This window comes from Heloderma suspectum, chromosome 8 (genome assembly GCF_057233095.1).
Source record: "Heloderma suspectum isolate Gila_16-S chromosome 8, 16-S_ref, whole genome shotgun sequence".
In the NCBI taxonomy this organism is placed as follows: domain Eukaryota; kingdom Metazoa; phylum Chordata; class Lepidosauria; order Squamata; family Helodermatidae; genus Heloderma; species Heloderma suspectum.
Window position 1 is genome coordinate 20,520,502 of NC_139465.1, and position 72,089 is coordinate 20,592,590.

At 43.4% G+C, this 72,089-nt stretch overlaps 1 long non-coding RNA gene across 1 annotated transcript; it reads left to right on the plus strand.

The window, feature by feature from the left end:
- Positions 1-23,452: 23,452 nt before the first annotated feature.
- Positions 23,453-52,617, plus strand: LOC146338908 (uncharacterized). Its single transcript, XR_014784731.1, has 3 exons — positions 23,453-23,502; positions 26,437-26,543; positions 52,506-52,617. It is a non-coding gene; the product is annotated as an uncharacterized LOC146338908 (long non-coding RNA).
- Positions 52,618-72,089: the final 19,472 nt, after the last annotated feature.

The following is a 72,089-nucleotide window of genomic DNA, read 5'->3' on the forward strand; positions in this document are numbered from 1 at the left end:
TTCACACATCCCTGGAGCTAAGTTACATATTCAGAAACATCACCCCCATCGGACTATACCATTTATTAATATTATTATAGCAGAATTGAAGTGACTTACTTATACAAATACAGAAATCCATAACTGATATAACAGAAAAAAACCCAAAATCAATATAAACTTTAATCAGCACAAATAAAAATAAACACCATAAAAACATAATCTAAAAACAATGCAATGTGGAAGGTTTTTATCCACAATACACAAAAGTCCCCCTGCCTAGAATGAACACCAGCAGCCCACAGCAATTGCGCCACAACTAATGACCAAATTATTGAATGCGCCTCCACAGCAAATGTTTCCTTCCTGTAGAAAGCTAACACATAAAGGTCAAGGGCTCTGGATTTGCCTAGACCCCTCACACGCTAGCTTTCTAGGTGAACAAAGGGATTTTTGTTTTGTTCTCACAAAATGAATCATTCTAACTTCCAATCCTCACCTTCTATTCTGAAGTGATATAATCGTAGGAGGGCCGCACCAAGTGATATTTCCGAATGTGTAGTTTAGCTTTTATTTATCCAAGAGGAGCATCTAATAATAGGTGTGGTAACCAGGGGCAACAACAACAACCACAAAAAATAGTGTTAAACCACTTGATAAGAATCAAAATATGAAATCTGTGATCTGAGGAACTTTATTTCTTTTTTTTAATATGACTAGGATAGAAGAGGATTGACGCTGAAAAATATAATAGTTTTTGTGGCAAACTTAAAACAAGGATACTGATGTTGTGGGCCAGCATTGAACTCCCCCCCCACTCCCCAACATCCCACCCCTCAGATATTCAATTCATGGGGAAGATTGTCTCCAATCCCCCTCTATTGAGGTAAACCTACAAAAGAGGATCGGATCAAAAGATACAAACCCCTTACACCAGTCTTCCTCAACCTGGTGCTCTCCAGATGTTTTGGACTACAACTCCCAGCATTCCTGACCATTGGCCATGTGGGCTGGGGCTGATGGGAGTTGAAGTCTAAAGCATCTGGAGGGCACCAGGCTGGGGAAGGCCACCTTACATTATGCCTATTTTAGGGCTCCGTTTTCTACCTGATAAAATGCTGTTTTCACATCTGCTGGCATCAGGGCCGGCCCTACCATTAGGCAAAGTGAAGCAGTTGCCTCAGGTGGCAAACGCTGGGAAGCAATAGCAAAGTGGTGGAAGACAGAACTGTGTGCCACATGGCTTGCCTTGCACCCCCTAAGCTTGCCTCCTGCCTTCAGGTATGGTGGAGGATGCTGTCCCATTGTCAGCGTTGAAGACAGATTCGACGGACACAGTCCAGTCAGCTTTTGTATATGGAATGGGAGGGGGCGCTCTTTTTTTCTTTGCCTCAGGCAGCAAAATGGTTTGGGCCAGCCCTGGCCGGCATTCAGCCTCAAACAACCACCATAACATACAATGAGGCATGTCGAATGGTCCTTCCACACTGTGGGATCAGTGCTTCCACACCAGCACTACACATTCCTTGGGGCAGCTGGTGCTGGGTACGCATTGCAGGGGTCCCCAGTGAGCACATTTGGAATTTTGAGAAAGTGTCATGGGTACTCTCACAAAATGGCTCCCATGATGGGCATGGCTGGTTACAAACCACTCATTTCCCAGACAAACTGGTGCAACTCGAACAGACTTTCCCAAGAACCTAAATACAAGGTCCTACCACTAATTATTGAATGCAACCCGATGGGGGTAGTATATGAAATACACTGTGGTGCTACTGTTCCTAATGCCCTCTGTGGCGTAAAAGCGCCAGGTAGGGAAGTTAATGGAGAGTGTAAACAATTATGGGCCCTAGATGCTGTGATGTTATAGCATCAAAAGGCAGCCTGGGTTCAAACTATAAACTATTCAGTAGCTGAACAAGCTATCTAGGAAGATTGTAGAATTCTTTCCCTTGGAGGCTTTCAGGAGAAGGTGGGGGAAACATCTTTGGGAATATTCTTGGTATAAGAATGACAAGCAAAAAAGGAGAAAATGCATCACCCCAAAGGAGGACATCGGTTTGCGTAAGATGTGCACACGCTAATTTACATGCAGTAGATTTAGAAATTATAATTTAAATAGAAATACAGCACATCCCACTGTTGTGTGGAAGACTGTGACTGGGTGAACTCTGTGCCTTGGTTAGTCCACTATCCAGGAGTCGTTGATGGGCAGTTTCGGATGGTTCCTTATGTTAAACCAAACTTGGACTGGACAGCCCTGGATGCTTTCAAAACAGAGGATAGTCTATTAGATCAGCAGTCCCCAACCTTTTTGGCACCAGGGACTGGTCTCGTGGAAGACAATTTTTCCACGGACCGGGGGGGGGGGGGGAGGGGATGGTTTCACTGGCAGACGTCTGGCTGCTGGGACGCAAATGGCGTCTGTGTAGCAGATGCTGTTTGCATCCCTATTCTTTGCAGTAATCGGCTACATAAAGATTTACGTAGCCTATTACTTGAAGAACAGGGACGCAAATGGTATCCACGTAGCAGATGCCATTTGCGTCCCAGTGGCTGGAAGTCTGCCAGTGGCCGGCAGCTCTGAGCGGAGCCGGCCGGTGCCAGCGAGAATTCCGGGGGAGGAGGGACGGATCCCTTCCCCCCTCCGTGGACCCAAGGTAAGGGGGTTTCGCACACCCCTACAGCAGCCCGGTTGCTAACAGACCACAGACTGGTACCGGTCCGTGGCCCGGGGTTGGGGACCCCTGTATTAGATGGTCATAATAGAGGACTTATGGCCACCCTTCTCCAGCCTGGAAGTTGGATTAACTTTATTCACGTGATATTCATGTGAGAACATCCTGGTATGTAAATTATCTCTTTTGAGGACTAGCTGCCCTCCAATGTTTAAAATTCATGTCTTAAAGGAAGGAGAGCAGTGCTTTTGGGGTGGACTTTGTCCAGAAATGTGGCCTAAAAATATGTCAATGTTTTTAAAAAGTACAGTCCTATGGCCTCTAGTCAGCGGCTAGATGGCCATAGGATAGATTGGTTCCTGGGAATGACTTCTACCCCCCTCCCGGGCTGCCGTGCTCAGAAGAGGAGTGCAGAGCAGTGAAAACAGGGCATTCCTGGGGGCGGGGGCGGAAGTGCCATTCCAACGCTTCCTGTCTGGTGTCTGCCCCCCCACTCTGACTTCCCCCAGCTAGATAGCTGAAATCAGCTGTCTAGCCGCTAATGCAGGGCGGCTGAAGCACGGAGGGGTGATCCCCTCCGCGCTCCTCCTGCCCTGCATTGGATAGGCAGTCGCCTCCAAGTTCGGAGGCGGCCGCTTATCCTGACAGGATTGCGCCCTAAATTGATCGCTGTTTTAGCTGTTCATTTTACCAGTGATTTATGGTGCAAAATATGAGCTTAGATTAAAAGGAATCGTGTGAGTGTGTATTTGGTATGCGATATTTTTGTATTACAAATAGCTGCATTCTAACCCACATTAACCCCATGATATGTGAATTTTGCCAACTCCCACTGTGTCTTTTAAATCAAATCCAGCGCATCACCGAGTGTGTTCTAATTTCTAAACAAACTCGTCTTGCAGTGGAAGTCCTTTAATACTCTACTGCAAATTAGACAATCTAAGATGAATGGAGTATCTTTGTTAATTATGGAGTTTAATTGATCAAAACTACTGGACAGGGTTTTATTTATAGCAATTTCACGCTGGATTGGATTCTAAAATATTAACCAGCTTTTTTTTTTTTTTTATTAAGGTTAAGATGTGCATTTATCCAGATACCCACATAATCAGATATACAAGAGTCCTATTTATGTGGGCCCTACATTGTGTGGTTATGGAGGATGACAGAGCAAAGGAAAGGGGAGAAGGCAGCAAATTCTGTTAACAGGAGACTATTCCACACACTGCATGGTAGCAAATATGAGCTGCGGAGTTACACCCAATGGAGCTAAAGCTGATCCTAGTTCCATAAGAAGTACATCTGTGTAAACGTGTGATTGTCATGCTCCCACATTACACTTTTCAAGTGAAGCCCAACAGCATTTTAATGGCCAGACTGGATGAGACAACACAGACTGCCCCCCCCATGCATTTTCTCTAATGCAGAAGTGGGCAGCTTGTGGCCCTCCAGATGTTTTGGCCTACAACTCTCATCAGCCCTGGCCAACATATCCAATCATGTGAGGGATCATGGGAGTTGTAGGTGGAAACATCTTGAGGGCCGGAAGTTGCTCACCTCTGCTCTAATGGGACAAAGAGCAATTTGAAGTGGGGAGGAGAATTTCAATTGGGAAAATGACTTGAGGAAAAGTCATTTTAATTGAACAAAATGACTTGTTATCCTTGATATGGATAACAAACATACATATCCATCTGTGAGTGCTATTTGCCTAACCAATTCTGTTGTCTATTTTGGCTCTAAGTACATCCCCCCCCACCCCCAAGAAGCCATGAAATTCAGAAAAACAGGATGGCTTTTGCCTATCATTTTTCTACTGACAGGAACCCATTTTTTAAAATTGTCCTTCCATTCCTCTAAAGTGTAGTAACCTTTGGGCTATGATCCATTTGTGATCTACTCAAGGTCCATTTAAAACAAACAAGGCTTCTTTTAGGGAACAGCCTTTGGGAGATCATAGATCATAGAATTATAGGGTTGGAAGAGGCCTACAAGACCATCGAGTCCAAGCCCCTGCTCGGTGCAGGAAGCCAGATTCCCAGGCTCATCCAAGTACTAACCAGGGCTGACCCTGCTTAGCTTCCAAGATCGGACGAGATCAGGCACATCCAACCCAGGCTCGATGCCCTGTCTTTTTCCTGAGCTAAACTAATTCTCGCTTCAGCTCCACATTCCTTGCATCGGGGAGACCAAAACAAAACCAAGGTCTTGTCCGCTTATTCAGTCCATCATCGGAACTGCAGCTTGACTTCCATCACCAAATGAGAAAGAAACGTCATCTTCTCTTGGCCCTGCTTCTCTCTGGCTCCATGGGAGCACGGCCCTGCTGTTTGTATGTAATTAATTTTGCATGCCAGTAGGTAGCAGTGGTGAGCAGAAGCAACAACAGAAACCTGCCAGTCAGTGATGATAATTTATTATTCATTTCTGTTATAGGTGGGGTGTGCAGACAGTTACAGTAATAATTATTAAGACCAGAGTGTTTCCTAGGCAACCGGGTTTTTTTCCCCCTCATTCATGCTGTTGCGGAGAGTATGCCTGTAAAGCATGACATTGCTGTATTCTGAGGTTTGTTGCCCTCCTGCTGTTCCAGGTTTGAGGTTAGTTACAGCATCATAAGGGGCTCTCAAGCATAAAGAGCTCAGGCTGGGATTAAAGCCCAGAGAGAATGCTATCACCCAGTCTCTTCCTCTCCTGTTTCACTTTTAAGTAACAAGGTTATAAAAATGCAAATGCCATTTCTGGGTGGTTTATAACTAATATTGGTGAGGATTCCTTTAAGTTGGCAAACATTTTTTCCCTCTTTTGTTTTTAAAGAGGGAGGGGTGGAGAGAGACAAAGCCATTTCATAAAAAAATAAAATTTGCAAACACAGCCTCTCTTTCTTCTTCTTTTGACTAGAGGGTTGTTCAAGCTGAAATGTTTAGCATTATAAATCAATGGGAAACTGCTCTGTGGAGCTAATTGTCAGTGGCATGTTCTTGTTGTTTATCCAGCCTTTTATGATAATGGTTCTTAAAGAGTAAAGTAACACATTTCTGCCAGCGGGAATGGGGTCCAAACCCTGGATGCGAAAAGTCAGCTACAGAAGCAGTAGCTGCTATAAGAAATCTGTCAATGAATTGTGTTCTCCTTAAGGTTTACTCCCTGGGTGTGTGTGTTTTAAAAGCATTTTCCTAGCATCGTATGATGATGAAATAAAGTATTCCTTTCAGCTAAGCAAGCAGTCATCGTGCAGTCTCGTGTGGTGGTGTGGAATTTTGACCCCTTCCATTTGGAGGTGAGACACCAAAGCAAACTTCGGCTTAGATGGCGATCATACAATGTTGGTTCGAGGCCAGAAGAGACTCCTGCCTTGAGATGAAATATCCGCTTCCTTAGAAAGTCTTGAGATATATGATTATTGCATTTAGATCTCTTTAAAAGGTTAATGGTGGCAAGGACTATGCGGGATAAATGTTGCTTAGACATTAGCTCCTGCTACATTACGTCCTCATCGTATTTGTTGTTTAGGAACTTGGCTCCAAAGATTTTCTGTAAGGCTGGGACACTTTGCAAGTGCACATTTTGGGCTGCTTATGCAGCAAGGCAAAATGATGCCTGTGGAGCATCACCAGAGTTCGCTGGCTTTTGTGAACACAATAAAATTAGCTATAATCAGGAGTTAACTAGACTGTCATCTGTCTAGCTTTCCCCAATGGCCATGCTGCTTGGGAATGATGGGAGTTGCAGTCCAACACATCTACAGGGCAACAAGTTGTGGAAGGCTGCTCTAGTTAATCCCTTTGTAGTCGTGAACATACTTCTTGTAATCTCCTTATACAGGGGCAGACCGCTGGTCCATCTAGGTTTCTTATACTGCGGTTTTTTCTCTCTTTTTTAGCTTGCATTAAAAAGTTCTCTTTGCTCTGATTTTTTTTAAAGCTATTTCATTTTGAGGGCATGTACAGATTCAGATAACCTTGAGTCATGGAGGAGCTGAACCTAGGAAACGGACTTTTACTGAGCCAGACCGTTGGTCCATCTAGCCCAACTCCACTGACGGTGTGTGTGTGTGTGTGTGTGTGTGTGTCTCCAAAGCCCTAGGCAAAGGTCTTTCCTTCTACTTGAGGGCCAAGCTAGACAGAGGTCATGCATGCAATTAGCAATTGCATGAATGTTTATAACAACAACAACAACAACAAAAAACAGCCTGCCATTTGCATTGGGAGGAAAAAAGCTCCCATTTGTGCCAGTGCAAATAGCAGGTGTGTGAGTGTGTGTGTGTGCATGCACGTGTGTGTGAGAGAGATGAATTGGGACCACAGTGTGGGGCCAAGCATTAAAGCTCCCTATCCTTCACCCCAGGGTCCTGATCCAGATTGTGCACTGCACCTGCTCTCAGTTGTACAGGTAGGACTGGCCTCAGGGCCAAAGTTCAGAGCCTCACAGCTGTGGGGGGCCCTGAATGACAATCCAGAGAGCAAGCGGTGTTGGGGCAAGTAGCAAACCGATGAGCACCTGGGCTTGCAAATTCCACTTTATTCCTGTGGTTCTATGGTGCTATGATTCCAGTGAGTTTAAAAGGTGAACGTGGATATCCTCAGAGTAATTATTTTGTTTGTTGTTTATTTAACCAGAGTTGGCAAACAGTTTTTTGTTGTTCTGCCTATCAGCAGCATAGAAGCAGTTGTAAACCATGGAATGGCAGGGGTGGAGGGGGAGGAGAAGAGAAATGTGAGTTGTGTGTTTCACAATTGAAGTAATGCACATGGTTGTCTAAAGGGGCCCCTGTGAGACCATTAAGTCTGGGGCCAAAATTGCCTAGTTATGAACATAAGAAGAACCCTGCTGGATCAGACCAAGGGTCCATCTAGTCCAGCATTCTGTTCACACAGTGGCCAACCAGCTGCCCATGGGAAACCCACAAGCAGGGCATGAGTTCAAAAGTACCCTCCTATCCATCTTTCCCAGCAACTGGTGTACATAGGCATCCTGCCTCTGAGACTGAAGGTAGCATATAGCCATTGGGACAGGTAGCCACTGACAGCCTTATCCTCCATAAATTTGCCCTATCCCCCTTTAAAACTATCACTTCCTCTTGTGGTAGCGAATTCCATCATTTATCAAGAAGAGCCATGCTGGATCAGACCAAGGGTCCATTAAGCTTCCCAGCATTCTGTTCACACAGTGACAGACCAGCTGCCACAGGAAACCCATAAGCAGGACATGAGTGCATGAGTGCACCCTCCCACCCATGTTCCCCAGCAACTGGTGTACATAGGCTCACTGCATCTGATACTGAAGGTAGCATATTGCCATCAGGACTAGTAGCCATTCATAGCCTCCTCCTCCAGGAATTTGTCTAACCCCCTTTAAAGCCATCCAGATTGGTGGCCATCACTACAGTAGTTGCATAGTAGTTGCACCACGGCCTGCTTTTTACTTTTTTAAAAAGCCATTCATGCAGTTGCTGATTGGCGTCACATCTAGTTTGGTCCTAAGCTATGCCAAGGATTGGACATGGACTTTAGGCATGCAAAGTGTACAGTCTGCCAATGCGTTCTGGCCCTTTCTGCGCTGCAAACTGTAATCGCAGTGGAGAAATGAGAGTTCCTTATCTTCAGTAACCCTCAAAAATCAGAAAATGAGCTCTCCTCTGCTCTTCTCTTTTTCATTCTGCATCACTTCTGCAATCTGGAGGGTACTTGTCATGCTCCTAGAGCTCTGCTTTAAACGTGCAGTGGTGACGCTATGGCCCTTGGCTAATTTAATGCGGCCCTCAGCATCATCAGCTCTCCACCCCTGTAGGAATTGCTGCTGCTTCTACTATGTGCGTGTGCACACACAAGACACAGAGAAGGGATGGGGTGGCCCAGAGAGAGCGAGAGAGCTATGCAATACTGCACATCAGGGCTGGCCCAAGACATTTTGCTGCCTGAGGAGGAGCAGCAAATGACACCTCTCACCCACCCAAGTCAAGGTGCACAGGATGCAAAGCCAGGCACATTATTTAGGCACATGAGCCAGAAAATCCCACAAGTACCTTCCCTCATTTCTAGCAGTAACTCCCTCCCCCACCCCAATATTAACAAACTGAATAGCTAACAATTTGCTGCCCTTTAAAATCTGCTGCCTGAAGCGGCTGCCTCACTCTGCCTCATGGTAGGGCTGGCCCTGCTGCAAATTACATCCACACACACTCACACCCCATCAGCTTTGCCCCCCAATTGACTTGTCCAGAGGGTTTATGTCCCTTCTTAGGAAAAAGGTTTCCCACTCCTTCAAATAGTATTAATTTTGTCAATGGAATGATTTTGAGGACAGAGCATGGGAGGAATTATTGCTTTAAATCAGGCATGAAAATAGACATTCATTTAGTCACCTGTGGCGAGGAAAAATAATATCCAGAATCCTTTTCATATCTTACATTGCCATTCCGCCATACGTTCAATGAACATTCATGACATGATGGCTCCACCCTCATCTTTCCCCCCTAATTTACAGACACATCCATTGAAAACGTGAATGGGTTCCCCTTGCATACAGCCGTGGGGCCAATCTGGGTGGGCGGAGCCACTTTGGGGCCCAGAAACCCTTTCTGCTCAGGGAACCCTCCAGTCTAACGATTCACCACATGGGGGCAGTGGCACACAGGTCTTGGGTTCCTGGTTCTAATCCCTTCAGCCCCTGATGCTTTTTGCAACAGTGTCTTAAACAATTAAAACCCGGATTATTTCTTTTTTGTTTTTTTGTTTTGGAAGCATCTAATAACTTCTGGATAGAGTAGACTACAATATGAGGTGGTGCATATCATACACACCCATACCCATAATTATTGTTTGTCTTGAAAAATATATTTTTTCAACAGTATAGGAACATCAGTGAATTGTGAAGAGATTAATTTGTCTGAAGAACTCTGAAGCTCGAACCAATTCATGTTTACACTAGAGTAAATCCCAGTGAGTTCACTGGATCACAGCCTTACTTTCCGAAGAGGACACCCCAGTTGCTTGTTTGTGGAAGGTTGTAGCGCTCCTTGATATGCTAAAAGGCAAAGAGTTCTTCAGTATGTTCTAGAATTGTACTCCCATATCTGAAGCCTTTTTTCCTTCTTTTTTCTGCTGTAAGAGGAAATGTTGCAATATGATACTATACATCTTCCCACCCTGATTCAAAATCCTTTTTTTTTTTAACTAAAGATTACTCTGCATCCTAGACAAAGGAAATATTTAAACTGTTAAAACTGAACAAAGATACAGTCTGCATATGACTTCTCTGAAGCCCTATAAAAATTCTTTAAAATTGCCTATTCACTCAAATTTACTGAGTGTAGCAAAAATGTCAAAGGCATAAAGTCAGAGAAGATTGAATAAAATAATGCAGAAAGACAGATTAGTCATGCACAGACCCACACAGCCTTTCACAGCACACAATACCACTTTTTATTACCGCTCTAACTTTACAAAGGCTATGCTCAGTACATAGAGGATGATACATGGTCAGTCATGTAATCTGCCTTTGATTCGGAGACTCATTTATCTGGGCTCCTTTCACAAAGACATTGATGAGAGATTTCAGTGTTTCCACAGCATTGTTTTATTTATCATATATAATGGCCGGGGGGGGGGGAGTGGAGAGCCAGAATTATGTCACAGATTCCTAAATAAAGGAGTTTTGCAGAGATGAGGCTTCTTGACAAAAGTTTGCAAAAACAGGCTGGCCCTGCCATTAAGGAGAGTGAGGGATCTCACTGCAAGTGGCAAGTTTTTTGCGGTGCCATTAACAGAGCAAGCTTACGGAGGTTAGAGTCCCATGGGGATGAGACAGTCTGTGATGGTGAATGCGCCACATCCTAAGACCTCCTGGGACCACACCAGCCAGAGCAGAAGCTGGAACGCTGCTTTTTACATACTCCCCTCTCTTTTCTTTTCTTGATGTTTTTTCTTGTTTTTCCTCCCTTCCCCCTCCCATTGCTGGCAATGGGAGGGAAAATAAGTACACCAGTTCCAGGGCTGGCGTGGTTTTTCCCAGGGAGTGACAGGGAACAATCAGCCCCTAGCAGGCCCATTACCCCCCCTTTTTTCTTTTTCTTTTTTGCCTTTACTGCCTGTGGCGCACCGGTGATGGAGCACCCAGGAGAGCAGAGTCAGACAAGGTCTTCCACAGCCTCTCTATAGTTAGATTTCCCTCTCCATCTGCAGAAGGGGAGATGCACAATATCCTTTGACCCCTTGGATGCTCTCCCACGCACCATAGGTTTGCACCCTAAAAAGGTAGCAAATTGTCAGATATTTAGTTTATTTACTATATTTTCTGCCATCTTGGCAGTGGGTGGTGGTTCTCTGTGGATTTTCCACTCCAGGCACTAAAAGGTCTTTGGCCATCTCCTTTGTCCATTCTCCTTTCTCCCCTTTCAACTACTTAATATTGAAAGCTGTCAAAAGCTATTGAGTGTGTGTGTGTGGGGTGGAAGCATTTTCTAACTTGTTTACAACACCACACTCTTGCTCTCTCCTTTTCTTTTTAAATATAAAGCTGTCTGGAAATTACCTCTTTCCCTCCCCCTGCTCTGCGCCATGTTTTAAATTTGAGCAATATTTTAATTATTTTTAGAGCAGTGTATTTATTATTTATGCATTCACAAAAGAAAAGCGACTATTTGTCAGTCACAGTTTTGTATCTTGCAAATTTAATAAAGAGCAGCCCTTAAGATAGAATTTCTGAGCCTGCCAAGATTGACAAAAGCCAGCTAATGCAGAAATGTCAACAGTAAACCTCATCGGCCACTGCGATGCCTCGCAATCAAGAGAGAGCTGAGACTGCATGTAAACAAAAAAATGTATATCTGGTGAAATACCTGTGGGTGTGGATGTGCAGTTGGGAGAATCTGTCAGAGCCAATTCTGACCGAAGTCATACCTGGGTTTGTGCTGTACCACCTCAGATTACAAGGGGGGCGGGGGGGAGAGTATCACATAATGTGAATGTCTTGATTATTTTCTATTGGACTGTTTTGATTTTTTTTCCATTTGATTGTTTTCTATTGTTCTTTTAAAAATTGCTTAAATGATTTCTGTTATTTATTTATTTATTTATTTATTTATGTTGTACCTGTAATTCTTTATTGAGTATTTTAATAGTGATTTCAATATTTTCGCGTACAAACCACTTAGAGAGTTTATTATATGAAGCAGTATACATGTTTAATAATAAATGAATGAATAAATAAATAAATAAATGCTTTCCCATTAAAAATGATGTCCCACATATAGAAAACTAGCATGCTAAGGAAAAGGCTCCAGCTAATGCTGTTCTGCTTAGATCAATGCAAGTACACCACCACTGATAAAGGGAGTGTGCGCAGGAACATGGGCAGGATGGGACAGGCCTCCATAACACAGCTCCTCGCCCACAGAGGCTGCTCTGTTATCCTGCTTTTGCCAGGGACAGGGTGGTTAGGCTGCTGGCCGGCCATGCCTCATGGCTGATGAGCTGCTTTCAGAAAGGGATGATGTAGAGCAGGAGTGGGGAAGCTCTTTCAGTCCAAGAGCCAAATTCAGAGAAGCTCTCAGGGGCTGCATTCCAGTAGTGAATCTGCCCTGGGTTTCAGTTAGAACCAGTCAGAGCTCAACAGGAGCTCTCCAAGATGCTGAACCCATTTTGGGAACAGGGTTCAGCACTTTGGATAGCTCCGTTAGAGTTCTGGCTGGTTCTGACTGAAACCCAGAATGGATCCACAGCCCCACCAAAATGGGAGCCACCAGCCTTAACTGCTTCCCCCATTCCACTCTCACCTTTCTCCAGACCGTAAGCTGGACAGTGAAAAGAACAAATGGACTGGAATGGTGGAAGCCCCACTGGTGTGACTAGGAACCCACTTTTTAAGTTGCTTTATTGTTGTCTTCTCTCTCTGTCCACCTCTAATACAGGTGTCCAGAGCTTGACATCTTACATGATTGCTCCCATTGTGAATGGCTTTCCCCCAGTGGAGGCTGGTGGTTCCGATTTCAGTGAGGCTGTGAATCCATTCTGGGTTTCAGTCCGAGCCAGCCAGAACTTTAAAGGAGCTATCCTTTAGGTTCAGCACCTTGGATAGCTCCCTTAGAGTTCTGGAGGGTTCTGACTGAAGCCCAGAATGGATTTACAGCCCCACCACAATGGGAGCCACCAGCTTCCACTGCTTCCCCCACACCACTCCCACCTTTCTTCTGACCACAAGCTGGAAATTGAAAAGAACAAATGGGCTGGAATGGTGGAAGCCCCACTGGTGTGTCGAGAGGTAAAATGGAACCAGAGCTTTCAGGAATGCAGTGCCAGCACCTTTTCTATGAGCAGGGATGCTGATGTCATCTCCCTCCCACCCCATCAGAAGTCCCTGTTCTCTCTGACCTTAGCTGCAATGCTCACAGTAGCTGGGGGCAATGAATTTTCCCAACAGCAATATATTGTTCCCTGATGCAATGCAAACTATTTTACGGTGGCTTAATATTGAATGGGCAGTTAAGATCCAGTACCTTCACAAAAGCCCTGCTTCTGGTGGAGATGAAAACTACTAGAACTGGTTTGTTGATATGGATCCACAGAGCTGCCAAAGTTTTGGACTCTCCTTGGAGGTGTGGCTATGGGGACTGTCATGATTACCTCCTGCACTTCACAATGTATCACTATGCCATTAGTTATGATCCACATTACCACATATCATGACCCAGCAGCTGAAGACTGATACAAAGTCAACACTGAGGTCTTAAGCTGGAGCCACGTTAAAGAAACCAGGAAAGGAAGCAGCTTAGTACATCACTCCAGCTAGGGGTATGTTACCATTTTGTTTCCTGTGCTCTAGGCAGAGCATTGTTTTTCAAGCAGGGTTCTGTGGAACCCTTGGGTTCCATGAGCATCCTGCAAACATTTGTAATGTTGTATTTACTTATTACAAGTTTGTACTTCATGTGTGCATGTCGCAGGGCCCACTTGTAAATTACTCATGACCAGTTTTTACTTTGGTTTTGTTTGGGGGGTAAAGGAACTTGGAATTCTTCAAGATGTCACATGTTATAGGGTTCCTCAACCAAAACAAGAGCTGAAAACCACTAGGGAAATTATAATACAAGAAGCAGCTTGGAAAAAAGCAATCAGACAATCTGTGTTTAGAGATCACACATAGAATTGATTCACATGTGAATGTTTATTACTTGATCACTGCAGCAACATTTGCATGTGCAAATGAGCACATCAAATATGTGAAGATCAAATGAGCAGATCAAATATGTGAAGTGCTGTCAGATGATGGAGAAGGTTTGTTTTCTGTTGCTCCAGGGGGTAGAAGTTGAACCAACGGATTGACATTACAAGACAAAGGATGGAACAAACTGTTGGACCATGGAACAGACGGCCTCAGAAGGTGGTAGACTCTTCTTCATTAGAGGTTTTAAAGCAGAGGCTGGGTGGCCACCTGTCAGGGATACTGTAGTAGGGGATGTCCTGCATTGGCAGGGGGTTAGACTAGATGTCCTTCTGAGGCACCTTCCAACTCATTGAATCTATGAAATGTCATAGGTAGAACTTTCATATTCCCACAATCAAAGTGCTTTTCAGTGAAATCAGCTTCACACATGGTTCCGTGAATTATCAATTGGTGTGTGCATGTGTATGCATATGAATACATACACAGACACACATATACACACGTGTGTGTGTGTGTGTCTGTGTGTGAGAGAGAGAGAGAGAGAGGGAGGGAGGGAGGAAGTGAGTGAAATGGTCCATACTCACCCATCCATATTTCAGCCCATCTGTAGTGTGGTCTGAGAAGTATTGGATGTGCCCGATCTCATCTGATCTCGAAAGCTAAGCAGGGTCAGCCCTGGTTAGTGTCTGGGTGGGGGACCGCCTGGGAATCAGACTTCCTGCATTGAGCAGGGGGTTGGATTTGATGGTCTTGTAGGCCCCTTCCAACCCTACGATTCTATGTCTATGATAACTATGGTAAAGGGGAAATCTGAATCATGCATTTAACAAAGAGGTCTATGATTTAATAGTGAAAGACTTCATGGTGGCCTGAAATATCTGTTTTTCTTTTTAAAGGTAAGAAGGAACAATGTCAATGGAATTTTGATGACTTTGCTAGGCCCAGGAAACAAACATCTTTGAATAGCCTGTTGTATTTGGCTTTGACGAGTCAGAGTTCTGAATGGGAGCATATTTTTAAAGTTGCACTAAAGAACTTGAATAGGAAAAGACTCTGTTTTTTTCTTCTTCTTCAAGGGGACAGCTAATTAGATGGAAGTCCACTCTTACTGTTCTTAGGAACTGTGTGTGTCAGTGGCAATTATTCTGTCAGTCCCAGGTTTCTCAGCAGGACAAGGAAAAGCTAATACCAAAACTTTGTTTCAAGAGTGAGTGTAGTCAGTAGTAAGTCTCTGAAATATGGAAATTACTTTTGAGTTGAAAGGAGAGAGGGAATGAATATCTCTGCTCATGGTCTGTTTGACTTGGGAGAGTTTAACTTTTTCACTTCTAGAGATGTGGCAAGATTTTGCAAACTTTGAAATGAAGGTATCATTTAAAATGTGCAAATCTTTGCTAGGGACAGGTCGAAATGGAAAGCTTTGCACAGTTTCTACTGCCCTCCATTGTCCAGGCTTGGTGCAACAGCACAAGCAACCCAGGGAGTTACTTGGGAGTAACAGTGTTTTTAGGGTGCCAAAGGAGCAGTGTGAAATCTCAGAAGTGCACTGGCAGAAGATACCAGATGTGAATCTTAGATCGCACATGGCTGTCCATACATGCGCTAGGAGCTGGGCCCTGGAATCTGATGACATTGCAAGGGAGCCTGGGTTGCACCTCTTGGGTCATACCGCACAGCTGCTCAGAGTGGCAAAAATGGAGGCTTGGAACTAACCAGCAAGAAAGTCCATCCTAAAACAGATCAAAGACACACCAGTGAAAAACAAAATGACAGTAAGGTATAATGCAAAATATCTGTACTCAAGACTGTCTGCAAAAGCAGTGCAGAAAACATGAGAATATATCAAACACATATGATGTTTCCAAATACTCATGCCCCAAAGAATTGACGTTCCGATACAGGGATGAAATGCAGATTACAAAACCAGATCCAGAACCCACCTTTAATATCATCGGATCATCAGGGCCTGCCATGTACCTAGAATTATCCCTCTAGTCTAGAATTGCCCGCTTTGATTGGCAGCAGCTCTCTGGATCTTTACCATCGCCTAATACTTTTAAAAAATAAAGATGCTGCTTGGGGTTGAACCTGGGACTTTCTGCATGCAAAGCATGTGCTCTACCACTGAGCTAGGCTCCCTCCAAATCCCAAACTACAATGAGTGTGTGTGTGTATACACACACACACGCACACACACACACAGAGAACGCTCATATGCCTGTTTTTCTCCTTTTGTCTTTAGGCAACAGAGGCCAATGATCTTATATTTCTAAAGCCTGTATAAAAGAGGTGGGGTTTGAGCCAGATTTAAGCTGGACAACTACAGCTTAAATCTGGTGGAAGTGGAATTCCTTGCCCTCTCCTTCCCTTATCAGCCCCTCCAGCTGCTGAAAATGCTACACAGACAGTCCTGAGACCCTACTGAATGGGTGAGCTGTGGTGGGGGAGGGGGATTCTCAAAGGTTGGGCAGAGGGACCTTCTAAGAGCAGAGCCATTTCTCTTCAGGTAGGCAGATCCTGGATCTAAGCCATCATTTTTGCAAACGCAGCTCGTCATGTAAGCAGGACTGGAAAAACACACACCATGCAACACCCTCTCTCTTTTTATATTACTATTAAAAATAAAGGAATTCTGTCCTTCTTTGCAGCAGTGCACGTTCGCTGTCTAAGATGGAACCCCAAATGACTACAATTGCCATTGGTGTGCCTGCCTTGAGCCAGCTGAACAATGACCTAACACCCCAGCTCTAAAACTCTAAACTAACTCTACCCTCTAAACCAACCCCGCCTGCTAAACCAACCCTGCCCTGAACCAGGTCTACCAATGACTTAACCAGCTGACCAACCCTGCCCTGAACCAGCTGAACAATGACCTACACCCCCAACTCTAAAATTCCTCTCTCAGTTCTTACTTCAGAAAGGAAGGAAATTGTCCTCCTACCACCATTTCTAAATACCACCAGGCATTTATGAAGGACAGTGCATTTCTACAAGCCACTTAATCATTTCCTCAGTAAACCACACAGCCACCCTCTAAGATAGGACAATATTGTAGATCAGGGGTGGGAAACCTCTTTCAGCCTGAAGTCTGAAGTGGATTTCGGAGAAGCCCTTGGGAGCCGCATTCCAATGATGAATGGGGCCAAAAGCAAAATGGGTGTGGCCCCAAATCCCCAAAATGTTGCATTTTAGTTTAGTTTAGCTCTCACTGCCAGTAACTGAGCCTTAGGAGAAGCATTTCAACCTTTAATAATGGAGGAAAGGCTGCACAAAAGCCAGGAAACCGCCAAACCTTTGGTGGTAGGGGGTAAGGAGGTGGGACCAGGGGTAGGGGGCAAGGCCAGGGGTAGAGGTGGGGCCATCTGGGCACCCTGGAGGTGAGCCCACTGTGAAGCACCTTGGAGAGCTCCTTTAGAGTTCTGACTGGTTCTGACTGAAACCTGGAGAGGATTCACTGCCCCACTGACATCGGAGCTACCAGTCTCCGCTGGGTACAGATACGGCAAGCTGTTCTATAAATGGGGACCCTAAATAGAAAGTATGCATTACCCCAATGTATATAACCATATGTTTGGAAGTATGGCTGTGATGACTTAATGCATGTGTGCTACAGTATGAATTTTATAGCGTTGTGCATCTGCAGCTGAGATCGCGTTGGGGGAAAAAAAAGCACAAAAAAATGGGCCGACTGAAATGGAAACTTTTGTTACTTATAATGTTAATGAAACCAGTTTATCAGGCGGTGCAGAGGAAGTGGAATATTTAGTGCCATTTAATGTCTAATCATCAGCATTTCTTTGAATAAATCACATTACATTGTCTAAAACCTGAAAAGAGTACGCTTGTAACACTTTTAATAAAGAGCAGTTTTTTATTAAAGGGACACCCTTTTTGCCATCGCTGGCAGTTGCGCCTATTGGAAAATTTATATTTGGGCCTTTCTGGTGCTCTTTCTTTTCTTTTTTCTTTTAATCTGGTGGCTTCCTTTAAAGAGTTAAGTTCTTCCTAGGATTTTTTTTTGCCATGACCAGGGCAATAAGCTGGGGAATTTGACCAATACTCAAAAGGATACATATGTTTGTGTGCCTATACTGTCTTGGTATTCAAAGGCTCCGTTTAGCTTTGGCACGGCTTGGCCGCTAACAATGAATGCTAATTAATGACCAAATGAAGTTGGAACACCCACCTGCTTTTGCTGACAATAAAAAATAGACAGGCTTTTCCTTTTTTTTTTTTTAGAAAAACAAATGGTGATTGAGAGAGGGGAGGTGGGGAAGGAGAGAGAGAGAGAGAGAGTTTGAATTTTAGCAAGAAGCAACCTTGGGGAGTTGAAAAGATGTATGGCTGCTTTGAGGGCGGGGGTGATAAATGATTCCTTTTTAGATCTAGCAGTGCTTGTCTATCTGCCTGCTTGCTTGTGCCTGCTCTACCTGTATATCTGTAAACAGTCCAATACTACAAAACTACCATCACTTCTCTGCACTTATCCTTCTCTTCAGGCCCATAGCCCGTGGGCGGGGGTGAGGGGACGACGACAGTGGGCTAAAGCATGGGGATTCATGAGAGAAACAGCTAGGGGTGGCAAACAGGAGTGGAACTGTGACATGCTGGGAGGCGAGCTTAAGCCTTTCCTCCAGTGTCACCCAGCCTCTGTCAGCCCCAGGAAGGAAGCTCCCACTGGAGTGCAGGGAGCCAATAGCAGCTTCAGGGGAGCAATTTTTGGGGAAACAGTGGCCTGGGATGAATGGGTTAACCTCATAAGAACATAAGAGCAGCCATGATGGATCAGATCACGGGTCCATCTAGTCCAGCATTCTGTTCACAGAGTGGCCAACTGGGTGCCTGTAAGAAGCTCACAAGCAAGAGTGTAATAGCACCCTCCCACCCATGTTCCCCAGCAACTGGTATACATAGGCCTCTGGTACTGGAGGTAGCACGTAACCATCAAGACTAGTAGCCACTGATAGCCTTTTCCTCCAGGAATTTGTCTAACCCCCTTTTGAAGCCATCCAAACTGGTGGCCATCACTATTCACTCCATCCTGTGGCAGTGAATTCCATAGTTTAACTATACTCTGTGTGAAGAAGGACTTCCTTTTATCTGTCCTGACTATCCCACCAATCAGCTTCATGGGCTGACCCTGGGTTCTATTATTTTGAGAGAGGGAGAAAAACATCTCCCTATCCACATTCATCTCTCAATGTGCTATGGTCTGATACTCTGACAGCATGAATTTTCTTTTTGAAATAGGGTACACATCCTGAGGAGCATATCTGATCTTTTTTTTGGGGGGGGGGTGATGTGACCTCAGCTTGACCATAGCCAGATGTCTGTTGTCTGTGGGTAACTGTGCTTGGTAAATGCATGTTTACTCTCTGTGTGCCTGTGTGTATGTATGTGTGTGTGTATATATATACACACACACACATACACACACATATACACATACATACATACATATACACACATACACCCACACTGCCAAGCACTTAGCTGAATGCCAAAGTGTCTGGGCCAAACCACAGCAGGTGACAAGTCTATTGGAGGGCTTGCAGCATAAAGTCATGTTGCGCCATTGACGGTTCATCTCATTTTTCAGACATACAAAAAAATTAGCCTAGCTCCATTTGATGCTCTTTCTGTTGCCCACAGCTGTCTGGCTCACCGTAACATTTAAGCGAACTGCAATGAACCTATAAGTCATCATAAATGAAAATGATGGCCGTCGTCTTCAGGTCCTTTGATTAATGGAAATATGGGCAGTTGGACACAGACTAGATAGTTATAAATGCTGCTGTCAGAGGAAAATAATTATTGTATTAATAAGGAAGCTGTGAGAAACCAGACCTGGGGGAGAAAAAATATATTTTTGTGTTGCATGCTTGTTGTCAGTGCTTTTTGTCTTGGAGCTTTTTTCAAATAATCTGATGCACATTTTAATACAATTACTGCAAAGCAGTGTAGGCTGTTTAGTTCTGCTCCGCACATTTTCTGCCAAAAATGGATTTTTCAAAAATTGACTTAATACTAGTTCTAACTAGATCTTGCAGATTGACTCAGCCTGCAATCTTGTACACACAGACTTAGGAACAAGCCCCATTGGAAACAAGGGGACTTCCTTCTGAGTAGTACTGCACTGGAACTGGGTTGTTTGGTGTATACCACTGTGCAGCCAGAGGGGAGATGTGTGTGTGCGGGGGGAGGGGGGGGAAGGAATGGGGCGAGAGGAGAGAATGCCCCAGCATACCTTATTATACCTGAAACGCTGTTCTGATATGTACTAAATATTATGACTGCCACAAGCCCCATGATAATTGATTCACCCACACAGCCATTTAGTCTGTGAGCTGTTCGTTTTACAAATTCTACAATCTTTTAGAAATTCTTTCAGTGGAGAAGATTGCTGCTTGGCTTCAGATTCATTATGGTGATTGAATCCTCTTCAATAGAGAACTGTTTAAAAGGAGCACACCCATGTGTGTCTTACTCAGAGCGAAGGCACATAGGTTAAAAGCTTGTCTGTGTGGCATAATTCACGGCTGCTATGCCAAACAATCACTTTTTATTGTGACCTTCATAAGATACAAAAAGGCAACAGAATGAAGCGCTAGCCTATATATATATATATATATATATACACACACACATACATACACACACACACACACACACACACACATACACGCATGCATAGTTTAACTATAGAACATCTGAAGCTCCAGGAATTCCTAATTAAATAACCAATTAATAATGGAGAATAGAAAGAGCTTCCCCCCACCCCTTCCAAATGCAGAATCATCATTAATCTGAGTACCTAAAAATCAAAACATCCCACCACCCAAGCCTCGGCCTGTCTCCATATCAGAGGGGGGGGGGCATGGAAATGTAGATGAGGTGTTTAAATATTCTGGCACACCTGAACCTCGGCCATCCGTCATTGTTATGACTTAAAACATCGCTGACTAAATTAGGTTTTGTTTGTATAGAGCCGGGAGAGTCAGATGGGCTTGAATGACAAAATTAGAACATGCTCAAATCAGTGAAACAAAACTGCATGAAAGGGGAAGATGTGAGGAAGGAGGAGGGATGCCAAAATTGTACTGAAATCCTTCTGTGTTGTGTTGTGTGTATTTTCTTCTTGCCTGTATTTTCCTCCTGTATTGTTTCTATTGTCACAGTAGAAAACCGAGGCTGTTCCTATCGTAGATGAAAGACATTTACAAATATACACCTTCTCCTTATTATATTTATAGATTAAAGGAAATCTTTAGCATTTCACAAAGCACAAGCTCTCTTCTTGTCTTGGTTTCATTAATGGGGTGTCATAAGAACAAGAAAGAACATCTGCATCCGAAAGGTGTACAGACACCAGAACAGCCTTCCCCAACCTAGTGACCTGTAGGTGTGTTGGACTGCAACTCCCATCATTCCCAGACAGCATGGGAATGATGGAAATTGCAGTCCAACATATCTGCAGGGCACCAGGTTGGGGAAGGTTGCCTCAGAGCATGCCTAAATACGTGCTTTCAGTTCAGTGTCATGGGTTTCTGACCAGAAATTTAGAATGACGGTGGGGAGGAGTGCCATGTGTTCTGTAGGCTTTCCAGGAATCGTGCCCCTGTCAGAAGACTCCTCTGAGGAGGAAGAGGTAGAAACCCCAAGGTAGGATGATGCCCAGGCCCTGGCAGGGCCCATGCTGCAACAGGGGCCTGAGCTCATGGAGGAACCTGCTGAAGTCTCAGCCCCTCTGAGAGAGGACTCTGCCTCAGAGGAGGAGGCTGAGCGCCCCGAAGTCATAGGAAGCGATGGTGCCAGAGCAGGCAGGCCCAACTCAGAGAACCTCAACGAAGTGCCAAGCTGCAGCAGAGGTCTACTCTGGTGGAAAGGGGCCCCTCATGAGTAGAGGGCTCTCCTCATGAGGAGGACTCTCCGCAATTGACATGAATGACTGCAGCTGGGATAAAAAGCCCAGTAGAAGCTTACAGAGGCTGCTGGAAACAATGCCTGTGTTTGACTCTGGCTCCAGCCTGGGGACTCTGTTTTGTAAGTGACCTTGGCCTGGATTTGACTATGCTCTATGCATATTCCCTTTTGTCTAGCCTGCTTGGTTTTGCTATTTGTTTCTTTGGATTGGAACAGGACTGTTTATGGACTCTGGCTTGGCTTGCCCTTTTTGTTGTACCTTCAGCTACTGACTCTCTGGACGGTGGTCCAGCTTCAACACCCAGTGGGGAAATAGGATACTATGTGGTGCAGTGGTAAAGTGCAGGCTCTCATTATGAAAGTCCCCATAGCTATGCCTCTGAGGAGAGTCCAAAAATACAGGAAGCTCTGTTGATTGTATCAACAAACCAGTTCTAGCTGTCTTCATTTCTGCTGCCCCAGAGAACCCTGCCAGCTGCTCTCTCGCTGTGGCAAATGCTATGGCAGAAGTGTGGCTGGTGGGGATCTCCCATGTACCTCCTGGAGGTGGTGGGGCAGCAGCAGCAGGCCCTCCTGGTTGGGACATGGGGAGAAGCACAATTCTCCACTCCCCCTGCTCTGCCACCTGCCGCCTCAATGGTGTAGCAGAGTCAAGGACCTGTGGAAGTAAGGAGGAGAGAGGGAAGGATGTTTTTGTGTAGCCATTTCACAGGAAAAGCAAATCTGCTTAGATGTAATAGCTGTGTGAGTGCCAAAGACTGCAGACACCATCTTGAATATCAACTCCATACTACACCTTAGCGGGGGGGGGGGGGAGAGGAACCCTCGATATTTGATACTTCATATTTTAAAACAGCACTTCAGCAGACAAATGCCCTTATATCCTGCAACATTTGGGGTTTAAATATGAAGCCCAAAAAGAAAACCAAAATTAATGTCTAAAATTTAATTTTTCTAGGAAATTTGACTTTGGGGAAGTAAAATCTGCCATTGGTAGTTGCATTTTTTCTTTTTTTCTTATAAAGATAACTTGCTATCTTCAGTCTGTGTTTATTAATTTGTTTCCTTCTGTTGTATTTGACATGGTTATTGTTGTTTATCTAATATCATTTCAGCTCAAATCCAGACAGTTTGCAGTGGACTTCCGCTTGATACAAACATATTCATAGACAGAGCATGGTATCACAGGTATTCTAACCCATAATTCTATTGCATTTAAATATGTTGCACGTTATTATATGTCTTTACCATAAATCAATGACTGGTATACTCCTTGGGCAAGGCAATACAGGTCAGCAGAATCTTTTTATTTCTTTATAGTTCCGCAACCTACCTCAGAAGACCCCTGTCCACATAAAAATTGTTATCGTAGTCATAATTTTTGGTGACATTTATAGCTTAAAGACTTTGTGCAATTTTTTTTATTGACAAATCTGCTATGAATCAACATACATGAACACAATAAAAATGCATAAAATATATGCATTACAGCAGAAGTTTTGTCAATAGGGCATCACATTGATCTGTGTTCTTTGGTGCTCTTTGTGGAGTTCTGCACATGCGTTTTGCTAAAACCTGCAGACTGTTGAACTGCCTCAGAATAAAATTATATATTAAATGCAAAAGTCTTGATTCCAGCTATTTGACTGGAAATTAAGCTAAATGTTCAGAAGTCTTGATTTTGATCAGTGTCAAATTACTGCCCACAGCCCATCTCAGAGCATCAAGCAATTCATGTTGACCCATGCAGTTATCAAAGGTAATTTAGTCCAAATTCTTTCTAGGAAGCCAGATCCAGTGGCCAGGACCCAAAGGACTGTGCAAGTAGTTCCATACATTCCGGAGAGTCTGGGTTTGTGTTTCTCAAAAAGCATCTTTCCATCCCACATGGCAAATATAACAGAAACTTACAGCTTGATCCTGTACTAAGGTGCACTAAGCCCACTAAAGTCAACTGGCTTAGCTATGCCTAAATGCACAGCACTGCAGACTGAGGGGACTTTGAAAAGCTGTCTGAGATATGACCCTGGGGGTGGGTTTAAAACAGCAGAGGCTGGTGGCTCCCATTTTGGTGGGGCTGTGAATCCATTCTGGGTTTCAGTCAGAACCAGCCAGAACTCTAAAGAGCTATCCAAGGTGCTGAACCCTATCCCCCAAATGGGTGCAGCTCCTTGGATAGCTCCTTTAGAGTTCTGGCTGGTTCTGACTGAAACCTAGAGTGGATTCACAGCCCTGCTGAAAGCGGAGCCTCCACTGGTTTAAAGGGACAAAGAAAGTTGGTTACAAATCGCACTGTGCATGCCCAAGCTCTAGATCAGGGGTAGGCAGCTGTTTTGGTCCCAGGAGACGGATTGCTTTCTGGGTCTCTCCCTGGGGGCCAGGTGCTTTCCAGGGTAGGCCTGAAGACCTAGCTGATGACATGATAGGAGTCCCCTTCTCTATGCAGAGAGAGGTATGGTGAAAGGGACTGCTCTGCACCAGAGAAAAGTAGTTTAGCTCTGAGCAGGGAAACCCACTCTTCTCTCCGATTACTCCTATGCCTGACATGCACTCTTACCTCTGAACCTTTGATCACTCATACAGGAGATCTCTGGTTTTAAGTCCCAGCATTTCCAGTTAAAATGATTCGGTAGCAGGTGATATGAAGGTCTTCTGTCTGAGACCATAGAGAACGGCCACTAGCCAGTGTAGACAATACTGGGATAGATGGACCAATACTCTAGCCTGATACAAGAGAGCTCCCTATGTTCCTATTTGATAGACTGATCCCTGTCCTTCCTGTCTCGGGTTCTGTGGGTTGCATCCGAAGAACTGTGAGCAGAAGGCAAATAGCTGTTAGTGTTTTTCAGCAAATGCTTGTGCAAGAACGCATGCTGTGCTCAAACTGGTAGGTTCAATAGCCGCTCTCATGCTGTTGCTTGTGTAAAAGGTTGTGCAATGCTCTTGTGCAATCTTAGGCATGTGAAAGAACATGTTTGGGGGTCTAAGTTCACATTTACCATGCGACACTCTAGTGCGAGATGTAAAACAGCCTTTCACAGCTAGATGGATCCCCAGGGTGGATCCAACCCATCAGGACCAGCCCACCCATGCAACAGGGTGAGGTACTCGCATCAGGTGGCAGAGCAGGAGGAGTGGCGAATTGCACTGCTCCCTTGCCAGGAGGGCACCCTGTTGTCACCACTGCCCCACCTCCTCTAGAGGGTGCTCTAGAGAGCCCCACCAGCTGCTCTCCCTCTGTGGCATTTGCTGCAGTGAAAGAGTGACTGACGGGGCTCTCTGGAGCAGCCGCTTGCCCTCTGCTTCCCCTAATGAGAGAAGAAGTGGATGCTGGGCAAGCTCTGGTGAGAGCTGGGTGGCTGCTCCTTGTGGCCGCTTGGCTCACCATAGAGACAGCATGGCAGTTGTAGGGAGGGGCACAGTGCAGCAATGTGTGCCCTTTCCTCCTTTAGGTAGCAAGACAGCATGTGCCAGGGCTGCAATCTATTTTTTTAAATACACAAACAGAGCCAGAGAAGATACTTTTTTTTGCAGGAGAGATAATTTAATTTGGAACTAGACATAAACAGTTGCCAGCTAACTCATAAGCTGGCCTCCTCTGAATCTGAGCATGAAGTTGGAACTAAGGATGTCTGAGAACTTCATTTCAGTTTGCAAATCATCCGCACTTGGCCCATTCGCAACCCCGAACATGAATGGGAGTGCAGGTTTTTGAAAAATATTCCTATGTTCCCAAACTTTCAATCCGTTTGAAAAATGTGTACTTTTTGAAAAATGCGCACTTCAAAATGTGCAATTTTTTTTAAAAGCATCTTCATGCTTTAGTCAGTGTGGGGGGGAAGTGTGCACTTTTGGAAATGCACACAGAACTGCACACTTTCCCTGTTCAAAATGTGCACTTTCTCCATTCGAACGAACTGAAAAACATGCTAGAAAGGAAAAGGAGAGTGAGCTGAACTCAGCACTGCAGAGAAGTTCAAGAATTTTGGCGAGCTCGAACATCCCTGGTTCTCCCATCCCTACAGCTTGGAACACAGATTGGTGACAGTAAATGAGGAGTGCATAAATATTGTTTTGGGGTTGATTTGGTACCTTCCCTATGAAATAAAGTATTCCAAGTTGCAATTGTTTGTGCATTAAAAACAGTAAGTCTAAGACATCTGAAAATTAGAATTCTGTGTCAGACTGTGAATAGCCCACAAAGCACGCAGCCTTTCATTAAAATCTGTTTGACATTTTTGTTATGCGCAGAGAGCCAAAAGATGCCAGAAAGCTTGATATTTGTGATTACATCCTTCTGCTAATACAAGACGCTCAAAAATTGTATTAAAACATTAACTGCAAAAGGCTGAGCAGTGAAAATACAAATAAATAAATTTAGCTTTTGTTTTGTTTTTGTGTTTAAAAGGAAAACTAGGCCACACAATGATCTATTGCATTAAAGAATTTCCTAAGCAAAGAGTAACCTCTTTAATTCTCCTTTCTCATACGAGAAGATCATTTATAAGGAATGTGCTAATTCTCTCCTCCCCCCCACTCCAATGGTGTGTGGTGGGGGGAGAGGAAAAAGTGCAAATTTTTAATCGTTCTTTGGGCATCGTGTACTGATCACAAGTCATGTGACCCAGTAGAAAAAGATATTATTTTGTCACAATAACGCAAGTAAATTATCTCACCGGCAACTTGCTTAAAGGTCACGGAGATCATCTGATGCAGAAGATGGAAATTTCTCCTGCCAAAACAATATTGACAGCTTATCAAGCAGGATGGAGAAAATACAATGATATAATAGAATGTAAGGTAAGATAACACTTGCTACTGGAGGCAGAAAATATGACATGGCATTTCAATTTTAAGGTTATGTGCAGGATGATATGGTATAGAAGCTTAGAAACAAAACAGTGTTCCTTGCATGTGAATTTTATTAGTGTGAATATAACTACAGTATTTTAATGTACAGATGGCTTATTATATGCATCTTATGGAAAGAAAGGGGCCCAGCTATGGAGTCATTTGTAAATAGATGACAGAACATGAAACAAGGATGGATATTGTTTGTATCCTTCCTCATCATAGCCACATGGAGGCCAGGATCTAAAGAACCATGCATCTAGTTCTATCTACCCAAGGAGACTTTGGACTTCTCTTGTGTCAGCTGACTAGAAATGACTCTATAGCTGAACCCTTATTTGCAAAGAACTCTACACCTTTTCAGATATGAATGGAGAGGGAGGAAATCAGAGATGCCAGACCTCCATGCGTTTATTCTAACAGCCTTCCCAACCTGGTGTCCTCCAGATGTGTTGCACTGCAATGCCCATAATCCCTGACCATTGGCCATGCTGTCTGGGGATGATCGGAGTTGCACTTGGTTGTATTTAAGCAGGCTGGATAGCTGCTGTGCAAAGAGTATACCAAACTGGAAAGGCTAGCAGGGCTCTTTGTATGTTCTTATGAATGCTGTAGTTGCAAGATTCCTGCACTGGGCAAAAGGTTGGGCTAGATGTGCCAAAGGTCTCTTCCAGCCTTCAAGTGCTATAACTTATACCTTGCACAAAATTTCTCAATGGTCCTATGGATTTCACACCTCTGCTAAATAACTATGCTGAGTTGGGACAATTCTTTTGAGAGAAGTTGTTTGGACCATAGTATGGTAAATAACTGGTTAAGAGAGCAATCCCATGGCTCCTAGACATTGTCTGAGGGGCCATAGGATACTGGGGATTCCCCCACCCAAAGTTGGAGACAGCACTCCAACCTCTGAAGGGGGAGTTGGAGATCCAACCCTGTCCCTTGCAGGCAGCACAGAAAAAACCACACCGGCTGCCCTCTGAGGCCAGAAAAGTGACCCTGGAAAGGGGAGAGTTTCGGGGGGAGGGGAGGAGATTGGAGAGGTCAGGGTATGAGCTTTCCTGTGGCCCCTCCAGCTTCCTTCCCTTCCCCTCTGAAGTGCTGTCACTAAATGGGCAAAAAAGGCCATCTAGTGAAAAATACAGGGCAGGAGGACAGGGAGGTGAAGATCACCCCCGCTGCTCCTCCTGCCCTGCACTGGATGATTGGAAGCCTCTGAGTTCGAGGGCTTCCAATCATTCAAGGTGCAATCAATAGGACTGCATCATAAATTGGAAGGAGGACCGTAGATAACCTTCCGTTAACAGGTTCCGTTAACCTTCCGTTAAAGTCCTAGTTCTCGCTAAGGCAATAAACCTCTGTCTGGGCTGTATCATGTCGTACTGCAGGTGTACAGGGAGGGTGCCACACATTCCTCCTTACACATAGAAAACTAGCATGCCAGGGGAATCATTCTAGCTTTTCCCTGACATGCTAGCTTTCTACAAGGAGGGACTTCTTTTGTATGCAGCATTCAGTCACATTAACTCCCGCTTGTTGTCTGAAGTGGTATGACCCAGAAACTGGTTTACTGTGTCAGTGAGAGCTGGACCTAAATGAGTTAACAATTTTGTTATTTTAGTTTAATTGTCTTACTCTAATGTGTGTTATGATGAATTATTTTATGGTTTTAATAATTGTAAGCTGCCTTGAGGGTTGGTATTTTAATTTTTTTGCCTAAGAGATGGGATATAAATGGGCAAAACAGAATAAAATAAAAAAGGGGGGGGAAGCTACAGGCCAAATCTGTCTGCTTTCACCATAGCTATTTCAAATACCCTCGAGACTGCCCTTATGCAGTTTTATTGGATTTACTGTGAACACCCTCTCTGTGGCCTGGTTTGCACATAACACTAACCTATGGCCTGGGTTGTTGATTTCTGGGTTGTTGTGAGGTGTGAATGCAACTGCACTAACAAACCATAGTTTGTTAACCACAAACAACCCAGAAAGAGAACTTTTAGGTTGTGGACTCTGGGTTGTTTCAACCATGGGTTGTTACTACATGCAAACCCAGAACTCTGGGTTTTTCATGGGTTGTTTTGCCTTGGTACAGAGGTGGCAAGCAACAGTGGTAAAAATAACTAGCCACTATACATGCCAGTACTACAATATTGCAAAGGCATTTGGGATACAGGGGGAGAGTGATCGAAGGAGGAAGGAAACAAATAACCCAGGGTTTTAGAAAAGCAGCTATGGTTTGTTTGTTTGTTTGCCTTCCAGACAAACCCTGAGTAGGGCAACAAACCGTGGGTTCAGTAAACCATGCATTAATGTTAGGTGAGAATCTCTGCCACTTCTTCCCAATGAAGGTATACAGGGAGGTACTCCTCTCCAACTCTGTTAGCTCCTCCTCTTGGAGACCCACTAAAGTCTGAGCCTGAGCATTGTACAGCTTCGTGATTAGAGCAGGCATGAGTCCTACTTTACAAGGACAGTCCTCAGTTCGAAAGCATCCTCTATTTGAAGGGCCTTCTGGTGGAAGTCCAGTTTAAAGATAAAGAACCATAAGAAGAGAGAGTTGGGGCCTTAAAGTTCCCGATCAACAGTTCAAACCTAAACAGCAGATTGAGCTAGCACACAGGTCACAGTCTTTCCTACCACGATGAGATATATTGCATTTCTGTCTAAATTATACTAATTGTTTCTCAATTTGCATCTCTACATATAAATTCACATATGCAAATTTTATGCATATCAGTGTCTTCTTCTTTTCCTTTTCAGTGTTCCATTTCCTCTTTTTTGGTGATGTGTAAGTGGTCACCCAACATCAGGGCTAGGCAGCTTTGGGAGGTTTGGGAGGTCCGGGAGGCCTTTGTCCCCCTCTGACCCCCTGCTTTGGGTGCCCAAAACAGGGTGAAAATAAAACAAAAACCAAACAAAATGGTGTCTGGAGCTGCTATAGAGTGCCAAAGGAATCAAAATTAGCTTGTGCCCCAATGGATGCATTAGAACATCCAGGCAAAGAAATGCATGATACACAACACCATCCCCTTTCATTCTTTCTCTACTCCCCAAAGCCAATGAATTGTAGTGAGGGTGAGGAAATGCTGCATGATATCATTTCTTTGACTAGGTGCTATCAGAAAGACACCTGAGGAGATACACATGGGTCCATGGCAGTCATGTGTTTCCCATACATCTAGTTATCCTATATCTCCTAGAACAGGGGAGGTTGTGCAGTTAGGGTGGGTTTTTTTTTTAAAGCCTTGTGGAAGTATAGTAAGAACAGATCTTGTTGAAATGTTACTGGCAATGAATGGGAGAAAGCCAGCTTGGTATTTGTCCAATGGTGCATTTGGAACAGAAAAGAAGACATTAACTAGGGTGAACCTGCACCGACGATGTGAAAATCAGAAACACAAGTGTTCAGTGTCTGAAACATGCCCACACATAAGGAGAAGGCAAAGAAAACTTTCTGAGTCATGAGGTATCCCCCCCTGGGGAATTAGGAGTCTTTAATACATGTTGTTTACCCAGCTGCTACTGAACAATGCATTTTCCCCTTTGTGGACAATTTGCTTATTCATCTCGCGGCAGTGTTGCCACCGTGTTACTTTTCTCCCCACTAGTTTTCTCCCCCACCCCCCCCAGTGCCTTTGAAGAGCACAACTAGAGGACATTTAACACCCAGTGAGTATCTGTTCTAACTTCAAATTAACTATGGATATTCAAGAAGATAGCCATTATAAAATATATTACATTTCAGTTGAAATCTATTTGTTTGGAGAAATCTGTTTCATCATGTCTGCTATGAAAGATTGGGAGGAAGAAAGACTACTTTACTTGCAACTCACTGGGTCATTACTCAGTGGAAACTACTGAGTGTGCATATGTGTTGTGTGTGTGTGTGTGTGTGCGCGCTTTTAAACAGCTTAATGTCAAAAGCCCATAGGATATGAATCAAGATAGATCTGTGTGTGTGCAGTTAAATCTTCCCACCCCATTAAATTTCAGATGAAGACAGCACCAGATGATAGTCTTGATAGGTATCAAAATACTGTTAATACTTACTCCCACCTAACTGCTCTTCTCATTCCCATTACGGACATGTGGTGTGACATGAGGCCAGGTCACATGACGGCGGCCAGCTCCAGGATTAAGTGGGGCCCTGGGTTCTAGTGGGTAACTTCACCAGGGCTCCTCTGGTCAATGAGCATACCTAGCTGCAGCATGGCAGCACTCCCAGATGTGTTGGATGGCTGCATCTAGTCCTCCCTTAGATTTCCCATGATTCCTCAGAACATTGTCAGGGGCACTGTGGGAACTTAAGGTGGTGGCTAGATCCAGCTGGCCTCTACTGCTTGAGAGCTGGGCCAGAAAAAAGGATTAGCAGGTGCCCAGGGCCAGACCAACATCAAGGGTCAGCATAGTCAGTATTGGCCAAGAGCCCACACCCCAGCAGAGGGCCTACTGACAAGAACCCCCTGGACCTGCTCCCCTTCTTCACCATTGCAATCTACTTGTTCAACCCCCCCTTTCATTCTGGCCCAGGCAAATGTGGCACTGTGAAGAAGAAACAGTAGATGCCACTGACTATCAGCTCACTGACTCTCTGCCTGGCAAACAAGAAGATGATGGTGAAGAAGAGGAGCTGGTGACAATTTGGGTAAGAAGGTAGACTCATGGACATTGAGGGTGTCTTGTCCAAGGGCCCTTCAAACCCTGGAGTCGGCACTGAACATAAGGAGAGTGATGCTGCATCAGATCAAGGGTCCATCTAGTCCAGCATTCTGTTCACATGGTGGCCAACTAGCTACGCACAGGAAATGCTAGCAGGACATGAGTGCAACAGCACCCTCCCGCCCATGTTCCCCAGCAGCTGGTGCACATAGGCCTACTGTCTCTGATACTGGAGGCAGCACAGAGCCATCAGGACTAGTAGCCATCGATAGCCTTCTCTTCTAGGAATCTGTCTAACCCTCTTTCAAAGTCACCCAAATTGGTGGCCATCACTACATCTTGTGGTAGCAAATTCCATAATCGAACTGTGCACCCAGAGCATGAATCAGCTCCGGACCTGGCCTTGACACTGGGCCCCTGGTAGGTGCCCAAGGATGCTGGATATTTATGCCAGACTTGCACATGGCCAAATGGCAGCTCATTTTTGGCAGTTTTACAATAACATGGTAAATACAGTGAGTTTATTTATTTACAACATTTGTATACCACTCCACATCCAGACAGATTCCAGAGCGGTGAACAAAAAAGACAAGATAAAAGAATAAAAACACCATGTTAATAAGTACTATTTTAAATTTGTGTGAGGAGTTAAAATGGGCAGGGGGACTCACAGCAGGATGCACTGTGCTCTGGGTGCACAGGCCCAGCCCTCATCAGTTTATTTATTTAAAATATTTATTGGCGGCCTTTCAGGGCAGAGGCCCTCTCAAGGCGGCTTACAACAATAACATGCATAAAAACATTGTGCTGATTGTGTTGAATCCGCAAGGTTTGAACAGGAGCACTACTTGTGTTCACTTGAACACGGGTAGAACACTTCGCACAATTGTGGACCCTCACCTTATCAGGGCTTGAGTTGGTTCACATTGCAATGGATTGCACATCCAGTTAACTATGTGCTGGAGAAGACTCTTACGAGTCCCCTGGACTGCAAGGAGGTCAAATCAGTCCATCCTAAAGGAAATCAACCCTGAGTGCTCATTGGAAGGACAGATACTGAGGCTGAAGCTCAAATATTTTGGCCACCTAATGCGAAGAGAAAACTCCCTGGAGAAGACCCTGATGCTGGGAAAGACTGAAGGCAAAAGGAGAAGGGGACGGCAGAGGATGAGATGGCTAGATAGCATCATCGATGCAATGAATATGAACTTGAGCCCACTCCGGGAGATTGCGCAGGACAGGAAGGCCTGGCGTGCTATGGTCCATGGGGTCACGAAGAGTCGGACATGACTGAACGACTGAACAACAACAACAATTCTCTGCATAGATCCACTTAATCCCAACTGTCAGCATGCCAGTTGAGCTTTGTGAATTGGCCATCTATCGCTCCAATGCAGCTTTCTCGGGGTGGGGGGAGGGGTTGGGTCCTATTGAACTTAATGGGGAAAATTAGTTCATGCAGTCCAAACTACCATGTGGCCTTACTTCAAATCTCAGTTCTTCCATAGAGGTATAGGAGATGGAGCCAGTATGGTCTATTGATTAGAGTTTTCTACTTAAACTGGGGGTGGAGGCAAATTTGAATCCCTTCTTATCCATGAAGCTGGGCCACTCACTCTTTTCTCAAATTAACCTACCTTGTAGGGTTGTTTTAAAAACAAAATGATAGGAGATCTACCAGGTGTGCCATCCTGACCTCCTTGGAGGAAGGATTGGTTAAAAAATTATAAATACATAAAACGAAGCCAGGTATGTTGTACCTCCAGTTCCCTTTCTGTCAAATGATAAAGACCTTCTTCACAGGGCTGCCAATACTTCACAGAGTCGGCTAACTATGAGATTAGGGATTGCTAGTTTGCCCCACCACCAAGGGCCTGAAACTGTGAGAAATTTCTGACACACTCAGTCAGTGTGGCTTGGCCCCAGCAAACCATGGTTCAAACAAACCATGGGTTGTTGTCACATGCAAACTGTGACAAAGAGTTAAACTTTCTTTCCCAATTCCCACAGTTTCTGTTCAGGCTTTCCTACAGCTGTTATTTACATAACAAAGACGCATATGCTAATTGCATCCACACAATGAATGTCATCCCTGCCTAGTTTGGCCCTAACTGTGTAATGAAACCCTGGCTTTACTATTTGGCAGAAATGCCTAAGCTGTTTCCAAGAAGGAAGAAAGGATACCTAATTTTATCTGCATGAATCCAGAGAGGGGTGACCATACAAATCTGCAGTCCAGACAACATAGTTACCGTCAGATTAATACATCCTATAGAGAATAAAGCCCAATTTCTTAATGAAGCAAGCAATTTGGCTTATTGCAGCACATAGGTGCAAATAGAAGACCATCCCTTGAAACATACTTTGGAATCATCTTCTGTTTGTACATAAACTAATTCCCCAGCCTAAGGATGTACGGATTGCATAAAATCTGTTCTGTCTGCATTTTAGGGATTGTCAAGCACCTTTTGTTCTGTTGTCTGCCCATCGGCAGAATCTGATTTTTTTGTACTCAAATTTGTGCAAATGTACAGTTGCGCAAATTTGCTAGTGCAAAAATGTACGAATTCCCCCAACGTATGGATTTTTTTGCTTCACCCTATGAGGGGAATATGCATTTTTGACTGGGTATTATTATTTTGCATATTCTTCTATGATGACATTTCACAACATCTGGGAAAGTTAGAAAAATGGTCCACAAGTTCACAGAATCTGCCCAACAGGGGAAATGCCAGTCTGCTATAGAATTCACACATTGGATTCATGAAAATCCAAAGTCATTTGGTTCTGTTGTGGATTTCTCTGACATCCCTATCCCAGACTGCCAGAGACAAGAAGTTACTATGCATTAGAGCAACAGTCCCCAACCTTTTTGGGACCAGGGACTGGTCTCATGGAAGACAATTTTTGCACAGACCGGGGGGGGGGATGGGACCGGGCCGCAGTAGGGGTGTAGGGACCCCCCTTGCCTTGGGTCCACGGGGGGGGCGATCTGTCCCTCCCCCCCGGAATCCTGGCCGGCCCTGGCCGGCTCCGCTCCACGGTGAGTCCTCAGAGCTGCCGACCAGCTCCGGCCGCTGGCAGACTTCCGGCAGCTGGGATGCAAATGGCGTCCACATAGCGGATGCCACTTGTGTCCCTGTTCTTTGCAGCAATAGGCTACGTAAAGATTTACATAGCCTTTTACTTGAAGAACAGGGACGTAAATGGCATCACATACATTATTTTGCTAAGCTTTACAACAACCCTGTAGGGTAGTTCAGTGTTATTATATCTATAGTACAGATAACATTGGGACCTGGGGCACAGTAAAGAGCAATCCAGTGAGTTGATAGCTGAAGTGAGATTTAAACTGGGGGTGGGTCCAGACAGACAGCTCTAGCATGATGGATCAAAAGACATTGACCAGGTTCAGACGATTAGTTATTTAAGCCACGGTGGGTTGAGGTGAGTGCCGGGTGGCTTTTGAATATCCAAGCGGCAACTGTGGCTTGTTAAACTATGGAATTCACTACCACAAGAGGTTAAAGCCATCCACCAATTTGGATGGCTTTAACAGGGGGGTAGACAAATTCATGGAAAATAAGGCTATCAATAGCTACTAGTCCTGATGGCTGTATGCTACTTCCAGTATCAGAGGCGGTATGCCTGTGTACATCAGTTGCTGGGGAACATGGGTGGGTGGGCGCTGTTGCACTCATATCCTGCTTGTGGGCAGCTGGTTGGCCACTATGTGAACAGAAGGCTGGACTAGATGGACCCTTGGTCTGATCCAGTAGGGCTCTTTTTATGTTCTTATGTTGTCTTGTCACCCAAACCCAGCAAGGGTGGGTTGTTGGCATGGTTAACAAATCTCCCAGAGCCCATGGGCTGTTTTAGAGTTGTAGATGGATTTCTAATCATGCTAAGAACCAACCTTCACTGGGTTTTGATGACATTATAAAGCCTGGTCGTGGATTGAATATTCAAAATGGCCACCTGCATGCGCTGCGGCCTACCATGGCATGAATAACCCACGGTGGGCTGCTTGATCATGCAAACTGGCCCATTGTTTAGCTCTTCCTCCATAACAGGTTTTCTGTAATAAAAGAAAAAACAGAAGAAGCTGTGGGAAGATATTGGAGGGTTACAAATGGAAGATAACAATGTCTGGATGGCTCTGTAAGATTTCACTAATGAGGCTGAGTGACTGCATGAGTCTTTCTGGTTTCCAGTTCATATTTAGTAGAACTGTGCACAAATGGCCTCTTGAAATTCTCCACCTTATTCATGGGCAGAGAAATTTGAGAGACAATTTCACCAAATTTCTCCAGCGGGAGGATAAATTCTCAACAGTTTCTCCCAGGTAGGGCTCCTCATTGGCAGGGCTTGTAGCACAGCTTCTTTCATTTGTGGGAAGCGTTTTGCAGGTGTTCGGGCTACAACAGTATCAACTATCTTGGCAGGCTGGCCCCCAGTTTGCATCCACTGCAATGCAGGTGGGGGCAGTGTTGTGCCCAGCTCCAGGGATGAGATTGAGTTAGTGCTCTGCCAAAATCTGTCCTCCAATTTCCTGAAAGTGTTCTCCCCGCATGAAAGAGGCTTCCATTGTTCTGACTCATTCAGGACGTTTTATAATTTATTTTTGTGGTGCTTTTGAGCTTACCTAATTCCAGCTAGCCTCCCAGGCTGCCTGTACATCCTGATCTGAAAAGCCCAGTGGGAGGGATTACCTCATGGTGCCTTAAGGGAAAGGAAAGATTCCTCCTGTGCAAGCACTGGGTCATTACTGACCCCTAGAGGGATGCTGCTTATGCTGGCGTTTTCATGGCAGACTATAGCGGGATGGTTTGCCATTGCCTTCCCCAGTCGTGACTACCTTTCCCCAGCAAGCTGGGTACTCATTTTACCGACCTCGGAAGGATGGAAGGCTGAGTTGACCTGAGCCAGCTACCCGAGACCTGGCTTCTGCTGGGATCGAACTCAGGTTGTGGGGAGAGTTTCGGTTGCAATACTGCCGCCTACCACTCTGCACAACATGAGGCTCATGGTGCCTTAAACTGGGCTTTAATTGAAGTGTAGGAAGTTGAGGTGGCTACAGGCTGCCAGAGAGATGACTGTACAGTGAAAAACGGTATTTGCACTCATTCCTCAGCCACCTCCTAAGTAAGGTCAGCCCAAGAAACCCAAAACCAACCCATGAGAATTTCTCTGAAATTTCTTCACCACTGAATTTCTTTTCAGAAGCAATTTCTCTTCTATCAAATTTACTGAGAATGGTTGAAAAAAATGGGAGAGATTTTCGGCACAGCACTAATATTTAGCCACAATGCTACACATAGATTCCTGAGGTTTCTCTCTAATGTGGCAATTAGATTGTTATTATTATTAACCTTAGTGTGAAGACCCCTGGCTTATTTTTCTGTTCCCTTCCTTTAATGCCTACCTGGTATGGGGAAATGGGTAAACCATTGGGGAGAAAAACTGGTTTGATTTCAAAGGTGAAGACAAATAACACATGTGATTGTTGCTTATGTGTTTGGTAGAGGAAAATGTATCACCATTTGTTGTGACATACAGATAATTGTGTTTCTGTGAATGGAGAAAAAGACCCTTGCATGTGTTTATGCATATAGCTCAGCTTCGTCCCCTCAGCTTTTTAAAATTGTATGTGCGGTATCATCTTCAAGTGGGGAAGGGTCGCACAGCATTCTTTTGTATTCCCATTTTAAGAGTCAGGTATGACTAACCATTAAAATTATATCATGGATTCTTGAGAGAGTCATACCTTATTAAAGCAGAGAGCAGCTCAAAGGCGAAACATCAGTTCTTTTTCATGAAATACTTAGGAGATGACAAACAGACCTTCAGATTGAATCATGATGAGGTAGGTCAGCCACTACTTTTCTCTATAAAGTGGCATTACTATATTTCTCTATATGTTATACCTTGAAAGAAGAAAGGGGCCATTCAATAGGGGGATTTCTAGTGCAAAAACCCACAAAGGTTGACCTCTGAGAAGTTAATGGATGAGGCTCTGTCCCTGGCACCTTCCCTGATGCCAGGGACAGCCAATATCACATCTTCAGTCTTCAACTAAAAAAAAAGCATCATTTTGCCAAGTTATAATATGTGGAGACATATTTATGTGCAAAATAAAACACAAACAAACAGAACACTGAGGGTTTAACACTTGTTGGATTTGGAATGCTCCAAAATGGGAATGGTCCAAGATACATATGTTGAAATATCCAAGATGCGGAAAAGATATTTCTCTGGCAACCATCCTCATATTTTCAAAAGTAAGTGAGCCAGAAACCTAAAAATATCAGCAATTTAACAGCAATTAGGAGGTAACGGCCCTCTCTATGGAAAAACTGAAAGTATAAACAAGTAGGGTCTTACTCAGGGCCAGCCCTTCCATGAAGCAGGGCAAAATGGCCTGCTTCAGGTAGCACCATGGGGAGAGGAGGGGAATAGATGAAGGCCAGAATTGACATCTCCATGGTGCCGCGTGTTTTGAAAAAAGTGCTGGCCCTTTAAACTGTGGAGAAGGAGATATTTGAATGCTGCTACAAAATGTCCTGGCCTTGTCTTGGTCTACCTGCCTTTCCTTCCTTTGGGTGTTAAGCTAAGAGTAGAATTGTTTTATTCATGCATTTTATATGTATCCTGTCCTTTTTCCAAGGGGCTCAGGATAACCCCGGAGAGTATAGGGTTCCTACTTTTTTACTTTGCAATACCCCTGTGAGGTAAGTTAGGCTGATTGTTGGTAACTAGGGATGTCAGAGAATTCCGCCATGGATCTTGGTGAGGCCGAATGCCAGCGCATTCGGCCCCTTGAAATCTGTGGCAGAACGAAGCCCTCCACCACCCCACCCTGCGAAAGGCGCGCGAAACGGAGCACTTACCTGCTGCCGTTCATGCTGCTTTGAGAATGGCGGCCATGTCTGCGGCTGCCATTCGCTTCATTATAGCCGTGATAGGCTACATAAATAAGTACGTAGCCTATCACAGCTAACGCAGGGATGCCATTTGCGTCCCTGCAGAGGCCGTGATAGGCTATGTAAATATTTACGTAGCCTATCACGGCAAAAAAAGGGAATGCAAATGGTGGCCGCCATAGCGCCGCCATTTGCGTTCCCTGTTTTTGCTGCGATAGGCTACGTAAATATTTACGTAGCCTATCATGGCAGAAAACAGGAATGCAAATGGCAGCGGCCATAGCCACCGCCATTTACATTCCCGTTTTTTCGCCGTGATAGGCTACGTAAATATATATGTAGCCTATCACGGCAAAATACAGGGACGCAAATGGCGCAGCTACGGCAGCCGCCATTTGCATCCCTGTGCAGCCCAGTGGCCTGATGTCCGGTTGCGGGCGGCCCCAGCCGGCGGCTCCACGGAGTTGCTGTGGAGCAGAGCTGGCTGGGGAGAATTTCGGGGGGAGGGACTGAGTCCCTCCCCCCCACCGCGAATGTCTCCCTTTGAAAAGGTAAGTGACTTTCGTACATCCCTATTGGTAACTGGTCCAGAGTCACTGAGTGAACTTCACGGCTGGGCGGAGATTTGAACCTGGGGTGGCCATGTATCCTACTTGACAGGGAACAGTCCTGTATTTGAAGGGCTGGCACAGGACAGTCCTGTGTCTGAAGGCATCATCTCTTTGGAGGGCTCTCCACTTCAGATCTGGTTTTAGAATAATGAACCAGAAGAAGGGAAAGCAGTTGACTTGAACTTGCCTAACAATAGTTATTTTATTTATTACATTTCTATACCCCCGTAGGCAAAGCTGTCTGGGCAGGTCATAACAATTAAAGCCATAAAACACAGCATGATCGAATACAACATGAAATAAAAATAAAAATAAAACCTAGCAGCAGTGCAAAGATTTAAATTACAGTAACAGATTTAATACTGGAAGACTTAAAATGCCTGGGGAAATAAGGTTTTCACCTAGTGCTGAAAAGAGCACAATGTAGGTGCCAGGCAAGCCTCTGGGTTTTTCTACATGAGGAATTTATCATGTGCTCGTCGTTCCCTATTCACAGTTGTTTACAGGTTCTTTAGATGACATTCTGACCTTCTAGTTTTGCTTCTGGGTCTAACCAGCAGTTTCAGTGAGTTTTTTTTTAGACTAGGGAAAATGCGGCATTTAATTGTGAAAGCGAAAGGAAGTGCAATTTTCTCTTGTGTATTTGTGCTATTCTGCTATACCACAGTGCCACCTAGAGGTTATGTAGCAGGAAAGGAAACGCTCCTCATGTAGTGTTCAAATCTCAATTCTATGACAAAACCAAAAGCAGATGCAGCAGATTAACAGCCTCATGTAGAAAAGCTTCTCTGGGAAGCTCATTCTATAACCAGGGTGCCACAACAGAAAAGGCCCTTTTGTTAGTAGCCACCCACCTCACTTCCTCTGCATTGGGTCAGCAGACTGAGCACAGGTGACACGGTCACAGTTGTCCCCACTATGGTGTTTTATTTCTATTTACATTACAGTCATTATTTCTAAATTTGCATCTATACATATCAGTTAGCATTTTGCACCTTTAATGAAAATCTGTGTCATCTTTTTTGGTGATGTGTAAGTGGCCACCATAACCGATGCTACACTGTCTCTAGTATGTGTTATGTATAGCTCCCTTATTCTTTTTTTATCAGAGCAGCCACTGAAGCTGCAATTTGAATAGGAAGATCTGCATGGGATTGGTGGTTGACAGTGGGGAGGAGGGGCTACCTGCCTCTTTACTGCAGAACCCTTTTCCCATGGGAAATCCTTCCTCCAGGCTGCTTTTCTCCCCTGTGAAGCATGGTTAATGGTGCTTGTGTCTCTTCCCCCATTTTCGAAACATGGCCTGATTTTCTGCAAAAAAAATGACACAAAAGAAAAGTATTAAGAAGCCAGCCGAGATAAGCCAGTCTCCCACTTGAAATTTCAGTCCCAATGGCTCGCGTGTGTGTGCGTCCAAAATAATCCTGTGTACATTTCTGGCAGTACAGTTTCCCCCACCCCCTTCTCTTCCCATCGCTTTCTACCTGCATGTGGTGTCTTTTTTAAGATTGTAAACTTGCAGGCAGGGACTCTCCTTTTCAGCTGATTGATTGTAAGCCACTCCTGGAGCATTTTTGTTTTTAGCTGTGGAGCAAGATGAAAATGCTTTAAATAAATAAATAATGCTGGATGTAATTCTTCCCTATGTATCAAGAGTGAGAGAGAGATTGCTGCCACTCTGTTACCACAAGTAGCTTCCCAACCCACTTCACTTCCCCCATTCTCCCCTCACCCTTTTCTTGAACTCTGGTGAATGTATTTTTCCTCTTCTTCTCAACACCCTCTGTCCTTAAAGGATCTTGAAGCAGTTATTTGTAAAACTGGTAGGTCAGGGCACCAAATTACAGGGGGTCTGGAGGGAAGGACTCCTTCACCTTTTGTAAGCAGGCTCAGCATCAGCAGCTGCCATACCTGAGCAGTTGCCAGGGACCAGTACCCTGGCAGGATCCACCAGCACTGACATCAGCCTTGGGCCAATATGCCACCATTTTAATTTTCCTACAATGCCCCCAATTTAGCATCACTCTGAGGCACTGTGGGACATTCAAAATGGTGACCTGCTTGTGGTGACCTGCCACTGCTTCCAGATAAACATATAGCCAGGGGCCCAGCATTGTATGAGGGAGCTACCAGGGGCCCCTTCAAGCCAACAGCTGGCCCTATTTATAAGCTAGAGGGGTGGCTAAAATTGAGGGGTGTCGGCAGGGTTTGTGGATTCCATTAAGACCCCTTCATTACCTCCCCATAATTCAAGTCCTGGATTAGAGAGGGACAGAGTGGAATGGGAAATATTTGGGACTCTCCCCTCTATTGATGTGATACTTGTGAATATTTATCTTGATTTTGTTATTTCAAAAATATATAAAATACAAAATGAAAGGGAAGATCATGTACACTGTCCCACTATTAGGAGATGACATTTATCTGTTACCTGTTTTCATCTGGCATATTTTGGATGATATGTGAACCACCACTGAAAACTTCAAAAGGTATCTTCCCGTGTTAGCCAGTAAGATTTATTATTTATTACATTTGTATCCCACCCTCCTTCCAAGGGCCCCAGGTTAGCACACATACTTTCTCCCGTCCACCTCATCTTCACAACAGTCCTGTGAGATAGGTTAGGCTGGGAGATAAGTGAGATGACTAAGTGGGAATTTGAACCTGAGTCCCTCCAATCCTAGGCCAATATTCTGACCATTACACTACGCTGGATGTCATGGGATGCAATGATTAGAGCTGGAGTCTCCAATGTGGCACCCACAAAGCTCTTCCCTCCCAGCCCCCTTAAAAATGGTTTTAAGAATAAACTTGGAAAATGTTAGCAGTCTTTCTCTTTCTAGCTCTAGCCTTGCTCTTTCTCTCCCCTCTACCCCTTTGCCTTGCTACTTCCCACTCCCTCACAGCCTCTAGCCTTGCTAATTCTCCCCTCACCATCTCTTTAGCTCACTTTTGACTAGCTAGGCCTCCATGGCAGTCATTATGTGAGTAGCTACATCTATCATGGGAGCCATTTTGTGTTAGTGCCCACAGCAGTTTCTCAAATTCCCAAATGTGTCCACAGGTTCAAAAAGTATGGGGACCCCTGGATTAGAACGTTGGGCTTGGATTGGGCAGAACTACATTCAAATCCCTGCTTGCCTTGATGACTGGTGACTATGGGCCACCATCTTTTACTCTACTCTATTTATTAAAAAATTATAAATCACCTTTCTGAACCAAGTCTACTCAAGACAGTGAACAAAATTCAAACTTAAAATTTAACAATGCTATAATAATACTTTGAAGACAAAACTAATTTACCTCACAGACTTTTTGTAAGGGGAAAAAAAGATAGCCCTGTGTACAATGGCCTGAGCTTTGTTAAATTCATGTTAGCTAGCAAATACATTTCAGTGAATGTCCCCAATGTCACTGATGAATGTCCCCAAGAATGCTCTGATCCCTTGCCTCGCTTTTTCCTCAATGGAAAGAGTGATCTGTGTCAGGTTCACAGGGAGAGGGTGTGGAGAGAAGGCTCTCATTCCTCTGTCCGTAATCTTCATACAGATGGCTCTTTCCCGATTGCTGCTAGCTGTGAGGAAAGAGTTATCTGTATCAGGATTGCTGAGATGTGTGTGTGACCCCTATCCGAGACAACTTCACATGTGGCCCTCAGAGCTGAAAACGTTGTGTACCCCCGCTCTAAGGGATACTGAGGAACTGGTCAATCAGAAGGGTTTCTGCTTATCATTGGCTGAACTGCTCTGATTCCAAGTTGCTGCTGGTTGTCATTGGCTGAGCTGCTCTCATCCAAAGAGTCTTTGCCTAATATTAGCTAATCACCTAAGATCCCACTGAGCAGGGTAAAGCAGGCAGGTCACCATGTGACTGGATCTACACTTTATTTACTTTTCTGATCTCTTTTATTTTGCTACATTTGTTTAATATTTTTGCTATCCTTGCTAAACATAGTTTAGAACTGGGTTAGGATAAATATTTCAAAATATGTTCCATGTTTTCGTCAGGTTGGTTTTGGGAGGCAGGGGCGGGGGGGTGTTGGTTTTTTTAAAAATCAGGTTCTGACCACGCTGAGCTTGCAAACACAGGCCCATGCAGAGCTCAGTTTCTGACTTTCCATTCAAACAGCAGTGTCCCTTTTCATCCCTTTGCTGCCAGTTTTCTGCTCAGGTAGGGCAAAGTGCTTGCTTCTTCCCTATTCAAAAAGAATTCCAAAGTCTTAGAAAGGGCAAACAATGGCTCTTGTTTATTTTTGCAATGTTTTAACTGGTTCACTGAGGAACTAAGCCTTGTTAAAAGGGATTTTACTCCGGGTCATCTAGAGTTTGAGGGGTTCAGCAAGGGAAAAAATGAGATTGGTTCTCTCCCCCCACTTCCCCCGCCTCACAAAATCCTTCTCAGCAGCAGTTAAGAGTGCTTTATCCAAAACCTGGTCTAACTGGACAGAACTAGTCAATAGGAAAATGGAATTATGAAAACAAGGGAAAGGGGATCAAGTGGAAATAGGCTGTCTGCAAATACAACATCAGAGAAAACTCTATAAAAACATTTGGTTCCTGTAACACAAGTGGATGTATTTTTTGTGAACCGCCAAGGGAGTTTTGACTATTGGGCAGTGTAGAAATGAAATACATACATACATACATACATACTAAAAGTATTTGGCCATACCTAGAAAACCACCCCTTGGGCAGCCTGTAGAATAGAAATGTCTTCTGGGGATATCTTGCACAGGTCCAGTAAGAACTGGTGAACAGAGATAACTTCTTTCTATTAACAACCACAACAGTCCTTGTTCAGGCATTCTCAGTTTAAAAGCCTTGTGGGCATAGCATATTAAGTACGGCTATTCAGTGCTCCTTAGACAGTGGCGTTCTACATTTTCAGACCTGGGACCCATCTTTAACCAAATATGCTGTCAAGGTTCCCGTTATGACCTGGACCCCTGAGCAACTCCTAAAGCATGTCTTGCCTCCTTAAAGAGTCCCACCTTCCTTCTTTTAAACTTCCCTTTCCCAATAACATGGGGTTTAGGCTGTAGGCATGGGGTGATATTGGCACACCAGACACTTCGGGTTTAACCACAACAGTTTACTGGTAAATTTAAAGCAAGCAATCACAATGGTAGGTATTTACACAATAGAGGTGAGTGATACAAAAGGCCTTAAGAGAAAATGAAAGTTGCAAAATGTAAGTCCCTTTACCCTAGCTGTACTTTGTTTTCTCCAAGCTGCTTCATCCTGCTTCCTCTTCAGACTCTGCTCTTCCAGGCTCTCTTGCTCTCTTTATATACCCTCCTCCCTCAGAACTGAAAGTACTTCTTCAAACCTGAAGAAATTAAAGGTAACTGTGGAAATGAAACTGAAACTTAACCAAGGAACTCAAACTACTCCTCTCAGGGATACCCCTCCTGAACAAAAAACCTCCAGGCTTCTAGGCTTGACCTTTTTCTTTTCCTTGCTGCTGTAGGTCTCAAAACTTCACACATGCATTTGGGATTGCACTTCTTAATGTTTTACATATATTTGGATGGGGTACTGTTGCTGGTGTGACCCACCATAGGTCAGGCTGCAACCTATCAGTTAAATATCTGGGTCGGTCCTAGGTGACAGTCCCACTAATCACAGAAAGCAAAATGACTGTAAAATAAATTACCTCCTTTTTTTTCAGAATTGTGATAATCTAAGCAAAGAATTTATGTTTCTTGATGTGGTGGTTGCACAAACACAAAAATCTCTCCCCCGCCCCTACTTCTATCTTTCAGTGCTTTTTGACCTTTTGAATAGTTGCAGCCCGAAATTCAATAACATAAACACTTTTGGGATACTGACAAATCAGAGATTATATTTCCATACATTTTATTTCCAACCACATCTGTGAATCTAATATTGACCTAGAGTTATCTGTGATAGAGAAGTTATTAATTTTGACAGATATAAGATAGAAGCTAATATCCTCCCTTTTGCAAACACCTAATATTAATACCACAGCATGGAAACGGGAGCTCCAGAATGCCTTGGGTATTGGGTGGGGTGGAATGATACCTAATCAAAATGTTGGTAATGAAAGAAGGGGACAGATTTTGGGGGGAGGGGGTGATGATGACCTTGATAAAAGCATTTTTTTAAATAAAGTATATGTGGGAAGTGCAATGTAAATGTATGTTTTTCTTCTACTTCACAATGTGAAGTTGACTTAAAATCTCCCTCGACATGCGCATTGATTTATTCATGCAAATATGTTTATATACATTTATACCCTACCTTTCCTCCAAGATGCTCAAGTTCACATGTATGGTTCTCACCCACCTGTTATATCCTCACAACATCCAACCTGTGTAGTCAGCTAGACTGAAAAATTGACAGGCCCAATGCCACCAATGAGCGTCAAGGCTGAGTGGGAATTGGAATCTGGGTCTCCCCTTTTGTTGTTGTTGTTCAGTCGTTCAGTCGTGTCCGACTCTTCATGACGCCATGGACCATAGCACGCCAGGCCTTCCTGTCCTGCGCTCTCTCCCGGAGTGTGCTCAAGTTCATATTCATTGCATTGGTGATGCTATCTAGCCATCTCATCCTCTGCCGTCCCCTTCTCCTTTTGCCTTCAGTCTTTCCCAGCATCAGGGTCTTTTCCAGAGAGTTTTCTCTTCGCATTAGGTGGCCAAAATATTTCAGCTTCAGCTTCAGTATCTGTCCTTCCAATGAGCACTCAGGGTTGATTTCCTTTAGGATGGACTGATTTGACCTCCTTGCAGTACAGGGGACTCGTAAGAGTCTTCTCCAGCACCACAGTTCGAAAGCATCAATTCTTTGGCGCTCAGCCTTCCTTATAGTCCAGCTCTCACAGCCATACGTTACTACTGGGAAAACCATAGCTTTGATTAGACGGACCTTTGTCAGCAAGGTGATGTCTCTGCTTCTTACTATGCTGTCTAGGTTTGCCATAGCTTTCCTCCCAAGGAGCAAGCGTCTTTTAATTTCATGGCTACAGTCACCGTCTGCGGTGATCTTGGAGCCCAAGAAAGTAAAATCTGTCACTGCTTCCATTTCTTCCCTTTCTATATGCCAGGAAGTGATGGGGCCAGATGCCATGATCTTCGTTTTTTTAATGTTGAGTTTCAAACCAGCTTTTGCACTCTCCTCTTTCACCCTCAACAAGAGGCTCTTGAGATCCTCTTCGCTTTCTGCCATTAGGGTGGTATCGTCTGCATATCGGAGGTTGTTGATAATTCTCCCAGCAATCTTAATTCCGACCTGTGATTCATCCAACCCGGCATTTCTCATGATGTACTCTGCATATAAGTTAAATAAGCAGGGTGACAATATTCAGCCTTGTCGTACTCCTTTCCCAATTTTGAACCAATCGGTTGTTCCATGTGTGGTTCTTACTGTTGGTTCTTGACCCTCGTACAGGTTTCTCAGGAGACAGGTAAGGTGGTCTGGTACTCCCATCACTTTAAGAATTTGCCACAGTTTGTTGTGATCCATACAATCAAAGGCTTTAGCATAGTCAATGAAGCAGAAATAGACGTTTTTCTGGAATTCTCTTGCTTTCTCCATGATCCAGCGAACGTCGGCGATTTGATCTCTAGTCTTCTGCCTCTTCGAAACCCAGCTTGTACTTCCGGTAGTTCTCGGTTCGCATACTGCTGAAGCCTAGCTTGTAGGATTTTGAGCATCACCTTGCTGGCATGTGAAATGAGCGCAATTGTGCGGTAGTTTGAACACTCTTTGGCATTGCCCTTCTTTGGAATTGGAATGTAAACTGACCTTTTCCAGTCTTGCGGCCATTGTTGAGTGTTCCAAATTTGTTGGCATATTGAATGCAGCACTTTAACAGCATCATCTTTTAGGATTTTAAATAGCTCGGCTGGAATACTGTCATCTCCGCTAGCTTTGTTGTTACTAATGCTTCCTAAGGCCCACTTGACTTTACTTTCTAGGATGTCCGGCTCAAGTTCAGTGACCGCACTATCATGGCTATCAGGGACATTCAGATCTTTCCTGTAGAGTTCTTCTGTGTATTCTTTCCACCTCTTCTTAATCTCATCTGCTTCTGTTAGGTCCCTGCCTTCTTTGTCCTTGATCATGCCTGTCTTTGCACAAAACGTTCCCTTGAGATCTCCGATTTTCTTGAAGAGATCTCTAGTCTTTCCCATTCTGTTGTTTTCCTCGATTTCTTTGCATTGTTCATTTAAGTAGGCCTTCTTGTCTCTCCTTGCTATTCTCTGGAACTCTACATTCAGTTGGATATATCTTCCCCTTTCTCCCTTGCTTTTCGCTTCCCTTCTTTCCTCAGCAACTTGTAAAGCCTCATCAGACAGCCACTTTGCTTTCTTGCATTTCTTTTTCTTTGGGATGGATTTCGTTGCTGCCTCCTGAACAATGTTACGGACCTCTGTCCATAGTTCCTCAGGCACTCTGTCTATCAGGTCTAATCCCTGAAATCTATTCCTCACCTCCAATGTGTATTCATAAGGGATATGATTTAGGTCATACCTGAATGGTTTAGTGGTTTTCCCTACATTCTTCAATTTAAGCCAAAATTTTGCGACAAGAAGCTCATGATCTGAGCCACAGTCAGCTCCAGGTCTTGTTTTTACTGACTGTATAGAGCTTCTCCATCTTTGGCTGCAAAGGACATAATCAATCTGATTTCGATATTGACCATCTGGTGATGTCCATGTGTAGAGTCGTCTCTTGTGCTGTTGGAAAGGAGTGTTTGCTATGATCAGCGTGTTCTCTTGGCAAAACTCTATTAGCCTTTGTCCTGCTTCATTTTGTACACCAAGGCCATGCTTGCCTGTTATCCCGGTAATTTCTTGACTTCCTACTTTAGCATTCCAATCCCCTATGATGAAGAGGACATCTTTTTTTGGTGTTAGTTCTAGAAGGTGTTGTAGGTCTTCATAGAACCGATCAACCTCAGCTTCTTCGGCATCAGTGGTTGGGGCATAGACTTGAATTACTGTGATGTTGAATGGTTTGCCTTGGATTCATACTGAGATCATTCTATTGTTTTTAAGATTGTACCCCAGTACTGCTTTTCCCACCCTTTTGTTGACTATGAGTGCTACTCCATTTCTTCTAAAGGATTCTTGCCCACAGTAGTAGATATGATGGTCACCTGAATTAAATTCGCCCATGCCTGTCCATTTTAGTTCGCTGATTCCCAAGATGTCGATGTTCAGTCTTGCCATCTCATGTTTGACCACCTCCAGCTTACCTTGATTCATTGATCTGACATTCCAGGTTCCTAAACAATATTGTTCTTTACAGCATCGGACTTTCTTTTCACCACCAGACACATCCACAGCTGAGTGTCCTTTCGGCTTTGGCCCAGCCGCTTCACTCTTTCTGGCACTACTTGGAAATACCCTCTGCTCTTCCCCAGTAGTATATTGGACTCCTTCCGACCTGAGGGGCTCATCTTCCGGCGTCATATCTTTTAGCCTTGTGATATGTTCCATGGGGTTTTCTTGGCAAGAATACTGGAGTGGGTTGCCATTTCCTTCACCCGTGGACCACATTTTGTCAGAACTCTCTGCCATGACCTGTCCATCTTGGGTGGCCCTGCACGGCATAGCTTATGGCTTCACTGAGTTACGCAAGCCCCTTCGCCACAACAAGGCAGTGATCCATAAAGGGGTGGGTCTCCCCTATCTTAGGGCAAAACTAAACATTTAGTTAATCATGCATAGGGGACCTATGTGTGATACTTTTCTTTACCTTCATATAAGCGCATGTGGCCCCAATTCAGATTGGGACCATGGCATTCTGGTGTGTGTGTGTGTTAAACTTCCTCCCATCTGTTTTCGTCCTGAAATTCCACACCCCCAATAAGTTTCTTCTTCTTTTTTAACCCCCCCCACACAGAATTTCAGAGGGGAAAACAGGTGGTGGGAAGGTTTAAACCTCCCCCCCTTTCTTGGAGCATGATGATTCTGTTCCAAATAGGGCCACACGCACTTACACAAAGGTAAAGAAAACTATCCACGTATAGCTTCACCATGCATGATTAGTCAAATGTTTAATTTGGCTAATACAGGTCTAATCACTATACCATGCTGACTCTCTTATGATATCAGGGAGTAGGCTGGACTAGAACTTCTCTTTCCAGCATACTTAGCTTTGCACATGCAGGGAGATTTACTGTCCTGGAGCATGCAACCCCTCATTCATTTTGGAAGTGATGCACACAGACCATACCACATGCCCAACTGAGGTTTGTCTGTTCTGTCAGCGTTAGTTTTCATATTATGATTTGTACTTAGTTATGGAAATACACATGCCTTTCTCACTGAAGGGTATGCTGATGGAATATGCAGCACCTGTCCCGTTCAAATAGGCTGTGGCTCTCCTCACTTACTAAATTTGGAAAATGGGGCTGATGTGCTCAATAATAAGATACAAATACCCATTCCAAAGCTTAGCAGTATTCCAGCGCAGGCAGGGGCTGCCCTGTTCATTTTGATAGATGTTGACCATAACTGTGCATGTTCAATGGGGATGTGCAGATCATTTAGAGCTGTTGTTGTTGTTATTTATTTATTTATTTGCCACCCCCATTAATATTGTATTGGTTTTATGTGTTCTATTATTGTACACTGCCTTGGGAGGGCTTCTGTCCTGAAAGGCGGCTAGGGAATATTTTACATAAATAAATGTATATACCACTACTGGTGTGCATAGTGCTTTACAGAGTAAAAAGATGATCAGTCTCTGACCCAAGGAGCTTACAGTCTAAAAAAAAGGGGAAGCAATAAAAAGGGGAAAACAATAGAGGAAGGAGAGGCAGGGGTGAACAGAGAAACATGATGTGGCTGTTTCAGTTGCATGTGCTTGAGCTTAGGTCCAGCCTGAGCTGGGCAGCAGAACTAGGAGATTGTGCCAAAGGCTTCATGGAAAAGGTGGGTTTTGAGGAAGGATTTGAACCAACGCCTAAGGGCGCAATCCTATCAGGATATTTGGCCACCTCCAAACTCAGAGGCGTCTGATTATCCAATGCAGGGTGGGCGGATCACGGAGGGGATCCTCTCCTCTGCAGTCTGGCTGCCCTGTATTTTTCGCTAGACAGCCAATTTTGGCTGTCTAACTGGGGACTTTGGAGCAGGAATGGGGGAAGCCGCATGGTGCATAGGAAGAGTCATAAGAATGCTTCCATGTTCACCTCCCCTCCCTGCCCCCAGGAATGCCCCCTTTTCGCCCACACCACACTACATTTATGAACACAGAAATGGGGAAGAACTGCATGACCTACGAAGCGGGGGCAGGGAGCGTGGTTGCTTGGGAGCCAAAAGATCCTATGGCCCTCTAGACATTGTCTAGCAGCCCTAGGATTGCTCGCTAAGTTCCTTTTTTTTACATGAGCATCTTTAAAGGTCTGTATGAAAAGCCATGAAAAGAGGATTTCAGAATGTTTGCTCATGTATCTTATACTATAAACATTGACTTACCCATGTTCGCGGGATTTGCCCAGACATGCTTCTTTACAGGTACAAGTGTAACTCTTTTAAGTGGTGGTTAATTTCTGAAATGAGAAATGCTTGGTTTCAAGCATGCTTGGAAGCTATGTTATCAAGCATGCTTGGACTGGCTGTAGCTACTTCATGGTGAAATGTAATCTGTAGATATTACCAGATTGTTACTGCTAGGGATGGAAGAGAAATTTGTCTGGTTCACATTTTAATCAAACTTAGCTAATGTCATACTTTTGAACTAATAAGTGAACCAAAACTCAGCTATCCTATGAAATTTGCCCTTCTCCGAATTTTGCAATGGAGTTCACCAATAAAAAAAATATGTATATTAGGGTAAGGTGCACACAAATAGTCATATATTAGTGAGAATAATGGCGGGCAAGAATGTATTATGAAAATTACTTGCAAACGTGTATATTGGGCAGGAATGGGAAAAAATGCATGAAATGAACTTAAGGTGGGGAAAAATCTCAAAGTATGGGATGAACCAAATCTAAGATTGGAAAAATGAGAAATTGAGAGAAACTGAAATTGACAGATTCGTCCATTACTGGTTTCTTCCTCAGGCAGACTGCTTTGAAAGTATGGAACTCAACCTCCATTTACACATTACCTGGAGCAAAATACTAGGGATGGACGAAAGTCCCTTACCTGGTCCTGCAGCTTTTTTCGGGAGGGGGGGGAGGCGCTCTGTTTCTCCCCCTGAAATTCTTGGTGGGTGGGGAGGCGCCCCGTCCCTCCCCGACGAAATTCTGGCTGGGGGGGAGCGCCCCGCCTCTCCGGCCGCGAAAGAAAAAAGTAAAGTAAAAAACCCCACAAAAACATGATAGGCTATGTAAAGATTTACGTAGCCTATCACGGCTAGATTTTCAAAGTCAGCCGTGATAGGTTACGTAAATCTTTATGTAGCCTATCACGGCGGACTCTGGGGAAAAAAAAAAGTGCGTACGCAAATGGCGGCGCCCATGGGCCGGGACCTGCCTCCGCAAGGGACATTCGCACGAGGTAAGTCCCATCCTGGGGGGGGGCGGGGGGGTGTCGGAGAATTTCCCCACCAATTTCGGGGGGCCGAATGCGTTGGCATTCAGCCTCCCGGAGATTCGTGGAGAAACTCTCCAACATCCCTACAAAATTCTTACTACTTTCCTGAGGTTGATCCCTCATCACTCCTGCAGCTTCTGCCTACATTGTTAGGGAGAATCGCTTGGTCATATATCACACTAGCAACACCCACCCTGTCAGTAGTGTGATATATGGACTTCACACTGCACCAGTTCTGGTCACCACACCTAAAAAAAGAAAGAAAAAGATATTGTGGAGTTGGAAAAAGTGCAGAAAAGGGCAACTAAAATGATCAAGGGGCTGGAGCATCTCCCCCATGAGGAAAGATTACAACAGCTGGGATTGTTTAGCTTGGAGAAAAGGCAAGTAGGGGGAGACAGGCTAGAGGTGTACAAAATTATGCATGGTATGGAGACTGTGGATAGGGAGACATTTTTCTCCCTCTATCATAATATCAGAACCTGGGGTCATCCCATGAAGCTGACTGGTGGGAGATTCAGGACAGATAAAAGGAAGGACTTCTTCACACAGCACATAGTTAAACTGTAGAATTTGCTACCACACAGATGTAGTGATGTCCACCAATTTGGCTGGCTTTAAAAGGGGTTTAGACAAATTCCTGGAGGAGAAGGCTATCAATGGCTACTAGTCCTGATGGCTCTATGCTACCTCCAGTATCAGTGGCAGTATGCCTATGTATACCAGTTGCTGGAGAACATGGGCAGGAGGGTGCTGTTGCAATCATGCACTGCTTGTGTGTTTCCCATGGGCAGCTGGTTGGCCACTATGTGAACAGAATGCTGGACCAGATGGACCTTTGGTCTGATCCAGCATGGTTCTTCTTATGTTCTTATATGACCACATGAGCCACTCTATCAGTTGTTTCCTTAAAACATTTGTATACCACCATTTATCCAATGGATTCCAGGGTGGTGAATAAGTTATTTATGCTATAGAATATTAAAGTATACAACAAAAGTTAATGTTGACAATAATATCAGGCAGAACACAGAGCAGGCTAGGTTTACAAAACTTTAAATACCGGGGTGGGGGGAAGTTTTAACCTGGCACTGAAATAATAATTGTAATGTAGGCATCAGGCATATCTCTTGGTGGGTGTTCCATAAGCATAAGTACTTCTACCACTGAGAAATACCTCACCTTTGTTTTTGTGTAGTTCACTTCTGTCATGGAAGATAGCAGAGGATCTGAAAATATGGGCGGGCTGGCATGGAAAAAAAGTGCTCCTTCAGGAATTTGAATCTCAAGCCATTTAGGACTTTAAAGGTAAGGATTAGCACCTTGAACTGGGTGGAATTAATCACATGAGTGGAAGTAACAGGCATTACTGGGGCAGCATGGAAACAAGCACAGGTTGTGACAACTATGTTCCTTTAGTTAATGTCTGTGTCATTGCAGAGTCCAAATAATATTGTACTGGATGTTTTGTTTTTTAAACTCTCAGGTTCTAGATGTACAAAAGAAAAGAATAACTATCAATGCTTGGATAACTACTGCTACAACAAGGGGATGTATTGCCAACTTTATTGGTTAACAATATATGGAGACAGAAGTGAAGTGATTGCTTGGTTGGAATGGTGGTCAACAACTGTTAACTAGATTAATGAAATTGCCTTCTAAGGGTTATCTTGATATACACCTAACCATGATATTGAACTAAGATCAGAGGAACCTAAAGAGTTGCAGCTAATTGTAGAACATGTTAATTGAATTTCTTGTATACTGATAAGGAAAAAGATGCTAAACAGTTGTAATAATGTATCATTAGAATCTCCACGGTTTCCTCTAGTATTTAATAAAAAATGCAAATGCCCTGTCTATTGAATGAGATAAATTCAGTTTAAAGTTGTTGGAGGGTGGTTGGGGGGTTGGACTGTTTTCAAGCATAAAAGAAAGTTTAAACAATTTTTTCCATCGAAGCTCTTATCACTTGCTAGATTACGGGCAACTTCCAGATCGTAACAATGATCTTGTTTTGGGTGTAATTTTTTCTCTTTTTAAAACCTTGTACATTATGTTCCTTTTCTTCCATTGCACTGTAGATAAAAATAGTATCAAGGAAAAGAGACAGATGTCCCTTTGGTGATTTTAATAAGCTCTTCGTTGCCCTTTAAGTCTGAAGGAATTAATTCAAGAGTTTATTCCTTATTTTTGAGAGGGGAAGAGAGGTGGATGGAGGGAGACAGCATGGAAGCAATGACAGAACCTGAGCAACAACGGATAACAAAAGAATATGGCATCCAACAGATTAGTAGAGTTTATTTACAGCTTTTTATAGTGACAATCTATGGGGAGTGAGGAAACAAACTTTCCCTTTTTTGCCACACACATGCCATGCTTTGATAAGAGACACACAGGGCCAGTTCAAGTCATTTTGCTGCCTGAGGGCAGAGCATTAAATGGTGGCCCCTGTCCACCCAAGTCAAGGTGCATAGTACCTGAAGCCAGCCAAATTATTTTGGCGCATGAGGCAGAAAATCCCACATGTACCTCTTCCCCTCCCTGGTGGTAAAAATACAATGATAATGTAAAGTAAAAAAACATTTGCTGCCTTTTAATGACAACCCAAACCTGCTGCCCGAGGCAGCCATCTTCTGCCTAAGACAGGGCAGGTGCTGGAGATAAACTCCTTCTAGAAAAGTGAACGGGTGTCTTATTAGCCATTGTTGATTAGCCTGGTAACTTCTCATGCAATATTGCATTTTTAGCACTCCCTTCTTGTTCTGATAATAAGTATGGAGGGAAATTCCAAAAAGGGAAATTCTAATGTATATGGAGGGGAAACTCGATGAAGAAAACATTGTCTGTGAGGGAAGGAGAGCCCTGGGTTCAGCTAATGAAAGAGCGGTAGGTGAAGTTGGCAGTGATACTGTACACCTCCCTGGCTTCTCTCTAATAACTGTCACGAGGAGGAAATAAAACAAAACTTAGAACTCCTTTGTTGTACTAGCAGATGGTAGGCTATCTGTCCCCATGTCTACAGCTAGTCTGACTTAGCTAGTGAGTGGAATAATCACAGCCCACATAGTAATGTATGGAGTAGAATTTTCCAGAGACTTGCACATGCTCTGAGGGAAGGAACACTGCCACTTAGAGGGAGGTGACAGCCTGAGTTTGCTAATGGTGTTTAAATCCCTGCTCATCACATATTTGCAGATATGTTCTGGGGTTTAGTATCCTACTGAAGAAAGCCCCCTGCCAAGGAAGCATTTTGTTTTAAATAGAAAATTCAAGTTATTGTTTCTGTCAGAATAGGTCTCAGTACTGCTTCAGTCAGGATGAGTCTTATGGTATTATTTACATCAGAGAACAGTAAACATAAGTTTGCATTAGACAGCAGAGGACAGGAAGGCCTGACGTACTATGGTCCATGGGGTCACGAAGAGTCGGACACGACTTAACGACTGAACAACAAGTTTCCTAGCACTGCGTTAATTTGCAATTTATAATTCCTGAAAGAAAAGGGGTGGGGGACTACTGAGGACAACTTCCCATGGTCTTTGGGGAAACGCTGTCTCTTGGTAGGAAGTAAAAGCCTAGGTTTTTTTTTCTGCTAATGTTTTAAAGCCTGCTCTCCATGTATTTGCAGAAGGGAAGTAACTGGGACAAAAAAGGTTTTATGTGTGCTGTTCTTCATCCTACAGGAGACAGTTACTTCAGGATTATGTAACCGTGGTTTGTCCATTCAGACCTGTGGCATATTTACTTTGGAAATTGCAGTAATTGTCAGTGTTGTTATTTACTTTGTTTAATCAAACATGAACCATCACTGTCTCTATTCTCAAGCTGGATAACTCGGTCAGCCCTAATAAGTCAGACTTTTGTTTCAGATTTCAGTCACAAGTTGGAGTTCTGTTGTGAACCAGATTTGAACCTGAATACTGTTCATGATGATCACTAAGACTACAGTGTGGACCTAAGGCTGAAATCCTGAGATCCCATTAACTTAATGGGGCTTACTTCTGAGTAGCTATGTATAGGATTGCACTGCAAGTAACTTGATTTTAATAGGTTACACTTGTATGTGCAGCTAGTTCTCCACACCAAGAGTAAGTTCAAAGCAGTTCTATGAACCAGCACCTAGACACGTGGCCTGTGTAAAAAAGAAAAAGCAGATATCTGTCTATCTAGCCCAGGCAGTGGGTTGGTTTGGATCTGTGCAGAAAAGAGTATAAGCACAGAAAAGTACCCAATTTCCTGTCAAATCAGTCACTTCCACCTTCTTTCAGTATGTGGTCTACTGTGCATTTTTGGAAAGACAGTTATGCACGGACCACCATAGTTAACTGCTATTCCATGAGGTTGCCTAATTTTTAAAAACCTTGCATCATCGTGACCATATCCCATCTAGTGGTAACGACTCTTGTAGCCTTTTTAATATTTATATTTTATGGGTGAATTTCATCCAGTGCTGTCTAAGCCCGAAGATTATGCCAAGTGTATAGCAATTGTTCCCAGTGCACTTGAAGAAAGTGCACTGAGGAAGGTAGAGCCATTTCATATGACCAAACATGACCGCAGCCGCCCAGTGAGCTCAGCGTGTGACACAGCTGTTCAATATAGCAATGGTCCTCTGATTCAATTGTTACTTTGTCAAATGGATGTTATGCCTGCAATGATACATGTGACCAAAGTTCCTCATCTCATGGTGGCCTGAAAATTGCTTTGGCCACATGATAACAAACAAGGTGCTTTGCTCTGCAACAAGCTCTAATGTGTTTCAAGCTCGTTGCATGTCTGTTTTCAGTTATGTGAGATGCTCTTGAGTTGTAAGGTTCCATTGCACTTCTCTTTGCTGCTGTAAGCAAATGCAGCTACTCTTGGGGAATATTACTTTTCCCTGTACCATATTTTTCATCTGTCATTGACAAAACTTCTCCACCATCATCACCGCCCCCCTCCCAGGTTGAACAGTCCCTCCTTTTAAGCCAATTCTTACAGGGGAGTAATTTCCACACCTTGACATTTTTGTTGCTTTTTTCTACACTTTCCCCCCTCGTTCTACTGTGCTGTTCTTTCACATGGATGTTTAGAGCCATACACAGCAGAAAAGGTGTGGCTTCATCATTGATTTATACAGAGGCATGCATATATTATATTCCGGTACCCTTTGTGGTATCCACCTGTTTTATTGTCAGATGGATGACTGAGAAATACCCTGCATATGGTATTATCAGCATTATGATCACAGAAACAACACCTACAAAATCTATTATTCATTAAGTGTAACCAATATATAATTTAAAACAGTGGGTTTTGTCAAATAATGTTAGGTCAGCATAATTTTCTGCCTATTACTAATATCTATAACATCTTTGCCTTAGTCAGCTCTATTTAAATATGCAATCATTTACAGCTTTTGACTATATTGTGTTCACACTCCCAATTTCCAATATTCAACTACTACAGATTTTATGCTGACATCAATAGCAAACTATTAAAGACAGTATTTCATTATTGGTTTTTCATCCCAAAAGTTATTTACAATTATATACTAAGCACTAATATTAAAGGAAACCATTTAAATGAGGTGCTATCTGCTTTAACAATATGTCTGTCACAGAATGAGATTGTGTTTAAAGATTTTATCAAGAAATGGTTGTTTGCTGAGGTTATGTTTTGTCCATGAAATATGCATTTCATATCTCTTTCATTTCATTAACATAATTTAATTTGTGCTTTGCATTTTGTGCATAATACATATTTGATTTACAAAACAAATATTTCCATTAGAAAATGAATTTCATGCAGGCAAAAAGCAGAACCAAATGATGTATTGAAGGAAAATAAGAAGAAATGAAATGCATTTTCTCAGTCTATTAAAAAATCTATGGCATTGACAGAAAGTGCACTTAGTGCTACATTTAAAAAATAGCACATATGTCAATGTATTAACAAATAGAACTGGAAATACAAATATTTCCCTATATCAAGCCAAGAATCTCTTTATTTTAATTGAGTTGATTTAAAAGCCCCCGACTACAATTTAATTTTTATTTCATCATGTGGTACAGTAGCTGATGCCATTACATCTGTGCAGGGTTGGCAGTCAATATGCAAAGAAATTTTACCTTTTTAAAAAGTTACCATTGAGAAAAGCAACAAATAATGTAATGGCCTGAAAATGTGAAATTATTAATTTGCTGATGGCCTTTGAATGCTAGAATAAGTGAGGAGGGATGAAAGTAAGTTTAAAGCCAGGATGAAAGAACTCATGAGAGGTTATTTTCAGACCGGATGACCCTTTCCCCACCCCATTCCACCAAAGGCACAGTATGTTGAGTCTCCCCACACCAGAGTTACGGAAGCGTCCTCTGTTTTGCAGATACACAGGTGTAAGGAAGAAGGATCTTGTTTTTGCTGATCCTTCTCTAATATAACAGAACTTAAGAAAAAGAAATAGCTCAAAAATAGTTGAACACAAGAAGAGCTCTGTTGGATCAGACCAAAAACCGATCTAGTTAAGCATTCTGTTTCCCACAGTGTCCAAACAGGTAACCATAGGAAGCCCAGACGTAGGACTGTTGCTTCCTAGGAACTGTTATTCAGAGGCAGATTGCTTCTGATCCTGGAGGTGGCATATTGCCATCATGACTATTGATAATGTTATGCTCCATAAATTTGCCCATGTAAGATTTGCCCCCCCCCCAATCTATCTATTCTGCCAATTTAAAATTGTCTAAGTTGTGACATAGCAGGTTTCTTCAAGTATACCCAAGGCATGTGTTTCTTCTCCATCTCCCAAACACACACACACACACACACACACACACATACACGTAAAGTTGGTTCACACATGCATGAACATTGCTTGATTATTCAGCACAATGAGTTATAGCTGGTTATCTGAACTGACTTGGCCTATAACTCCCATCAGCCTTAGCCAGCATAGCCAGTGTTGGGAGTTATAGTCGAAACATCTGGATGGCTGCAAGTTTCCCACCCCTGGTCTACACTGACTGGAGCAGCAATCCTGGGTATTAGTCAGGAGTCTTTCATGGCCCTACCTGGAGACACCAGGGATTGCACTTAGAACCTTCTGCATGCTACATGTGTACTCTACCACTGAGCTATGGCCCTTCCCTAGGTTTTCTCTGTGGTGTTTGATTTGAGATGCCTTATTGACCTATGAAAGTTTCCACTTGATAAAGCTGTCACTGAGTGAGGAAAAAGCATGAGCGAACCAGCCTTTAGTTTCAAATTTTGTTTACACTCCTCCTAGCTGGGAGCTTTTCTACATGAGGCTGTTAATCAGCTGTTAATCCACTGTATCTACTTTCAATTTTGTCACAGAATTGAGAGCTGAGCACTACATGAACTGTGTTTCCTTCCTGCTTTTCTGCTACATAACCCCTAGGTGGCACTGCGGTATAGCAGAATAGTGCAAATGCATAAGAGGGAATCACACTTTCTTTCACCTTTACAATTACATGCCACACTTTTCCTGCTCTAAAAACCCCTACCAAAACCCCAAAATACCAACCTCACCTAAAGTGCTGGTTAGACACAGAAGTGAAAGCCCTGAATCACTGATGCCTTTTCTTGACCTGATCCTGGTTGTTGCTGCATATCAGACTTATGCAGGCTCATGAGGAATCCAGTTGTTTAATCCAGCCCTCCTACTGCTCTACTTGTATCTTTTCTCCTCATGGGTAGAAAAACAGTTTTGGCAGGGAAATAGCCAAGATGGGGCCAGTGGGGGCACCCTGCCACCCGGAGCACTGATTTTCTCCACCAAATAATTTTTAGAGAAAAACAGCTTTTACTTTTATGACATGATCAGTTCCTATTAAAGAAAGAGGGCTTGCCTTTAGCATGGGAAAATTTCTGATTTGTTTTTTAAAAATCAGGGGCGGGTAGTGCCCCACGGCCAAAGTGGTAGAGCTCCAAACTCCGACCATCCAGCTGTGCCTCAGAATGGCCTTTTCAAGATCAGTATCACTCCCATGGTGTTGAAACAATCTGAAAAATAAATAAATCCACCTTTATATCATTATTACTATGAGCATGGTTGGGTAGTTATGTGGGGCAAGGGGCAACTTAAGGAAGTTAAGATGCAATCCTATGCATGCTTAGAGAGAGAAAAAGTCCTACAACCCTTGGCTGGCTGGGGACTGCTCAGAGTTGTAGGACTTTTTTTTCTGTGTAAACATGCATAGGATTGTGCCCTTAGTTATTCTAGGATGTTGTTTGTAGACCCAATATTCTGAAGTCAAAAGTAACTTCTTATTCAGCTTATAGTTGCCTGATGCTAACCAGTCATAGAAACTAAAATACATTTAGGTGCTGAGCCATACAGATATAGGGCTTCTTCACACTGAGCTTTTATCCTGCTATTGAAATTGCTCACTCACGGACATTTGAGGGCACTTTAGATGATGCTGTTAACCTCCAGAGAGTCTCCTGCACTAAATGACCTTTATTCCCTTGTTTAAAAGATCAGAAATAATGAGCTATTAAATTACCCTGCTTGAGTTCTGCTTAAGTTCCCTCCATGAAAAAGGAAAAGCAGCAATAAGAGGAGGTAGGCCAATGAAACATATGGAAGACTCAGATAAGGAGGAAAAGGAGGTGGTGGTGGGGAAGGGGCGAGGGAAGGAACCACATGTAAAGGGAGTCTGTCGTGATCCTGCAGTTAAAACGGAAGCAGAAAGCCCCGTTTTAAATGCGGGATTTTAGGCTGGTGTAGAGATGTTCATAGAAGTGTTTGTCAGTTATGAAGAAATAACTACTTTTCTATTCATTTCTTGAAGCCCCGCCTGGAAATGATTCTTACTTACTGAGGTAGGCTGGGTGATGTCCTAATCTTGTGTGTGTGCGTGTAGAGTGTGGTGTTGGTGGTTGTGGCAGTGAATGATATCGAATGGGAAAAAGCTGGAGGGAGAAGGATTAAGCAGTTTCTTTTCTCCACTCCCCTTTCTTTCTCCCTCTTCCTGCTGTTCTTGAGCTGAAAGATGCTATCCCCTGTTGCTGTTTTTTTTTTTTTTTAAAAAAAACCAACCAAAAACAAAGGGAGACTGCATGTATCTCCTGTCTAATGAGTAGTTTGGCCCTGCACTGGCATAAGGTAGTTGAAGGAAGGGAATATTTTAAAGCCTTAAGTACAAGGGTTATCTGCACAGCCCTAGTTCTTGATGCTTTAAATTGTCATAGTCCTGAAAGTTCTTTTCCCTACATACCTCTTTGGCCTGCCTCTGTGGACTTTGCCACCATCTCTCCACTCTTCCAGCTGTGTTTCTTGAAGAAGATATTAGTCACATGCCTTGTTTAAATTTTTACAAGCAGCTTTCTGGTCTTCTCATTTGTAAACCTTAGGCTTTCTCCACATGGAGCTTTTATCCTGCAATTAAGATTGTTCCTTCACGGAAGTTTGCGGGCTCTTTACGTGACCCTGTTACCCTCCAAGACATCTCCTGCACTAAATGCCCTCTGTTCTGTTTTTAAATAGATCGCAGATAATGAGCTATCAAATTACCCCGTTGTGTTCCACTTGAGTTCCCTCCATGAAAAGAGGAAAAGCGGCAAGAAGAGGAGCAAGATCAATGCAAGACTCAGCTACGGGGAGAAGGAGGGGGAAAGGGAAGGGGGGAAAGGAAGCATGTGAAAAAGGGAGTCATTGTGCTCCTGCAGTTAAAACGGAAGCAGAAAGCCCCATTTTACATGCAGGATTTTTGGCTGGTGTAGAGATGCCCTTAGGGGAAGAGAGGGGCTGGATATCCTGTTGAGCTACTGTACTCTTGAGTTGATGTGCACAATTGCAGTGCGCCCTGTTGATATCGCAGTGGTTGGCACAACCACTAGCTGGTGTTATACCATAACAACCCTTCTCTCTCTCTCTCTCTCTCTCTCTCTCTCTCTCTCTCACTCACCCCCCCTCACACTCCCTATTCTACTCCTACTCCTACATGCCTTTTTAAGTTAAAAAAGAAGCCTTCTGAGTAAATCTCTGGCTCCTACCCAAATCCACAATATCCCCACCATCTTGTCATGCCTCCTACTATCCAATTAAAATAAAAGTCCACTGGATAGACATAGCTTTGGTATAGTAATGCTATTGTTTTGCCAGTTTTTCCTTATAATGGGCATTCTAAATCATTTCTGTGGTTTTTATTCTATTGTATTCTTTCAAATGGTAATTCCAAATGGTACATGCTGTTTTATTGCTGTCTATTCTACTTTTTTGTGGCTAGGAAAGGAATGCCCCTTCTATTTAGCTTAGAAACAAGAGGACTGAGGGGGATATGATAAGAAGTTTATAAAGTTACGCACAGTATATGCCTCATAATACTAAAATTTGAGGTCACCGAATGAAGTTGATTGACAGTAAATGGAGCATTCAATCATGTATTTCTTCATGCAACACAGAATTAATTTATGGAATTCACTGTCACAAGGTGTGTTTATCTCCACTGGCTTAGGGCCTACATTTGACATTATGCTAACAACACGGTTCTCAATCAAGTTGTTGTTTTTAAATTAAATACTAGATGTGTGTGCACAGGTGGGTGATGGCTGCTGGTCCTGCAGCATATGGGAACGTATTTAAACCTTCCCTCCCCAGCCACAGTCTCACTAAAAATGGCCTATTCTGGTCATTAGGATTAGAACAAAACTCACATTGCTCCAGTGTTTCCACTCATCCCCCCCAATACTAATTGCTGCATGGCAGAGAAGGATCTTCATGGATCCCCTTCATGGATCACTGCCTTGTTGTGGCGAAGGGGCTTGCGTAACACAGTGAAGCCATAAGCTATGCCGTGCAGGGCCACCCAAGATGGACAGGTCATGGCAGAGAGTTCTGACAAAATGTGGTCCACGGGTGAAGGAAATGGCAACCCACTCCAGTATTCTTGCCAAGAAAACCCCATGGAACATATCACAAGGCTAAAAGATATGATGCCGGAAGATGAGCCCCTCAGGTCGGAAGGAGTCCAATATACTACTGGGGAAGAGCAGAGGGTATTTCCAAGTAGTGCCAGAAAGAGTGAAGCGGCTGGGCCAAAGCTGAAAGGACACTCAGCTGTGGATGTGTCTGGTGGTGAAAAGAAAATCCGATGCTGTAAAGAACAATATTGTTTAGGAACCTGGAATGTCAGATCAATGAATCAAGGTAAGCTGGAGGTGGTCAAACATGAGATGGCAAGACTGAACATCGACATCTTGGGAATCAGCGAACTAAAATGGACAGGCATGGGCGAATTTAATTCAGGTCACCATCATATCTACTACTGTGGGCAAGAATCCTTTAGAAGAAATGGAGTAGCACTCATAGTCAACAAAAGGGTGGGAAAAGCAGTCCTGGGGTACAATCTCAAAAACGATAGAATGATCTCAGTACGAATCCAAGGCAAACCATTCAACATCACAGTAATTCAAGTCTATGCCCCAACCACTGATGCCGAAGAAGCTGAGGTTGATCAGTTCTATGAAGACCTACAACACCTTCTAGAACTAACACCAAAAAAAGATGTCCTCTTCATCATAGGGGATTGGAATGCTAAAGTAGGAAGTCAAGAAATTACCGGGATAACAGGCAAGCATGGCCTTGGTGTACAAAATGAAGCAGGACAAAGTTTTGCCAAGAGAACACGCTGATCATAGCAAACACTCTTTTCCAACAGCACAAGAGGCGACTCTACACATGGACATCACCAGATGGTCAATATCGAAATCAGATTGATTATGTCCTTTGCAGCCAAAGATGGAGAAGCTCTATACAGTCAGTAAAAACAAGAACTGGAGCTGACTGTGGCTCAGATCATGAGCTTCTTGTTGCAAAATTTCGGCTTAAATTGAAGAACGTAGGGAAAACCACTAAACCATTCAGGTATGACCTAAATCATATCCCTGATGAATATACAGTGGAGGTGAGGAATAGATTTCAGGGATTAGACCTGATAGACAGAGTGCCTGAGGAACTATGGACGGAGGTCCGTAACAGTGTTCAGGAGGCAGCAACTCAATCCATCCCAAAGAAAAAGAAATGCAAGAAAGCCAAGTGGCTGTCTGATGAGGCTTTACAAGTCGCTGAGCAAAGAAGGGAAGCGAAAAGCAAGGGAGAAAGGGGAAGATATATCCAACTGAATGCAGAGTTCCAGAGAACAGCAAGGAGAGACAAGAAGGCCTACTTAAATGAACAATGCAAAGAAATCGAGGAAAACAACAGAATGGGAAAGACTAGAGATCTCTTCAAGAAAATTGGAGTTCTCAAGGGAACGTTTTGTGCAAAGACGGGCATGATAAAGGACAAAGAAGGCAGGGACCTAACAGAAGCAGATGAGATTAAGAAGAGGTGGAAAGAATACACAGAAGAACTCTACAGGAAAGATCTGAATGTCCCTGATAGCCATGATAGTGCGGTCACTGAACGTGAGCCGGACATCCTCGAGAGTGAAGTCAAGTGGGCCTTAGGAAGCATTACTAGCAACAAATCTAGTGGAGATGACAGTATTCCAGCTGAGCTATTTAAAATCCTAAAAGATGATGCTGTTAAAGTGCTGCACTCAATATGCCAACAAATTTGGAACACTCAACAGTAACCACAAGACTGGAAAAGGTCAGTTTACATTCCAATTCCAAAGAAGGGCAACGCCAAAGAGTGTTCAAACTACCGTACAATTGTGCTCATTTCACATGGCAGCAAGGTTATGCCCAAAATCCTACAAGCTAGGCTTCAGCAGTATGTGAACCGAGAACTACCGGAAGTACAAGCTGGGTTTCGAAGAGGCAGAGGAACTAGAGATCAAATCGCCAACATTTGCTGGATCATGGAGAAAGCAAGAGAATTCCAGAAAAACGTCTATTTCTGCTTCATTGACTATGCTAAAGCCTTTGATTGTGTGGATCACAACAAACTCTGGCAAATTCTGAAAGAGATGGGGGTACCAGACCACCTTACCTGTCTCCTGAGAAACCTGTACGAGGGTCAAGAACCAACAGTAAGAACCACACATGGAACAACCGATTGGTTCAAAATTGGGAAAGGAGTATGACAAGGCTGCATATTGTCTCCCTGCTTATTTAACTTATATGCAGAGTACATCATGAGAAACGCTGGGTTGGATGAATCACAGGTCGGAATTAAGATTTCCGGGAGAATTATCAACAACCTCAGATACACAGATGATACCACCCTAATGGCAGAAAGCGAAGAGGATCTCAAGAGCCTCTTGTTGAGGGTGAAAGAGGAGAGTGCAAAAGCTGGTTTGAAACTCAACATTAAAAAAATGAAGATCATGGCATCTGGCCCCATCACTTCCTGGCATATAGAAGGGGAAGAAATGGAAGCAGTGACAGATTTTACTTTCTTGGGCTCCAAGATCACCGCAGACGGTGACTGTAGCCATGAAATTAAAAGACGCTTGCTCCTTGGGAGGAAAGCTATGGCAAACCTAGACAGCATAGTAAGAAGCAGAGACATCACCTTGCCGACAAAGGTCCATCTAATCAAAGCTATGGTTTTCCCAGTAGTAACGTATGGCTGTGAAAGCTGGACTATAAGGAAGGCTGAGCGCCAAAGAATTGATGCTTTCAAACTGTGGTGCTGGAGAAGACTCTTATGAGTCCCCTGGACTGCAAGGAGGTCAAATCAGTCCATCCTAAAGGAAATCAACCCTGAGTGCTCATTGGAAGGACAGATACTGTAGCTGAAGCTCAAATATTTTGGCCACCTAATGCGAAGAGAAAACTCTCTGGAAAAGACCCTGATGCTGGGAAAGACTGAGGGCAAAAGGAGAAGGGGACAGCAGAGGATGAGATGGCTAGATAGCATCACTGATGCAATGAATATGAACTTGAGCACGCTCCGGGAGAGAGCGCAGGACAGGAAGGCCTGGCGTGCTATGGTCCATGGGGTCACGAAGAGTCGGACACGACTGAATGACAACAAGGAGAAGGATCTTTACTGAGACTACAACACATGCAGGAAGGAAGGTTTACACATCCCCTTCCCATGTGCTGTGGTGCTGGTGACCATCAACACTTCCATGCCTGGTATTTAATTCTTAAAAAAAATGGCGTGACTGCTAAGCATGTTGTTAGTATCATGGGTAGTTAGGCTGTCAGATGGCTTTATAAGGGCGATAAGTTTATCAACAGTAATTAGCCATTAGAACTAAATAGAATCCCCAGATTCAGAGGCATACTGACACTAAATGCCAGTTGCTGGTATTAGCAATAAGGAATAGCAAGAGAGGTCCTGCCCTGCTGTGGGCTTCTCAAAAGCAGCTGGTTGGCTGCTGCTGGAAAGAGGACTAGGTGGAGTCTTGGTCTGATCCAACAGGGTTGGTGGGAGCATCTCCAACCTGGGCCTCTTCAGATGTTTTGGATTATGACTCTCATCAGCCCAGCCAGTATGGCCAATGGTCAGGGTTTATGGGAGCTATAATCCAAAACAACTGGATGGCATCAGGTTGGGTCAGGGTGAGATGACTGTTGGGCTGACCTAAGTAGCCCAATTAAGTCAACATATTTGGATTTAAACTGACTTTAGTTCTCTTAAAGAAGATTAAGCTTTGGTTTTAATATTGTAGCCTAGCCTTCCCAACCTGGCTGGGAGTTATAGTCCAACATATCTGGAGGGTACCAGGTTGGGGTAGGTGATTTGCATTATTTATTAATTGCTATTTTTAATCAGACTACAGAATTAGGCTTTCCTAATGAAAGTGTCTCGTGAAATATTGAAACAGATCATGAGTTAACCTAATCTGGCATACATATCTCACAGATTCAGGAGCGGCAGTGAAGAGCTGTTCACTCCTTAAAGGTGAAAAAATAAGCAGGCAACGGTGAGAAAGTGACAAAGATCATAATCTGGTGGTTATGATCCGGAATATTTTTCATAAAATGGGTGGTATTAGTATCAAATGTTTTGCAATTGTCTAGCTAAGCTAAGATAACTAGGACTTCTATTATATCAAAGGCTAATCAAATTTCGTAGGCATGCAGATCTGAGAGTGAAGAAGGAGGCTAGGAGATGGAACAATGGAAGGAAAAATGTAAAGCAAAATAGTGGGGCTGTAACACATGTAAGAATAACGAAGGCTAGCAACTCAAGTCTGTATATGTTTCTTCCATTGTAGTGTGTTTGATGGATCCTAGGCAGGATTCCAGAACTGAGTAGGCTAGTCCTTCCCAGATCTTATTCCAAACTAGGAGGATAGAGACCACTCTTGGGCAAAGAACCAGCTGTATTTGTGGTTCAGCTATATTTGTGTATGGATCCAGAGACATTAAAGCTCTCCAGTCTGTGTTGGCCTTTGAAAGTTTCCAGCTTTTGCATTCGTTATTATTTCTGAAGGTGCTCTTTGACACTATATCAGTATCACTGAGTTTAATCGAACTCATTCCTGGTATGCGTAAGATTGCATCCTTCTAGCATACAGGAATCGGAGTGGATGCTGCGAAGAGGTTTACCAAACATCTTCTACCTATGTCCTTTAAGACTTCTTGGGGAAGGGCTGTAGCTCAGTGGTAGAACACATGCTTTGCATACAAAAGGATCCAGGTTCAATCTCCAGCTTCTCCAGGTTAGGTCTGCGAGGGACGTTTGTCTGAAACCTTGGAGAATCACTTGCCAGCTAGAGTACTGTAGACAGTGCTAAATTAGATGGACCAGATGGTCTGACTTGATATAGGTGGGGATGTACGGATTTTGTAAAACCCGTTCCATCTGCGTTTCATGAATTGTCAGATACCTTTTGTTCTGTCGTCCACTCATTGACGGAATCGGATTTTTGCTATCAATTTCCCAAATTTGCACAAATTTGCACTTGCAAAAATGCACAAATCCCTCCCCCAATGTGCAAATCCCCCCAAAGTGTGCATTTTCTTTCTTTAGCCTATGGGGGAAATGCACATTTTTGGCTGGTGTTTTTTATTTTACGTATTTTCCTATGACTAAATTTGTGTAAAATTCTGGAAAGTAAAACCAAAATGCCCCAAAACTGCTCCACAAGTTTACAATCCATGCGACTTGGCAAAAGCTGGTCTGCTGCGGAATCCGCAGGTCAGATTCATAGAAATCTGAATTCATTTGATACCGTTGCAAATTTCTCTGACATTCCTAGATATAGGGCAACATTTTATGCTGATCCTAGTACATATTGATACCCTATCTCAAGAGGTGGACTGGCTCTTTTGATTTCTCTTCCCATTCTAGTGCAACTGTAAACTTGATAATATTGGACTATCTTAATTCCGTTCGTATTTATTTATTGCATTTATATCCTGCCTTTTTTTCCTCTTGCAAGGAACCCAAGGCGGCTTACATTATTGTCCTCTCTATTTTGTCATCACAACAAGCAGCTTGCGAGGTCGGCTGGGCTAAGAGTCTGTGACTGGCCCAAAGTCACCGAGTGAGCTTCCATGGGGACTAGAACCCAGATCTCCCGGCTCCCAGTCCAACACTTTCACCACTACACCACACTGGCTCTCAGTTTTTAGTTTATCATGGCACAGTTTGGGTACAACTAATCTTAAGTTGCTATTAGGCATTCACTCTTGTCCAGTCCTCGGTTATTTTAGTTCACGTTGGGCCAATTTTTTGTTGGCATTAGCCCATTCTGACAGGCTTCTCCACACTGCTGAATTTGCAAGCTCTAATAAATTGCCCTGGAAGGGGAGCTTCAGTTAGATTCTCAAAAATACACAACTCTCAAGTCATAAACTAAATTATGACATTTATGCCAGCATAAATCAGGAGTAAATTCATGGGTAGAACCTCAGTGGGGCAATGAATCCAATGTCACAAAAGAATACGATAAAGCAGTCAAGAATCTGGCACTCTAAGATACCTGTCTCTGTAGTATTCATGCAATTACTGCAAATATATACTCTGCCCATAGAATCTCTAGGGCAGGCATAGGCCCTTGAGTTGGTTTTCAAGTCTATGTCTCTCTGTGACTTCATAATCATAGTTCAGGAGTGAACGTATACTTCATATTCTGTGGGCTAGATCCTAAAAAAACCCAAAACAAATAGTGGAGGAAAGCAATTGCTCATGTTGTATAAGAGATCACACAGTGCTATAATAGGTAGGTTCTAGTGGCTTACGGAAAATGCTGATTATCTACTCGTACAAGTGGAAGAACTAGTGCAAGATTTCATTTAACTTTTCTCGTGCAGTGCAAAGTTAAAAACAACAACAACCTAGCCCTCCTGTACATAGAAGATGCCTTGTGTTTGTGGAAGGGCACCTTTGAATTCAAACCAGTATGTTTGTTTCAGCTAAGCCATTAACTAACTGGTTAGGCCATCACTCTTTTCAGCTCCCTTTCTGTAATATTGGGGTAATTATAATGCCTACTTTGCCTGAGTTGTAAGAATTGCTGAGAGAATGTATCTGAGCTGCTTTGAGCAATTTAGGAACATTACTTTTCTAAATATTTGTCTTTACGATATATTACTATTGGACTACAAGATTTGCAGGGACCAGCACAGATTCCATCATCATTACTACAAATGTGCATTGGATTCGGATGAATCTCAAGTAGAATTGGGCCCATTTTGAACCATTTCTGGTGCTTCAGAAGTGGAGTGGGCTTCTTTCTGAAGCCAACGGAACCATAACTGAGTCAGAACGAGGCTTTGTTACCAATTCATGCTTAGGGACATAGACATTCTGTCTCTTCAAATAGTGTCTTTTGGTTTTGTTTCTCTAAAATGCTGATGAGTGGGGGTGGGGGGAGAGGGATGATCATAGCTGAGTGACTGACAAGTCCACCTTTGAATCCTGGAGCATGTTTTACCAGGGGCTCCCATCACTGTGTTTTTGGGGCAGACAAGGATAGGACTGCAAGATGACCATTCTTCTAATGCCACCATGTTTCACTATGAAAAAAGACTTAAACTGGTTTTCAGTAATCGTAATTCCCTAGTCTTTGCATCTGTTCTTATGAAACTTTGCAGGTTTGCTGCCTGGGGACACTTCTATGTCACTTTCATACAAATTGCCCAGAAAACCAGGGGGAGGGGGAGAGAATAATTGAATAATTCCTGCCAAATATGGGGACTCCCCTTTCACATGGACCACTGCACCTATCACTTTGAAACTTTGCAAAGGTTATTACTTAGGGACACCTCTAGGATGTTTGTAATTTACAGAACAATGTTCTACAAGAAACATAAGGAGATAAGGGCATCCTCTTTGAGATACTCTTAAAAAAATGGCATGCTGTGTTACCTCAGAAGGGGCAACCCTCTCTGCAAATTTCAACCAATTCGGTCAAGAAATTAAAAAAAGCTATCGTCCATTCTGTTTTTTTTTTAAAAAAATGAAATATAAAGGCACATGTCATAACGATAGGTGCAGAAGACTTTATGCTATTTGGCAGGTGTAACCCTCTCCCATGGGGCTACTATGCCTGAGAATATCATCCAATTATGACAAAGATAAAAAAAAGACTTATAGCCTTTACTCTTTTCCCATGAGAGTCAATGGAAGCCACACAAAGCCTCAGAGTTCTGAACGTTGATTCTAGTTTGGTACCTGGATTAGAATGAACGGCTCCAAATTGGGCCAGAACCAGGCCATTTCACTGAGCATCTAATTGGGGTCTTAGTTGAAGCCGAGGGCTCTTGCACAACTCTAGTTAGTACAGCTGTATTCCGGGGATACCAAGCGGAAAAGGGGCCTTCCTTTCTTTAGGAAACTTGTTGCAATTACTTACACTTGTATGCTACAGCACTCTTCCTGGAGTATATAGGGATGTGGCTTTTTAATGCACCAATTTGTTTTTAAAGTACAATGTTCTGTTATTCATTCCAAGGCCAAATCGGTTTTTGTTTAAGGGAACTCATAGAATGCTCATTTCAAACTACGCATTCAGATTAGATTTTATTGAGGTACACCAACCTTCTTAAGCCTAACAACTTATATCACTGGAACCCATAGAACCATATCTACTGCCTTTTCAGTGGTTGGACCCGCCTTGTGAATGCTCTCTCAGGCCTCCACACTGTACTGTTTCATGCAGATTTATTTATTTATTTATTTATTTATTTATTTATTTATTTATTTATTTTACATTGATATCCCACCTTTTTTTCCTCTTGCAAGGAACCCAAGGTGGCTTACGCAGTCTTCTTCCTCTCTACCCTCTGAGGTAGGTTAGGCTGAGAATCAATGACTGGCTCAAAGTCACCCAGTGAGCTGCATGGCTGAGTGAGGACTAGAACCCAGATCTATGGAGTTCCAGTCCAAGACTCTAACCGCTGCACAACAGTGGCTCTCCATTAGACATTTTAATAACTCTTGAGTGTTTTTAGCCCTTATGGTGAATTTGCTGTTTTTATATACTTCTTGTTGTGGTGTTTGAGTTTTTAAGACTGTTTTAAATATTCTTGCCTTCGTCTGTTCACTGCCTTGAATTTCCTTTCAGGAAAAGAGATGGGATCTAAGCTTTTAAAACACATTGTAAATTAATAAGAGGCCAGGCATCTCACATGTTTGTTTGTTTCTTTGTTTCTTTTCTTTATTTCATTTCTATACCGCCCAATAGCTGAAGCTCTCTGATTGGCTAGAGGAAACTTGGAAAACTAGGACTCCTTTTTTCTGTCTCCTTAGGGTGGTGGTGGGAGAAAACGACTGAACGTTTAGCCTGTTCCTGCAGGGATACATTGTTTTTAATGACACAGTGCCACAGACCTGAGGAAAGCCCAGGGCTCCAGTGCAACTCCCCTGGGGTATTGTTGGGCCAGAGGGAAGCAGAAAGGTAACTGTGGGGTTGGACTCGATGATCTTAAAGGCCCCTTCCAACCCTACTATTCTATGTGTGAGCAAGGCCAAAACCGTATTGCCCTCAGTCAACCTTGAAGCGAAGATAGTTATATCATTTATTTCTTAAAATATATATATTTCACACTGAACACCCACATTCAAGGCATAAGCAATTTCTATATTTTAGCTGATATTAGAATGCCAGAGAGGGACTTATTTATTTATCTAAACTTATTTTGAATGAGAATTGGGGGAAAGGAAGAATCTGTCTAAAAACACACTCACCAGGTCCTGCATACACAAGGTGATCTAAGGAAAATCACCAGTAGCTGTTTTGTGAGGTATAAAAATAAGCTCTTGTCGCCTGTTACTTTTACATCCACCGACGAGTGTCTGTATTAGCATTGTGAAAATGCGGATGAAAAGTAATGCCTTTTTATTTAGGATCTACCTGAAACAAAGTTTGTAGTGGGTTTATGCAGGAGTTTTGAAATTGTGTTAGAAGAAATTGTGATAGAAATTGTGCTGAAATTGTGGCAATATCAGTGCTTTTTTCTGGAGAAAAAGGTACCAGAACTCTTGGATTACGCTTCCTCAGGAGTAGATGGTGATTAAATTGTAGTAAAGAGCATTGTAATAGATAAACACTTGTCTGTCTGTCTATCTATCATCTGTCTGTCTGTCTGTTTGTCTGTCTGTCTGTCTGTCTATCTATCAATCATCTATCTATCTATTATCTATCTATCTATCTATCTATCTATCAATCATCTGTCTATCTATCTATCTATCTATCTATCCATCCTATCATAACCTATCTAAAAATAACAATAGAAGAAAAGGTGCTGGAACTCAGTTCTGGTTAGTTCCACCAGAAAAATAGCACTGGGTATAACTATCTACCCACTCTTGTTTTTCTTTTTTCTTTTGATAGACTGTGTTGACAGTCTTTCAATTCTATCTTGGTAGTGAACAAACACACATGGAATATTCATGCTTTAGATTACCATGAATGAAGCCCTGATG